Source organism: Carcharhinus amblyrhynchos, chromosome 9 (assembly GCF_965287045.1).
Source record: "Carcharhinus amblyrhynchos chromosome 9, sCarAmb.v2.hapA, whole genome shotgun sequence".
NCBI classification, from domain to species: domain Eukaryota; kingdom Metazoa; phylum Chordata; class Chondrichthyes; order Carcharhiniformes; family Carcharhinidae; genus Carcharhinus; species Carcharhinus amblyrhynchos.
In genome coordinates this window covers 97430061-97496550 of record NC_137332.1, presented here as the reverse complement: position 1 = coordinate 97496550, position 66490 = coordinate 97430061, and the positions used below count along the sequence as shown (strand labels likewise).

Sequence of the window (66490 nt, the reverse complement as noted above, 5' to 3'; positions counted from 1 at the left end):
TTTAGATAATATAGAACATGTTCAAAAGAGTTATTGCAGTGTAAACAACTGAAAGGAGTCTAGATTGCGACAGTCAAGATCTTGACGGCTACAGATAGATTAAATAGTGAGAATAGTGTTTTTTTTATTCGTACATCAAAAACTAGAGCGTACAAAAGTAGTAAAGGTGAGATCAGGATTTTGTTTTCAAACCCAGAAGGTGTTTGGGGTCTTGAACACAATTTCTGAGAGGGTAGTGGAGACAGGTTCCATCTAAGTTTTCAAAGGGGAATTGGCTTGCTATCTGAAAAAAAATGTATGCAGGGTTATAGGGATAAGAGAGCGGAGTGTGACTGGGGAAAATACACTTTGAGAGAGACAATACAAAGCTGATGGACCTGATGGCCTCCTTCCGCACTGTTAAGATTCTATGATTCTGTGGATTGTGTGTTTACAGGAGGTAGAACCAATAGTGGTATTGATCACAGCCAAATAGTGAATATGTGGAAAATTATATATAGAGAATATATTGTACACACTAGCTGAAAAATTGGACAATAATCTTAGCAATGAAAAACTGGGAATCGGAAAGGAGCAAACGAATTTGATTTTCCTGGAACAAGAGCGACCAACCCTCTGCACATCTCTATTTATATATTGTATATAGTCAAAATCTCAATTTCTATCCAATCGTTTCCGAGGCACCACGCATTCTTGCTCATTTTTGACTTGGATAACTCTGTCGAAATGGCAATTACAAGCAGTCCCCACGGCCTCTCTTACGAAGCAGCAATGCAGCATTGGAAACAGGAACTTAAGGCCCTCCATTCCAGACGAACCCACTTGTAATTATTGTATTTGCAACGTTTCCTTGTTTTAGCCATTTTCGTTTATGTTTGCTGTAAATCTGCAGAGCGCAGCCGGCGCTGCTGTTTTGAGTAACAGCGGTCCCTTCTGGAGAATTGCCGCCCTGAACGTTCTACGTCATTACGTCACAGATGATAACGGGCTGACGTTAGTGATGCGTCCGTGCGAGAGGTCGCGTATACGCCATTCAGTTATCGGCCGGGCCTGGATGAAGATAGTGTTATCAAGTCGGCGAACAGCTCTACTGGGCTTTAGAGGGCGCTGCTGGGGGAAGGAGGGGGTGGTACCAGCCTCGGAAGTGGACTGGCCACCCTGTTGTCCTGGAACCTGGCCCTGGAACGGGCTTTGTGAGATCACAATGGCTGAAGGCGTAGATGTGGATGGTCGCACGAAAAGCACAGGAACAGGAAGGAATCCCACATTCTGTCCCCAACCCTTTCCTCACAGCCCTGTAAATATTCTCCCTTTCCAATCCTTTATCTGAATTTCTTTATCAAGTTGCAGATGACTGTGCTTTCCCCATCCTTTCCAGCATCCCAGACATAAGAACTACTTCTAAAAAAAGAGCTACTTATGTAGAAAAAAATCAATTTCCGACCCTACTTCAGGTTATCTTATCCAGTCCTTTCTTGTTTTGCAGACCGACTTTGGGAGTTACAGAAGATGGTGATTGTCGATTAAGGCCAGGAGGAAGGCTGCCTGTGACACAGACTCTGTAGTAAGATCCATGATCCTGTCTCTTGTTCCAGCAGTTCATGTTTGTATCTGACCTCACAGACAGAGCCTGCAGACCTATTTGCTGCTGTGGCTTTGTTTGTCACTCCACAAGAATCAATGTTTTGTCTTCCTTCACGCAGCAATGGACAATAAGTTTTATGTATTTTTGTCAGAAGTAGCCTTACATTAACACAAAAAATGAAGTTACTGTAAAAGTCCCCTTGGTACCACACTCTGGTGCCTGTTTGGGTACATCCCAGCTTGCTGTGGAAAGAAAGGCAGAAAATAGCAGGGGCGTTGACGTAAAATTTAAATTCCTCTCCAGTCAGGGGTGCTGTGCATGAAGGAATGCCAGATGGCTCATGTGGCTCTACTTTTCAAGAAGTTTAGTTATTTGTATTATTTTCATAAGTAGGCTTACTTACACTGCAATGAAGTTACTGTTAAACTCCCATAATAGCCACACTGCTGTACCTTTTTGGGTACACTGAGGGAGAATTTAGCATGGATAATGCGCCGAATGAGCACGTATTTCGGACTGTGGGAGAAATCTGGTGTAGCCGGAGGAAACCTATGCAGATGCAGGGACGATGTGCACAGTCTGCATAGGTATTCACCAAAGCTGGGAATCAATCCCAGGTCCCTGGCACAGTGGTTAGCACAGTGCTAACCACTGTGCCACAGTGTCACCTTCAGTGTCTGAGAATGTGATACTGTATTAGCTTCCAACTCTGGAAAAGTCTTGATTTTAGCATTTGTGTTCTCATGTTTCAATCCCTCTAAGGTCACAATTTGTTATCTTCATTTCCTGGGGAATAATCTGGTGCATGGAACATGTGTCCTTTGGTAGATTCCACTGTTCCCCTCATGTTTATATCTTTGATAAAAAGTTCTGCCTCTTAAACATCTAACTTATATTGTCCAAGAACAGCAATGTGGTGCAGTGATGAGCACTGCTGCATCACAAGGCCAGGGACCCATGTTCAATGCTCAGGTCACTCACTATGTGTGGAGTTTGCATGTCCTCTCTTTGTCTGCGTAGCTTTCCTCTGGGTGCACTGGTTTCTTCCCACACTCAAAAAGTTATGTTGATTGGATGTGATAAATTGCCTCTTAGTGTCAGGTGGACTAGGAGGGTAAATATGTGGGGATATGGGGATAGGATCTGGTTGAGATTGGTGTTAGTGCAGGTTCGATGAGCCAAATAGCCGCCTCCTGCACTGTAGATTTATGATTCTATGTAGTTCTCATGGATTTTGCTCCAAATTTGGGATCCAGCAGAAAATATTTCTGTACAATTTCAATCTCAATTTACAAAGCTGCTTGTTATCAATCTGCCAGTTTACAGTGAGATTTGAAAGTCTCACCTGGTGACAAAATTACAGTGGAAGGTGGAGGATCCAGTGCTGTTTGACTTGGTAGGCACCAATAACATATGTGCAGTGAGAAAGGCAGTTCTGTGTAGGAAGTTTGAGGATCTAGGCTTTAAATTAAAGAATAGAACCTCCAAAATTACAATCTCTACATTATTATGTGAGCCACACATAAATTGGCAGTGAGTGTGTAAAATTAGAGAGATGAATGTGTGGCCCAAAGTGTGGTTTGTGGGACATTGGCATCAGTACTGGGGAAAGCGAGCGCTGTACTATTGGGATGGCCCACACCATAACCATGCTGGGCCCAGTGTTTTGGGACCGTATAATTAGTGATGTGGAGAGAACTTTAAACTGAAGACTGAGGGTGAGGTTTCAGCTGCTTGCATAATTGGGAAGTCGGAGTTAAAGAGAGACATGCAGCTGAGTGATCAATCTTAGTGTCAGCAGAAAACTACAGATACAGCCAGCTCATGTAAATGTTATATTACAGCAAGGGCTCATACAACAGCCCAAACTAGAGTGGAGTAGGGTTTCAAGAACAGAAAGTTAAAAAATTAGGCATATATGTGGGAGCAGTGGCATAGAATAGTGAGATGTGATGCCTGGGCAGGAAACAAATAAAATAAGAAAAACAGCAAATCCACGGTTGTAAACTATTGTAAAAAATCAAACCTAGATTTTTTTTTACATCTGAATACACAAAGCATTTGCAACAAGATAGACCAGTTGATAGTATGGAAGATATGAGTCTGTGTATTAGATATTACACAAGTGTGGTTGCAGGAGTTCTTGGACTGTGTACTCAACATTCCAAGGTATACAATGTTCCAGACAAACTGGTGGAAGTGGAAAGGAGGTGGGGTAGTTTTGTTAATCGAGGCAGGCTTCTGAGTAGTTCTGAGTCATGTAAAGGTAGTGGATAGTGATGTAGGATTGGTTTCAGTTGAAATCATGAATAGCAGCAGAAGACAAGAGTGGAAGTAGTCTGTAGACCATCAAAATTTGAAGTCAGAGCAAAAATGGGGAAATTGCAAGGGCATTTTTGAAGGGAACTGTAATTATGGGAGATTTTAACCTGCGTATTGATTGGCCAAACCAAATCAACAAAGGTAACATAGAAGCAGAATTTGAGGGGTTTATCAGTGATTGCTTTTTAAGCATAGTACATTGTGGCACCTGTCTGTGAATGGGCTATTCAGATTTGGTTTTGTGAAATGACAAAGGCACATAAGGAATCTTGTGTGTAAGAACAATATGATAGAATTCAAGATACAGTTTGCAAGTGAATACCTTAGGTCCATAGCAAGTGTCTTCAACTTAAATAAGGCCAATTCTAATGTTGAGTGAGGAGTTATCTTAAACTGAAGTAGGTAAATTAGCTAAGTTACAGGTCAGAAGATGAGCAGTGGCAAATATTCATACAGCTGGTCCAAAATGCTCAGCAGGAGTTTATTCTAATCAGGAAGAGTGTTTCCACAAGAAAGAGGCAAAAATCCATGGTTTACACAGGCTATAAAGGATAATGTTAAATTGGAAAGTAAGAAACACAAATGGTAAGGCTTAGTGGTAGACCAGAGAAGACTGGGAGGTTTTTAGGATCCAGCAGTAAAAGATTCATAGGAAGGAAGAAAATGAATTTTGAGTGGAAACTTGCATATAGCATTAAAACAAACAGTAAGAATTTCTATGGATATATAAATAATAAGCGGTTGGCTAAGTTACATCCACTGAATGATTGAATTAACAACATCAAACAAAGAATTGGCATGGTGGCTCAGTGGTTAGCACTTTTGCCTCAAAATGCTAGTGACCAGGTTTCAATTCTGGCCTTGGGTAACTGTGTAAAGTTGCATGTTCTCGCTGTGACTGTGTGAATTTTCTTTGGGTGACCAGTTTCCTCCCACAGCCCTAAGATGTGCAACTTTGGTTAATTGGCCATGCCAAATTATCCCTAAATGCTCCAAGATATATGGGTTGTGAGATTGGTGAGTTAAATGTGTGAGGCTATGGGGATAGGGGCTGGGTGGGATACTCTGAGTTGGTGCAGACCCACTGGGCCGATAATCTCCTCCTCCACTGTTGGGATTCCATGACATGCTAAATAACTTTTTTGTGTCATTTTTCACAGTGGAAGATATTGCAAATATCCCTAGTTATCAGATGGACTAATTTCAAATAACATGGTAAAACTTGCAATAATCCCAATCACAAGGAATGGAATGTTAGTAAAACTCAAAGGGCTAAAGGTAGACTAGTCAGCAGGACCCATTGACCTGTGTGCTCGGGTTTGAATTCAAGTGACTGCAAAGATAGTGGAACCATTGGTTGAAATCTTTCATAACTCACTAAATTTTGGGAGGGTTACAGCGATTGGGAAACAGCCAATGTGATGCCCTTTTTCCAAAAGGGAGAAAGGAAGAAGGCAGTAAACTGTAAGCCAGTTGGTTTAACATCTATTATTAGCAAGATAGAGTCATTATCGTAGATTCATAGCGGTTTACAGTATGGAAATAGGCCCTTAGCCCAATTTGTCCATGTGCCCTTTTTTTTAAACAAGGGCTAGTCCCAATTGACCCATTTGACCCATATCCCTCTGTACCCATCTTACCCATGTAACTGTCTAAATGTTTTTTAAAAGACAAAATTGGACCTGCCTCTATTACTACCTCTGGCAGCTTGTTCTAGATACTCACCACCCTCCGTGTAACACAAAAGAAAATGCCCCTCTGGGACATTTTATATCTCTCCCCTCTCACCTTAAACCTATGCCTTCTAGTTTTAGACTCCCCAATCTATGGGAAAAGATATTGACTACCTAACTATGCCCCTCATTATTTTCTAGACGACCACCCTTTAGCCTTCTACGCTTCAGAGGAAAACGTCCCAGAACAAATAGCCTCTCCTTATAACTCAAAGCATCAAGTCCAGGTAGCATCCTAGAAAATCTCTTCTGCACTCTTTCTAGTTTAATAATATCCTTTCTATAATAGGGTGACCAGAGCTGTACATAGTATTCCAAGTTTAGCCTTACCAATGTCTTATACAACTTCAACAAGATGTCCAAACTCCTGTATTCAGTGTTCTGACTAATGGAACCAAGCACACTGAATGCCTTCTTCACCACTCTGTCCACCTGTGACTCCACTTTCAAGGAGCTATGAACATGTACCCCTCAATCTCTTTGTTCTGTAACTCTCCCCAGCATCCTATCAAACTATTAAAATGCATCATCTCACATTTATCTAAGTTAAACTCCATTTGCCATTCATCAGCCCATTGGCTCAATTGATTGAGATCCCGTGCAATCCAAGATAACCTACTTCACTGTCCACTATGTCACCAATCTTGGTGTCGTCTGCAAACTTACTAACCATGCCTTCTATATTCTCATCCGAATCATTAATGTAAGTAACAAATTACAGTGGACCCAGCACTGATCCCTGAGGCACACTGCTGGTCACAGGCCTCCTGTTTGAAAAACAACCCTCTATAACCACCCTCTGGATTCTGTCATCAAGCCAGTTTTGTATCCATTTGGCTATGTTATTCTGGATCCCGTGAGATTTAACCTTATGCAACAACCTACCATGCAATACCTTGCTAAAGTCCTTGTGGACAACATCAACTGCACTGCCCTCATCTACCTTCTTGGCTACCTCTTCAAAAAACTCAATCAAATTTGTGAGACATGATTTTCCACTCAAAGAGCCATGCTGACTGTCCCTTATCAGTCCTTGTGTCTCTAAATGCCTGTAGATGCTGTCTTTCAAAATACCTTCCAATAATTTACCCACGACAGACGTGAGGCTCACTAGCCTGTAATTTCCAGGCTTTTGCCTGCAGCTCTTTTTAAACAAAGGCACAATATTTGCCACCCTCCAAACTTCAGGCATCTCACCTGTGACTATCGATGATTCAAATATCTCTGATAGGGGACCCACAATTTCCTCCCTAGCCTCTCACAACGTCCTGGGATACACGTCATCAGGTCCTGGGAATTTATCTACCTTGATGTGCTTAATTACATCCAGCACCTCTTTCTCTGTAATATGTACACTCCTCAAGACATCACTATTTATTTCCCCAAGTTCCCTAACATCCATGCTTTTCTGAATGGTAAATACTGATGAGAAGTGTTCATTTAGGATCTCATCCATCTCTTATGGATTCACACATACTTGACCTTGTTGATCCTCAAGAGGTGCTACTCTCTCCCCTGTTACTCTTTGCCTTTGATGTATTTGTAGAACATTTTTGGATTCTCTTTTGCCTTTCCTGTCAAACAATCTCATGTCCCCTTTTTACCCTCCTGATTTCTCTCTCAACTGTACTCCAACACCCTCTATACTGTGCAAGGGATTCACTTGATCCCGGCTGCCTATACATGTGATGTGCCTGCTTCTTCTTCTTGACCAGGACCTCAATATCCTGAGTCATCCAGGGTTCCCTACTTCTACCAGCCTGATGCTGGAGTGAATAATCAAAGAGGAAATAGCTAATTGTTTTGGAAAGCTGACTATAATCAAACCTAGTCAATATGGTTTCAGGATAAATAAATTATGTTTGACAAATTTGCACAAATTCTTTGAGGATGTAACAGAGAATAGATTGAGGAGAACCTGTAGATATAGGCATTTGACAAGTTGCCACATAATTGGAGATAGTGTGTCAGCATGGATCAAAAACTGGTTGTAAAGTAGAAAACAAGAGTTGAAATAAATGGGTCCTTTTCAGAGTAAAAAGGTATAACTAGTGGACTGCCACAGGGATCAATTCTTGGCCTGCCATTGTTCACTATTTGCACTAATAACCTGGAGAAAGGTACAGAATGTAAGCTTTCCAAATTTACTTCTGATACAAAGATAGGTAAAATGGCAGATAATTATGAGGACATTGTGGTTCTGCAGTGGGATTATATTTAGATTGGGTGATTGGATGAAAACTTGGTAAATGGAGTTTAATGTAGGGAGGGGTGAGATTCTGCACTTTGGGAGGAATCAAAAGGCAAATTATTATCTAAATGGAGAGAGAAGGTGAGTGAAGCATAAATCACAAAAAGCTAGCAAGCAGGTCCACCAAATAGTTACCAAAAATGCTGGAAAATCTCAGCAGGCCTGACAGCATCTGTGGGGAAAAAAGAAAGCCCACATTTCAAGTGTAGATGGACCCTCATCAGAGCTGAGAGCTAAGAGAATCAGCAGAGATTTATGTTATGAGGGTGGAGAGGCTGTTGAATGGGAGCTGAGCTCAATCAAGCTGAGCTCTGACAAAGGGTCGTCTAGATTTGAAACATTGATTCTATTCCCTCCCCACAGATGAGCATAGATCATGGAACCCTATAGTGCAGAAAGGGGCCCTTCGGCCCATCGAGTCTGCACCGAACACAATCCCACCCAGGCCCTACCCCCATATCCCTACATATTATACCCACTAATCCCTCTAACCTACGCATCCCTAGATACTAAGGGGCAATTTCTTAGTGTGGCCAATCAACCTAACCCGCACATCTTTGGACTGTGGGAGGAAACCAGAGGAATCCCACGCAGACATGAGGAGAATGTGCAAACTCCACACAGACAGTGACACGAGTCGGGAATCGAACCCAGGACCCTGGAGCTGTGAAGCAGCAGTGCTAACCACTACTACTGTGTCGCCCCAGATGCTGTCAGCCCTGCTGATATTTTCTAGCATTTTCTATGTTTGTTTCAGATTCTGCAATATTTTGCTTTTACCAACATGCAGTTAAGACAGCAAATGGCATTTTGACCTTTATTGCAAAATGATTGGAGTTTAACATTGGGACGCCTTGTTGCAATTGCGCATGATGCTGGTGAAGCCTCGCCTGGAATACTGTATAGTTTTGATCCCTTACCTTGAAACGATATAGTAGCATTGGGAGCAGTCCAAGGGTGATTTGCCAGGCTAATTCCTAGGAAAAGACTGTTATGATATCAGGAGAGACTATATAGTCTGGGTCTGTATTCCTTGTAGTTCAGGAGAGAGAGTGGTGACTTTATTCAAACATATAAGTTCCTGAGGGGGCTTGACATTGTGGATGTTGAGATATTTTCACTAGCGAGTCTTGAACAAGGACCATAGCTACAAGATAAAGGGCTAGTCATTTATAACTGGGATGAGTAGAAATTCCTTTTTGCAAGATGGTAGCGAATCTCTGGAATTCTCTGTCCGAACAGGTAGTGAAGGCAAAATCATCAGAAGTATTTAAAGTGCACGTGGATAAATATTTGACAGATCAAGGGGTAGAGAGCTATGGGGTAATGGCACAGAAAAGGAGCTGAGGCCAGCATAGAAGATCATATTGAATGAAGAGGCAGGCTTGACGGTCCTGGTGGCCTTCTCCTTCTATTTCTTGTTATCTTGTGAAGATACATTTGCCCATCTGTCTGTGCGTCACTTTTGTTCAGACTCTGTGAAGTAACAGATGTAATACCCCATTTGCATCTCACATATTTGGTGAATGGGAGAGATTGGAATTTGCAAAAATCTATTTATTCTGAGGCTGGGAGCTCTGAAGTGATTTGTGTGTTTTCACAGCACTGGATGGTAGTATTACCAATCATACGAACATAGAAATCAGAAACATAATTAAAAATATAAAGGCAAAATCATCCGGAGGGTGGCAGCTTGGGTGCTGGGAGGAAGGGGGCATGCACAGATTGATCAGGGAGCCACTTGGTCCCTTGAGCCTGTTCTGCCTTTCGATTTGATCATGACTGATCTGATTGAATATCAACTCCCCATTTTGCCATCCTCAGTAACTCCTTTGACCTCTTTGTAGTCAAAAATGTACTTACCAACCAAAGCAAACAAAAAGTATGTTGTAATTTAATTAACACAGATGAATGACAACGTTGGCATGCTGTCCCACAACTACTTCTAGCTTTATATATCCCCAGTATTCATTACATCCCCGATTACCCCGAGTGCACCTCCACCCCCCACCTCAACCCCCAGCACCAAATCCACCAACCTTCAGGTTGATGTCACCTTTAAGTTTTTAACTGTTATTTATGTGAATAACAACAGTGATCCCACCATGGATCCCTTTGGAACACCAATTCCAGTTTTCTGTTCATTCTGCTCCATGTTTCCTGATTCCATGGACTTGCATTTGAGTCTATTACGTGGTATCTTATCATACAAAGGTCTATTTAAAATCCATTTACATTTCATCTACTGCATTACCCTCACGTGCCTTTTCTGTTATTTCTTCAAAGAATTAAATAGTTTGGTCAAGTTGACCAAAACTAATGAGCCTAGCCCAAGGGATGTGACTGCCTCCTGAAACAAAGCATACAAGTAGCTTTCCCTGTCCCTAATAGATTGCAGTGTCTGTGAAGCTCAGATTCCAGCTGATCAGGTCTGATCTGAGACAAAGTTCTTGAAACTGCAGATACTTGTTGCAGATGTGGTTGCTGTGAGTCACAAATTATTTATATATAAAAAATTCCAGTAAATCATAGATAATCAGTTATGAGGATTCAGAATGTAGAATTTGAGGTATCTCAGCCTTTGCAATTGTCCAACAGATTTGAAGTTCTTGCCTCTTTTATGGACAAGAACGAATGATGCAGGAAGGATGACCAAACTGTCATGGCACCATCGGCACCGCCCCAATTAAGTGAAAGTAGTGTGAATGAGTATTCTAGTAGTACTGGACTGTATAGTTAAGGGGATAGATACTGTTCTTTGCAGTCAAGAGAGTGATTCCTAAACACTTGTGTTGCCTGCCTGGTACTTGTGTGAAAGACATCTCAGGATTGCAGAGGAACTTAGTGGGAGAGATGAGATCCAGTATTCAGAGAAACATAGAAAATAGGTGCAGGAGTAGGCTATTTGGCCCTTCAAGCCTGCACCCCAATTCAATATGATCATGGCTGATCATGCAGTTTGAGTATTCCACTCTTGCTTTCTCTCTATTCCCCTTGATCCCTTTAACTGTAAGGGCCTCATCTTCTTGAACATATCTAACAAACTGGCTCCAACACTTCCTTTGGTAGAGAATGTCATAGGTTCACAGCTCTGAGTGAAAAGGTTCTTCCTCATCTCAGAACTGAATACTGAATGGCTTACCCCTTATTTTTGGACTATGAACCCTCATTCTGGACATCCCCAACATCTGGAACATTCTAGCCTAACCAGTCCCATAAGGATTTTATATGTTTCTATGACATCCCCTCTTATTCTTATAAATTTCATGAATACAAGCACAGCTGATCCAGTCTCTCTTCATAGGTCAGTCCTGCCATTCTGAGAATCAGTCTGGTGAACCTGCTCTGGACTCCCTCAATAGCAAGGGTGTCCTCACTCGGACTGGGAGATCAAAACTGCACACAATATTCAAGATGCCATCAAGGGTCTATTACTGCAGCAAAACATTCCTAGTCCTGTATCAAATTCTCTTGCTATGAAGGCCAGCATGCCATTAGCTTTCCTCACCGCCTGTTGTACCTGCATGCCAAGCTTCAATGAGTGTTCCAACATTACATCCAGGTCATGTTGCACTTCCCCTTTTCCTAAACTGCCACCATTCAGTTAATTTCCTGTTTTTGCCATGAAAGTAGATAATTTCAAATTTATCCACATTATATTGTATTCGTCAGGTATTTGCCCACTCAGTCAGCTTTTCCAAATCACACTATCTCTTAGCACTCTTCTCACGACACACACTAACACACACTGCCACTCACCTTAGTGTTGTCTGCAAATTTGGAGATACCGCATTCAACTCTTTTTTGCACATCATTACTGCACATTGTGAACAGCTGGAGTTCCAAATCTGAATCCTGCATTACGCCACTAGTTATTGCCTGCCACTCTGAAAAAGACCTGTTTATTCCCACCCTCTGTTTCTATCTGTCACATGGGCACCAACAGTTGATGTTTTCTATATGGACTTTAGCAAAGCCTTTTGACAAGTTCCTACATAGGAGACTGATTGAGAACGTTGAGGCACATATAATTCCGGAAATTTGATAAAATGGATCTGAAAATGGGTTAGTAATAGGTTGATGGGAGAAGGCTGTTTTGATTAACAGGAAGCCGGTATCCTGTAGCGTACCACAAGGTTTAGTGCTGGGACCATTATCATTTATGCACATAGCAAATAATATAGAGGATTATGTGGGGGAATTAAAAGCAGGCTTGCAAAAGACGACAACATTGGTGCAGTGGTTAATAGAGAAGAAGAAAAAAGTCATAGATTACAGGAAGACAGAGTTGAGTTTATGAGATAGGCAGAATAGTGGCAAAATGACAAATAAACCCATTGATTCCTTGCCTCTGAGGTCAGTTTAGAAAGCTTTAAGGAAACGGTAGTGAGGAAAGAAGTTGGGGCTGTTGTTGTTTCAAGAATGATCTTGAAAAGTGAGCAGTTCTGTCAGAGGAGAGCAGGGGCAGGTAGTGCTTGATGTGTGGGGCATCTGCTAGGCCAATGAACGGCTGAACCAGTTGTGACAGATATATTCAAGTCTGAGTTCTTTGCACTTGAGGAGTTGTAAAGGAGGGAAGATGCAGTGTTTCACTGAGAAAGATATCAGAGGTTGAGGGGATGATTGAACAGATGGCTGGTCGAAGAAATGTTGTGACAAATGTGATACAGTTAGAAGTTTGAAAGGGAATTGTAACTTATTTGGGTAGGGACCTTTCCAGGTTGGACATTAAAGTAAGAGGAATGGGAGTGGTGGGAGATGTAAGGAAGCAACAAGGAGGTCCCATTGCCTATAATTAAGACACTGTTAAGGTTAAGGTTATACTTGGGAGTTTTCTGCAATTCACCAGTTTTCCTGTTGTGGGGATACATTTGAATCAGCCTCAAAGACAAATCCTAAAATTTAACATGAAAATTTTACAAACGGAACTTGCATTCATTTTCTTCTCTTCATACTTCTTCCTGATATTTGTTTCAGCGTGCTGAATATCAGTAGTGTAGAGTTTGGCCTCCCACGAAGACTAGTGGACAGTGACTGTAATTTAGCAGAAATAACTGGACACAGGTCAGCATGTCAGTTGCACAGAATGCGGTTTCTTTCAGTACAATATTGTTGCACTTGAATCTAGCAATAGTTAATCTGGACTTTTTGCCATCATATCCAGATATTAATTCTAACTTTTTCCATTCTTGCCAAAATGACTCACTGGATGTTAGAAATGCCCTGTTAATAGAAAAGAGGAAAATTCTGAAGGCATCTTGTCGAGGACTCTGATCTCTATTATTTATTTCTCGAAGAGCAGAACTGAATGGGGCACTTCCAGCTGTATGAAAAGTACCAATTAGACCTGTTTACACTCCAGCTTTAAAATTCCAAAGGGTTTGATGTGCAGTCACTTCATCCCTACTGGGGAGAGAGGACCCACCTGTTGATACACCAGTGAGTTGACATTTAAATTCAGGTGTGGATTCTGTTATTATTACTGATGTTAACTTTCCAGGACAGCACATGGAGGGCCCATGCTTTCTGTATGAAATAAATTATTCCTTTTATGGTTTGACCTGCTTATTCCAATCACAATTGAATCACTAAGCGTCAACTCAATTTTTCTGGTAACCATGCAGTATATTGGAAATTTGACATAAATTGGAAAATGTGTGTCAGGACTCTGTGGAAGTCCCGACATGCATGTACTGAAATTGTCCAAGAAGGTGAACCTTCCCATAGGCTGATTTGTGTGGCCTGGGGATCTTTTATGAATATCCAATTTGAGCTCACTGTCATTGTTTTGTGCCAAATTTTCTTTTATTTTTTTCATGAGGTGTAGGCGTTGCTTGGTGGCCAGCATTTATCCATGAGTGCATTTAAGAGTCAACCACATTGCTGTGGATCTGGAGTCACATGTTGGCCAGACCAGGTAAGAGTGCAGAATTCCTTCCCTAATGGACATTAGTGAACCAGATGGGTTTTTAACAATAATCAACAATGGTTTCATGGTCATCATTAAACCTTTAATTCCAGATTGTTTTCGAATTCAAATTTCACCATCTGCCATGGTGTATTTGAAACTTGATCCCCAGAGCATTATCCTGAGTCATTGGAATATTACTCCAGTGACAATGCCACTATGTTATTTTGGAACTGACCTGGATAATTACCCTTGAAATGTTACAGAATTTAATACCTAGACTAACTCACAGATTAGACAGCATGATTGACCTGAGCACTGCAGTTGCCCCAACTCAACAATCTGTCTGACCTGACTATCTCTCCCCCTCTTCCCCCTGCCCCAATCACTCATCTACTTGACTGACCTTGCAATTAAATCTCAATCTCCTGACTACCACTCAACCACATAACCTGACCACTGACTACCTGCAGCCAATATACAGTGACTAACACTCACCCATCCCCCCTCCTTCTGACTACACACACCCCCACCCAACAAGCTACTGACTATCTTGTCAGATGCTTAGTATATCTCCTGACTCAAGTACACCCAGAGTGCCTCCCCACTCTCCCCCCCCCCAACCACCTGTTGACTGAACTTGCCCTCTAGTATATCCCTTAGCCACCAGACTAAACGTTAAATTCATAGAATCCCTACAGTACAGAAAGAGGGGATTCAGACCATCGAGTCTGCGCTGAACACAATCCCACAAACGCCCGACCTCTATATCTTTATCCACTAATTCCTCTAACCTACACATCTCAGAACACTAAGGACAATTTTTAGCATGGCCAATCAACCTAACCTGCACATCTTTGGACTGTGGGAGGAAACCAGAGCAGCCAGAGGAAACCCACACAGACACAAGGAGAATGTGCAAACTCCACACAGATGGTGACCCAAGCCGGGAATCAAACCCAGGTGTCTGGAGCTGTGAAGCAGCAGTGCTAACCACTGTGACACCATGTCATGCCTTGACTAGCTGATGACCCAGCTAGACTGCCTGACAACTGGCTACACCACAGCTACCCCAATAATCGACTAGCCCTCACCCTGCTCACTCTCTGACCATCTGACACTCCCTGACTAACTGTCTACCTGCTCGACCACCTAACTGTGGGACTCTACCTGAGTACAACTTGAACGCCCCTTTCCCAGCCCCCAACTCCGTGTACCTTTGTCTTATGTAGCAACCTTTTGTAAGGCGCCTTATCGAATGCCTTCTGGAAATCTAAATACACCACATCCACTGGTTCTCCTCTGTCAACCACACTCGTTATATCTTCATTAAATTCCAGTAAATTCGTCAAACATGACTTTCCCTTTCAAGCTGAATCCATGCTGCATCTGCTTAATTGAACCATTCTTTTCCAGGTGTCCTGCTATTTCTTCATTAATGATAGATTTCAGCATTTTTCCAACTATGGATGTTAAGCTAACCAGCCTGTAGTTACCTGCCTTTTGTTTACCTCCTTTTTTAAACAGTGGCGTTACATTAGCTGTTTTCCAATCAGCTGGCACCTCCCCAGAGTCCAGTGAATTTTGATAAATTACAACTAATGCATTTGCTATTACTTCTGATGTTTCCTTTAGTACCCTGGGATGCATTCCACCTGGACCTTGTCTACCTTTAGTCCCATTAGCCTACCCAGCACTACCTCTTTAGTGATAGTAATCATTTTAAGATCCTCACCCCCTACAGTCCCGTGACAGCCAATGATTGGTATGCTATTTGTGTCTTCCACTGTGGACCAACACAACAAACTTGTTTAAGGTCTCGGCCATTTCCTTATTTCCCATTATTAAATCCCCTTTCTCATCTTCTAAGGGACCAACATTTATTTTAGCCACTCTTCCGTTTTATACTTGTAAAAACTTTTACTATCAGTTTTTATATTGCGTGCTGGTTTACGTTCATAATCTATCTTTCCTTTCTTTATTGCTTTCTTAGTAGCTCTTTGTTGTTTTTTAAAGCTTTCTCAATCTTCTAGTTCCCCATTAATTTTGGCCACTCTGTATGCATTAGTTTTTAATTTGATATTCCCCTTTATTTCCTTAGTTATCCATGGCTGGTTATCCCTTTTCTTACATTTCTTCTTTTTCACTGGAATATATTTTTGCTGAATACTGAGAAAAATCTCCTTTAAAAATCCTCCACTGTTCCTCAACTGTCCCACCAATTAGTCTGTGTTCCCAGTCTACATTAGCCAACTCTGCCCTCATCCTATTGTACTCCCCCTTGTTCAAGCAGAGGACACTGGTTTGGGACCCTACTTTCTCACTCTCCATCTGTATTAGAAATTCAACCATGTTGTGATTACTCATTCCAAGAGGATCCCTCACAAGGAGATCATTAATTTTACCTGTCTCATTACACAGGACCAGATCCAAGATAGCTAGCTCCCTCGACTGGAGCAAGCAGAGAGGAGCAATTTGTGGCGGGAGTGTGAAGGGTAAATGATTCACTTTTTTTCTTAGTTTTTCATGGGGTTTCTCTTTTTTTTCCCCAAGTATTTTAATGGTAAAGGGGAAGTAGGCTGAGGGGTGACCTGGGAAGGGTTTGTTAGCGTGCGAGATTTAAAAAGCAGGCCGCAAAATACGGGGGGCAGCATCATTAGCGGGCAGCCGAGTGTGCAGGTAGCAGAGTGAGAGCTGAAAGGCTTTGGCTCAATGGACTTAGGCGAAAACGGTAAGGCAGAATAGGTTTAGTTCTTGGTTTGTAAAAACTTAAGAACATAAGAACATAAGAAATAGGAGCAGGAGTAGGCCATCTGGCCCTTCGAGCCTGCCCCGCCATTCAATAAGATCATGGCTGATCTGTCGTGGCTCAGTTCCACTTTCCCGCCCTCTCCCCATAACCCTTAATCCCCTCTCTTATCAAAAACCCATCAACCCGCTTCTTAAAAATATTTAGCGAGGCAGCCTCCACCACTTCAACGGGCAGAGAATTCCAGAGATTCACCACCCTTTGAGTGAAGAAGTTCCTCCTCAACTCCGTTCTGAACCGCCCCCCCTTTATCTTGAGGCTGTGCCCCCTAGTCCTACTGTCTTTTTTGAGCGGGAAGAGTCTTTCCACCTCTATCCTATCCATCCCATTCATCATCTTATACGTCTCAATGAGATCTCCCCTCATTCTTCTAAACTCTAACGAGTACAAGCCTAGTTTATTCAGCCTCTCCTCATAGCTCAACCCCCTCAACTCCGGTATCAGCCTAGTAAACCTCCTCTGCACTCCCTCCAGGGCCAAAATATCCTTGCGCAGGTGCGGCGCCCAAAACTGCACACAGTACTCCAGCTGCGGCCTCACCAATGCCCTATACAGCTGCAGCAAGACCTCCCTACTTTTATATTCAATCCCCCTCGCTATGAAGGCCAGCATCCCATTCGCCTTCCTGACCACCTGCTGCACTTGCAGGCTGGGTTTTTGCGACTCATGCACAAGGACCCCGAGGTCCCTCTGCACCGTCGCCTGCTGCAGTTTTTCGCCACGTAAGTAATAGTCCTTCCTACCATTCTTCCTACCAAAGTGGACCACCTCACACTTGCCAACATTAAATTCCATTTGCCATTTCCTGGCCCATTCGCCCAGCCTATCTAGATCCTTCTGCAGACTCTCCACACCCTCCGCACAATTTGCCTTTCCCCCAATCTTGGTGTCATCAGCAAATTTCGACACCCTACACTCGGTTCCCTCCTCCAGATCATCTATATAAATGGTAAATAGCTGAGGCCCCAGCACCGACCCCTGGGGCACCCCACTAGTCACCAACCGCCAATCCGAATAGCACCCATTGACCCCCACTCTCTGCCTCCTATTTGACAACCAATCCTCTATCCACGCTAACACCCTACCCCCAACTCCATGTCCTAAGTTAAAAACTAAGTAAATAAAATAGGGACATGTGATGTGTTGTTCCTGCATGAAGTGGCAGCTGGTGGACCCCCAGTGTGATTCCCAGTGAGCATGTCTGCACTAAGTGTTGGTTGCTTGAGGATCTCCGGCTCAGGGTTGATGAGCTGGATTCTGAGCTTCGGACATTGCGACACATCAGGGAGGGGGAGAGTTACCTGGACGCTGTGTCTCAGTCACACCTCTTAGACTAGCTAACTTGAATTCAGCCAGTGGTCAGGGACAAGAGGGTGTGACTAGGAGTGAGGCAGGTAGACGGATCCACGAGGTAGAGTTCCAGGAGCCCCAGCCTCTGAACCTGTCCAACAGGTTTGAGATTCTTGCTCCCTGTGTGGACAGGAACGGGAACTGCAGGGAGGATGAGCAAACTGACCACAGCACTGTTCTACAGGAAGCTGTTCAAGTGGGAGGAGAAAAAAGAAATGTATTGTAATTGGGGATAGTATAGTTCGGGGCATTGACACTGTTCTCTGTGACCAGGATCAAGAATCCCGAAGGCTGTGTTACCTCTCTGGCACCCGGGTTCAGGATATCTCATCTGGGCTGCAGAGGAACTTGGAGTTCAATTGTTGTGGTCCATGTAGGTACCAATGACATAGATAGAACAGGAACAGAGGTTCTGCTGAGGGAATATGAAAAACTAGGAGCTAAATTAAAATGCAGAACTAAAAAGGTATTAATCTCTGGATTACTACCTGAGCCACGAGCAAATTGGCACAGGATCAGTAAGATTAAAGAGGTAAATGCATGGCTCAAAGATTGGTGTGGGAGGAATGGGTTTGAATTCATGGGACATTGGCACCAATATTGGGGAAGATGGGATCTGTTCCAATGGGATGGTCTTCGTCTGAATCGTGCTGGGACTAGAGTTCTGGTGAATCATATAACTAGGGCTTTAAACTAAATAGTGGTGGTGGGGGGGGCGGGGGGGTGGTGGGTTCAGTGATATGGGGAATTACAAAATCAAAGGTGAAGGAGAGGGTAGGAGTTCAGGTTAACAATGAGGACTTTCAACTAGATAAAGGAGTCGAGGGTTCAGGAGAGGTTAGTAAAGTTTCCAGACCACGTAATACAACAGAGAATATAGAAGGTGGCAGGAATCTAACCTCCAGACAGAGTAAAAAAGGTGACAAGCATGAGAAGGGAGGTGGTCACCGCAGTGCAGGGAGATGGTTTGGGGAAGAATAATAAGTCTGTGACAGGAAGGGACAGTGCATGCAAACAAAGGTCCACGTAAGAAAGACTAACATAAAGACACTTTACCTGAATGCACGTAGCATTCAAAACAAAGTGAATGAGTTGACGGCACAAATCAGTACAAATGGGTATGATCTAGTGGCCATTACAGAAACGTGGTTGCAGGGTGACCGGGCCTGGGAACTGAATATGCAGGGGTATCAGACAATTTGGAAGGATAGATAGGAAGGAAAAGGAGGTGGGGTAGCTCTGTTAATTAAGGGTAACATCAGGGCCATACTGAGAGATGATATAGGCTCTAAGGAACAAAATGTGAAATCAATGTTGTTGGAGATAAGGAATAGTAAAGGGAAAAAGTCACTGGTGGGTGTAATCTATAGGGTCCCAAATAATAAACTTTGAGGTGGGACGGGCTATAAACAAATAAATTACAGATGCATGTAAAAATGCAACAGCAATAATCATGGGGGATTTTAACCACCATATTGATTGGTCAACTCAAGTCGGACATGGTGGACTTGAGGAAGAGTTCTTAGAATGCTATTGAGATAGTTTCCTCGAACAGTATGTTAATGTTTTGAATCAGACTGCGTTTACTGCTGTTGTGCTCTGCCAATGATGCCTTTGATTTTCCAGACCCATGTGAAAAAATGCACATGTGCAGATAAATGTCGGTAGCCATCTTGTACATTTTGCATTGACAAGAAATACAATGTATTCATGAATTCTATAAGGGAAAAAGAAGAGATTTATTTATTCAGAGATTAGTGATAATTATGAGCTTGCTCACTCAGGAAGTGATTGTAGGAATTGATCTTTTTGACTGCATGCAATAAAGGGGAATAGAAGGATAGGCTGAATGTGGTGGGTGAAATGGGTGGAGTTCGGATGGATTACAGAAAACCAGTAGCTGCTTGCTGAATGCCCTTTTTGTATTATATGTTCTATGTAACTCAATGTAAAATCTTTTACAGGACATTAGAAGAGGATTTGTAGAATGAAAGGTGAAACCAAATATCACATCAAGAACATCAAAGTTACTCGATCCATAAGAAACTGAATATCAGCAGCTTTTGACTGTCGAACAAGAAATGTTGATCTATTCTGTCTAAGGGAAAAGACTCCAGAGGTCTATTTGACTGGAAAAGTACTAAGAGACAGCCATCTGAGTGAAAGTGTTCTAGTGGTTACACAGTGCAGAGAAAAATATACACACAATTTAGTTCTGGTCAAGGCTTCAACTGAACATCCAACCTGGAGAGACGCAAGGACACTCGCACCACGGGGAGACTGTGGAAGTGTGGAAATTGTGGGAAAGGATTCAATTACCCGTCTGAGCTGGAAACTCTCAGACACAGTCACACTGGGGAGAGGCCATTTATCTGTTCCATATGTGGGAAGGGATTCACTCAGCCATCCAGCCTCTATACGCACCAGCGGGTTCACACTGGGGAGAGACCATTCACCTGCCTTAGATGTGGGAAAGAATTGAATGTTTTATCCAACCTTCTAACGCACAAGTGAGTTCACACGGACAAGAGACCATTTAAATGTTCTGACTGTGAGAAGGGTTTCAAAAGTAAGCATGATCTGCTGACACATTTGCGCATGCACGCTGAAGAGAGACCATTCGCCTGCTCCATGTGCGGAAAGGGATTCAGTCGCTCATCCCACTTGCTGAGGCACCAGCGGGTTCACACAGGGGAGAGGCCTTTTATCTGCTTTGTGTGTGAAGAGAGATTCACTCAGTCATCCCACCTCACTGAGCACCACCTTGTGCACACTGATCAGAAACCGTTTCAATGTCCTGCCTGCGAGAAGTGCTTTAAAAGCAAAAAGGATTTGCTGAAACACCAGCAGGTTCATACCGGAGAGAAAACCTTTACCTGTTCCATGTGTGGGAAGGGATTTGCTCGTTCATCCCAGCTGCTGAGGCATGAACAACTACATATCTGACAGAGGACACTGGCACTGGATTCTGTCCTTACTGCTGGCACTGGATTTTGTCCTTACTGCTGTTGCTAATCAGCCAGCCTGAATTCTGCTCATTCTGACAGATTATTTTTGAACTGAGCTTGAGCCTAAATATGGGCAAATGTCGAATAAATTTTCCTTTAAGCAGATTGTTGCAGACTTTTGTCTTTCCCACCATAATGTTTAAAATCACTTGACTGGAGCTCAGGAATAACAGTCTGGGGGCAGGATTAAGTAGGAGTGACACAAGCTGAGCCTAGGCACCATCCTTCATGTTGAGTGGGACAAATAGCACATTGCTGTAAGCAAGATGAGAAACAGCAAAGAGGTTAATTGTGTCAGAAATGTGATATAGTCACTCTATCTTTATTCGTAGCCCCCAAGCAGACAATGGAAGGCCCCTTTCCGACTGTATTGCAAGTCAAGCAAATCATTGGTTAATATTGGAAACATACTGTCAAATCAGATTGATGTAAAACTGGTCTACTCCTAATAGCTCACTTGCACTAAAATTTGATAATCAGATGAGTTTCGTCCATGGATACTGAGACGAGTAGGCTTGGAATACATGGTCAGGAGTGGTGCACTCAGTCCATTGAGACTTTTCCACCATTCAATATGATTGTGGCTGATCATCTATTTCAATGTGTTTTGTCCACACTATCCCAATTTCCTTTTACATCATTAGTATTTAGAAATCTGTCAATCTCTAATTTAAACACATTCAATGACTAATCTTCCATAGCCCTTTGGGATACAGGATTCCAAATGTTCACAACCTTCTGAAAAAAAAACTCTTTGGAAAGCTGGGTGGGGGGAGATTTTCCAATCCTGCCTGTCATGGGAATCGTGGCAGTTGGGGGGGCGGTGGGGAACCATGCAAAGGTCTGTTGACCTCGGGTGGGATTTTCTGGTTTTGGAACGAGCATGACTAGAAAATCCTGCTCACCACCTTTGTCCAAAGTAGCTACCCTCTTATGTTTAACAATAGGAAACCTCATCTGTCCCAGACACGTAAAGGATTGACAGACTGGTAGGCCTTCCCCTATTCTGTGGGTGATGGTACATAGCCGTTCTCAGTTGGTGGAGGAGTTTGGTTAATTCCAATAACAAACGAGACTCCATACTAAATTGTTGTGTGACCCCAATGCAGCTCTGTTCTCTCTCCACAGATGCTGTCAGATATACTGAGATTCTCCAGCATTTTCTGATTTTGTTTGGACTACAGTAATTTGCTCCTCCCTTCTGAAATTATGTCAACTGATTCTAGACTTGCCAACCAGGGGAATTATTTTACCTGCATCTACACTGTTCTTGTAGGTTTCAATAGGATTGCATCTCATTCTTTGAAATTCTGTAGAATGTAGGTGCAATTTCCCCAACATCACTTCAATGCATAGTCCTGCCATCTCTGGAACAAGTTTGTTGTATCTTAGTTGCATTTCCTCTATGTCAGTAATTTTTTTTCAAAGTTAAGTGGACCAAGACACCAGGTGTGATCTAACCAAGATTCTGGGTTTTTCTACTGTTGTGCTCAAATCCTCTTGTGACAAAGGCTAACATACCACTACCCTTCCTCATTTTTGCTGTACCTGTATGTTAGCTTGGTGGGCAAACCCCTTTGCTTTCATCATCATTTTCAAATGCACCATAGATAAAGGAGTGATGCCATAGGATTAGAGATTTGCAGGAACATAGAACATAGAACACTACAGCCCAAACAGGCCCTTCGGCCCACTAGTTGCACCGATCACTTCTACACCTACTAAGCCATAGGCCTATCTATAACCCTCAATCCCATTAGATCCCATATACTCAACCAGAATTCTTTTAAAAGACCCCAGCGAGTTTGCCTCCACCATCACCGACGGCAGCCGATTCCATTCACTCACCACCCTCTGAGTGAAAAACTTACCCCTAACATCTCCTCTGTACTTGCTTCCCTGCACCTTAAATCTGTGTCCTCTAGTAGCGACCATTTCAGCCCTGGGAAATAGCCTCTGAGAATCTACCCTATCTATTTCTCTCAACATCTTGTAAACCTCTATCAGGTCGCCTCTTAACCTTCGTCTCTCCAGGGAGAAGAGTCCCAGCTCCCCCAACCTATCTTCGTAATGCATGCCTCCCAATCCAGGCAACATCCTTGTAAATCTCCTCTGCACCCTTTCAATAGCTTCTACGTCCTTCCCATAGTGAGGCGACCAGAACTGCGCACAGTACTCCAAGTGAGGTCTGACAAGGGTCTTATAAAGTTGTAGCATTACCTCCCGACTCCTAAACTCAATCCCTCGATTAATGAAGGCCAGTACACCATACGCCTTCTTGACCACATTCTCCAATTGCGAGGCCGATTTAAGAGTTCTATGGACCCGGACCCCAAGATCCCACTGCTCTTCAACACAGCTAAGACTCCTACCCTTGATATTGTATTCCTTCATCCCATTGGTCTGCCAAAATGGACCACTACACATTTATCTGCGTTGACATCCATCTGCCACTTCTCCGCCCAGTCTTGCATCCTACCTATGTCCCGCTGCAACTTCTGACATCCCTCCAGACCATCCACAACACCGCCAGCCTTCATGATTTGTTAAAAGAATCCTGTTAGGGTAAACCCAACAGCTAGAGGCTGGTTTGTTGAATCTTAGTATTTGGGCAGCTTGTAGAAACAATGTGCTTCTCTACAAATAGGCTGCACAATTAATCATATATCCTGCTCCTGAGGTCATGTCACATCACCCCAATAAAGCAGGGGAGTAGAATTTGAATTGTTTGAAGTTTATAGTATTGGCAACACTTTTTCCCCTGAGGAAATGTTGGAAGCTTGAAAGTTTAACCCAGTTTTCCTATCCAGACCTGTTGAATATTTCCAACATTTCTGTTCAGTCTTGATTTCATGCTCACAGTATATGGGATATTTAGCTTTTGCATGAAACCAGGCATTATTTAGCAATGTCTGCTGACAAGGTTCAACAATGGCTCAAAACACCTCTCTCAAAACAAAAATAGTACTCCTACCCAGATAAATTGCATCATAAAGACAAAACTTAAAAGAAAAAGGCATTTATTCTCTCCACCACCCAACCCCCCACCCCCTGCAAATCTGGACTTGATGGGTAGTCTATCAGAAAATTTGCTTTCAGTTCACAGGCACCAGCTTTGAAACTTACTTCAGCTATCTCCAGTAACCTAGCCTCATGGATACATGATGAAGAAGAGTCAAAAAGATTCAATGTTCATTTTGTTTCTTACTCCACAAATGCTGTCAGACCCATTTAATCTTCTCAATATTTATGTTTTGTTTTTATAAAGGGTGCAAAACGCTAGTTTAAACTTGTGGTGTGCATTGAACTTTATCCCCACTGTAATCTTTAAAGCTTTTATGTTTTGATAAAGGTAGGCAAAAAAGTGAGTTATGGTGAATCAAGGGAGTGGGCTTACTGTTGGAAGAAATAGAATGTGGGAAGGTGCAAGATATGAAGAACTGAACTGCAAAATGTTATTCAGGTGATTAGGTACAACAAACTGCAGTGTTGCACAGGGATTTGGGCGTCCTCGGGGGAACTGTGTCATAGAACATCAACTTGCATGTACAGCAAATAACAAGTTAAGAAAGCACTCCATAAAACTCATCCCTTTACTACATTGTACTAACTTATCATCATCACAATCAACATTATACAGTTTTGCCTTAAGACATTTACATGCCTGGTTGATGCTTTATAACTGTAATGATGAACAAAGTAAACGTTCTGTCTCACTAAGGAGGCTTCATAGAACCATAGAATTCCCTCAGTGAAGAACAGACCATTTGGCCCGTTGATTCTGCATCAACTCTCTGGCAGAGCATCTTACTAAGGCCTTCTCCCCAGCCCTAACCCCTAGTCACATTTCCCATTGTTAATCCACCTAATCTACACATTTTAAGGCAGTAAGGGACAGTTTAGCAGAGCTAATCCACCTAACCTGCACATGTTTGGACTGTTGGAGGAAACTGCACTGCCCAGAGGATTACCACACAGGCACAGGGAGAATATACAAACTTCACACAGACAATCACCCAAGGCCAAACTGAATCAGATTCCTGGAGCTGTGAGGCAACAGTGCTAGCCACAATGTCACCATGCCACTTAAAGCCAATCCACATCCAACAACGTGTTGTGAAAACACTGATCACATGACAGATGTGACAAATTCCAGCAGAGCAGCTGTGCAATTGACAACATTCAAAAACAAAAAAAAATCTAAATGGAACAACTCACAACATTGAAAAAAAAAGTCAATTCAAACTATCTTGGTTTTAACCGACCCTTAAAAAAACAAGATTCAGATTTGCATCTTTACCAAAAAAGACCTAATTCTTGGGCTTGGCTACCTGTGCACCAATTTCTGATACTGTTTAGAGATAAACCAACGATTAATCTGTATCCGTGCCCACTTTCATGGATGAGCGTAAGAAGGAGTTTTCAATTTGAAAAAGGCGATGAAGAGGAATTTGTTCTTTACCAGAGTTGCTAATCTTTGGATTACTCACCCCTCGAGAAAGTGGAGACGGCCTCACTGAACATATTCAAGGCTGAATGAGACAAACATTTCATCTGAAAGGGACTCGAGAGATGTGATCATGGTCAGATCAGCTATGATATAAATTGAATGGTGGAACAGGCTCAATGGGCCGAAAAGCCTACTTGGATATTGGTCCTGCCATGGAAAAAAAATGTTCCAGGCAGTGTGAGCGACTCGTTTGCTGCAGGCAAGAACTTGCATCAGAACCGAAGTGGGGGTGCCGCGATCATATAGTGATTAGTATTCTCCATTGTGGCCGAAGCAACCTCAGTTTGAATCCGATTCACAGCAAGCTTATTTTAACCATGTCAATCCCTGTAGTACCTCATGCAAGCAAACAACGGGAAATCAAAATTCTTGGCATGAAGACCATATATGTGACAAAATCCATTTATTGCTTTAATCTCTCCTTTAGTTAATTTTATTGTCACCCTGCCGCGGCGTTGCTGATTCTGACAATCATCTTCGAGACTTACATTGTTCCTCTACATTTACATCGATGTTCGCGTATATTCTTTGAAACCTTGGTCAAATCATTTCGATTTGTGTGACCTCAGGCAAAGGCGGGCCAAACTTCGGGAATAGCCGAGGGCGGGGTGGGAGGTGCGGGAACAGGAGACCGAATCGCTCACAGCAGTTTTCCAAGAATCTCCTGATAAGAGTGGAATGCACAAACTGAAGAATTGGGGTTCTTTTGTATCATAATTCGGAGCAAAAATACGGTGGATGCTGAATCTGAAATGAGAACTCGGCAGGTCTGACAGCTTCTGTGTAGAGGGAAACAGAGTTAACTTTGGTTCTTCTTCATAGATTTTTTCTTTCCAGAAGCAGTAGAGGTGCATGGGCGATTGGGCTGGCTGGCTGGCACTGTACGGTAAGATTGAAACGGCAGTATTTGTGGAAAAGCAATAGAGATGATGGTAGACCTGCAGAGATTTGCCAGCATTTTCTGTTTCAAACTTATCACACAGCCCCAGACAGTTAGCCCAATAGCTCATGCACTCCAACTGGAATCTGAAACAAAAGTAGAAAATGCTGCAAAATCTCAGCAAGTCTGACAGTATCTCTCTCTCTCTCTACAGATGCGGTAAGAGGTCTCACAAAACCAGGTTAAAGACCAATAGGTTTATTGAGGATCACGAGCTTTTGGAGCGCTCCTCCTGATGACTTTAATCTGGTGTTGTGAGACTTCCATTAGTGCCCAGCTGACTCCAACACCACTATCTCCACCTCATGGCTTCCACAGATATTGCAAACCTGCCGAAATGTGTTTCAGATTACAGCATCTGCAGTATTTTGCTTTTATATTATCATAAGATGAAAAGTGTTTAAAATCCATCGTATCTGCTGGAATGTGCAGTAGAAACGGGGGAGTGATAAAAGGCTACCGGTGGAGAAAAAAGATGATGAAAGAGGTTGGCGTTGAAAGAAATGTCTTTGGAATCTCAATGGTTTTGAATGCAGAAGTTGGAATGGGACACCTTAAACTTGTGTGTGTGCGTGTGGAAATTTAAACTGTGCTCAACCAGTCGCAGCATTTGTGAAGAGAAATGCTGAAATTACGTCTCAGCGCTTTTGTCGTTCCAATACTGTGCTGTCAAGGAACTTGGATGGCAATGTTTGGTGAAACCTGACCATTCCAAGATGAAAGTTACTAAAATATGTTAAAAAGGTAAAAGGAAGCTATTTTAAATGTTACACACAGCAAACTCCAGCAGCCGTCTCCTTTTGTGCCCTTTAATTTGCACTGGCAGTTATCAGCCAGCAACAGATTAAAAGCCATGAACCTCGATAAATGATAAGAGAAGATTTAAATCATCAGCAGTTACCTCAAAACAGTGTAGTTATACTGTCAAAATAAAAGATACTTGCAAATCTTGAAAGAAGAGTTCTTTTGTTAGAAATGAGTGTTTTCATCAGCTCAGAGTATAGAGTAAACGTTTGGCCGAAATGCTCATTTGGAAACAAGGTGATTTATAATGAATTGAGACTGGTTTCAGTCAGCAGAAGTCTCAGCTCAAGTAGAGTGAGTTGAGAATGACTGCCCTTAACACCATGGCAGAATTTAACCGTGTTTGGCATCAAGGGAATCCAGCAAAACTGGAGTAATTGGGGATGGGGAAGGGGTGGGCGGAAGTCTCCACTGGTTGGAGTCACAGCTGGCACAAAGAAAGATCGTTACGTTTGTTGCAGGTCAATCATCTCAACTCAAAGGTATCACTGCAAGAATTGCTCTGGTAGTGTCTTAGGCTCAAGCAACCTTTATCTGCCTCACCAATGACCTTCCTTCCATTGTAAGTTCTTCAGAAATAGGAATGTTTGTTGATGGTTGTGCAGTATTCAGCACTACTCACAAATGAAGCAGTCCTTGTCAAAGTACAGCAAGACATGGACAAAATACAGGCTTGGGCTGACAAGTGGCAAAATTTATATGCATAGGTGCTAGACCATCACCAAGAGAATCTAGCCATCCCTTCTTGACATTCAATGGCATTATCATTAATCATGCTTTCCCACTATCAACATCCTGGGGGTTGACACTGACCAGAAAATGAATTGGATTAGCCAAATTAATACAGTGGCTACAAGAGCAGATCAGAGGCTAGGAATCCCTTGCTGAGTAACTTATCTACTCACTTCACCAAACCTGTCTTCTACAAGACACAAATCAGGAATGAGACTGAATACTCTCCAATTGTCTGACTGCGCACAACTTCAACAATACTCAAGGAAATTGACACTCAAAGACAAAGCAGTCTGTTTAAAACCCCATTCACATTCATTCCTTCTAACGCTGATGCATAGTAGCACATGTATACCATCTAAAGATGCAGTGCAGGAAGTCACCAGGGCTCCTGAAACAGCACCTTCTGCCCATTTGACCACTACCATCTAGATGGACAAGGGCAGTAAACAAATGGGAACATTACGATCAGAAAGTTTCCCTCCAAACAACTTTTACCATCTTGGCTTCGAAATATGCCACTTCACTGTTGCTGGGTCAAAATCATGGAACTCCCTCCGTAACAGCACTATGGGTGTACCTACACTACATGGACTGCAATGGTTCAAGAAAACAACTCTACCACCTTTTGAAGGCCAATTAATGATGAATAATACATGCTGATCTAGCCAACAACACATATCCCATGAAATATAAAATAAAAACAAATATGACGAAAAATCCAGCTAATTTAGTTAAAGGTGATCAAATTAATTTAGTCTATATTTATATAAATATATGTATTGCAATGTTGAAGATTGGATGTGTCCATGTTCTCTCTATAGTTCAACCATTCCACAGGTCACAACATATATTCAAATTATATCTTCAGCTGGTACATGACCAAATATGTGCTTTACCTATGAATCTGAGAATGATTGCTCAATGTCCAGGTTTCTTCAATAAACAACAAAATCATTTGTTTATTATACAACCAACATTCAATTTGAAGGCAAAACATATTAATTTACAGCAAAACTATGAAAGTATAATAGTTACTCTAAATATTCTAACTCACACTTAAACATACCAGGAAAGAGAGGAATTCTCCCAAAAGATTAAAAGTCCACAGTTGAAGGGATAAGGATAAATAATGGGGTCCTTGAAATAGACTTCAGGTTATAAGGTCGGTCTCTCAGCACTGGTCTATAAAACAATTGATGACTTAGGCACCACTTTTCAGGTGGACTTGATGAAAATTTGTAGTCAGTCGATCTCAGAATATAGAGCAACTTCCATTCATTCTGCTTTAGGATTGGGTCTGTGGCTTTGGGAGCTGATGTGTTCTTTATCAAAGCAGCTGATCATTCTATTGTTCCCAAAGTAAAGCCTAAATGAGCTTTTGAACAAAATATACCAAAAATGTTTTTTTTTCAGAACCATAAACGACCATGTGACCCATTTGTAAACACTCCACCAGGGTCAAGAAATTTCCAGCTTCTTTAAAACATCTTTTTTTCTTCTTTTCTGGTGACAGGGACCACAGCAAACAAGGTTTTTGCCTTTTAAGATAGTGTCTTAAAAAAAACAAATTCTTCCAGTGTCTTGAAGACAAACTGAGCCATTTTTTCTGGGATTGACGCACTTATGACAATATTTCTGTGCATACATTTACTGAGAAGCTTAAGATGACTTCAGAATAATTGGTGCAGGTGGAGAAATAGTTTGATTCCTTTGATAAATGAAAGAACATTTGGACTGCCAAGTTCTAGCTCGGGAGTAAAACGTTCATGATCTGACCAAGATGAGTGAATAAGGAATATTTGTCTTCCATGGATTGCCCCAGTGAAACAAAACATTATCTTTAATTATATTTAATTATATATAATTAAAAGCTGATCAAATTACCCTCACAATAGCCAGAACCAATCACTTGGTTAACGTTACATAGCCTGACATCATATCCACTAAAGAGAATAAAAGCAGACCTCAGAGCCCCACTTTGAACAAATCATATTTGAATGATAAGGAGATAGCAAGAAGGATCAATGATCATGGCTTTGTCATCCATTGAAAGTCATGAAATCTATTGGACTTGGTAAATATGTTTCCATATTTTGAACTTTTTTGTAACAACATAGTACAGAAAAAGATAGTGAATGGTTTTAATTAAGGCACATGTTCTGTGCCGTGAGACTGAGGGGGCTTATTTGTGTGAATACATGACCCTCATACATTTTGCTGTTAAGTAATTATATATTAAATCCCTGAATTGATTCATTTTGTTTTTAATTAATAAGTCTGAATTTACTGTTGGGAGTGTCTTACCCTATCATGTGGTCTCATTCAAATGGGAAAGAGTTAAAATGAATCACCAAGCAAATTGGGTTCATTGAGCTCTATATTTTAATGCACTCTCCAAATTGATATCTTGAATTGCAATGACATCTTTGTGTTGCACTTTGTGGGAGCTCCATCCCTGAAGATCTTTAGTTGAACAATATTTCCAAGGTTTTGTAATTACTTTTTGTGTGTTTGTTATGTGTCATAAGGAGTTACACTGCAATAAATCTCAGAGGATTTTGAATAAAACATCAAAAGATACTGGCTGTACTCTGCAGCTGCAGAAACCTTTATGGGAGTTGAGGAAAGCATAGTATTATCATTTCAAATCATTGTGCTGTCCTCCAAACTAGGATTATGCAAAATTCCTTCAAAATATTTAATATCATTTCAAAAAAAACTTATTTGTATGTAAACATGAAAGTTTACATTCTTGTATTATTAGCATCTGACACTAGTTAGTGTCTCATACAACTTGCAGTGAGCTTTTGGCTTGTACTGTAGACATTCTTCATTCCACCTCAAGCTACCATGAGAACTTCCTGCATTTGCTTCTCTACAGTTCACACTGTTAATCTTACCCTCACTCCTGAGGTTGTTTCTCATCATTTTTTTGAAGCTGGGGGTAGGCTAGAGAGTTGCAGATGTGTGTGGATGTGTATGTTTGTGGGAGTGGGTCAGGGAAATGTAAATGAAATTCTGAAAATAGCCAACAAGAATGTCAGCTTTGATGAAATTTCACAATCTCAGATGTTAAATCTGTTTCCCATTCAGCAGATGCTGTGAGAGCTACTAAATATTTACAGAAATTCACATTTTTAATTCAGATTTCTGGCACCTGCATTTTTTTCCCTAGGTGAAACTGTGCTATCTTTGGTAATATTTGATGTGGAAGATTTATGATGAGTTGCCCAGGGGTCGGTGTGAGGACAGTTGCTGATCTTGGCATGTATCACTGACCCAGGCTGATGTATTTTGGGCATAATTTCAAAATTTGCGCTGACATGAAATTTGTAAGTATGATGAGTTGTGAGGAGGATGGTATTAAACTTGGAAAAGCAGGCTTTTGGGCAAGTTGCTGATGACATTAAATGCAGAGAAGCATGAAATGATTAGTTTTTGTGGGGAAAAAAAAGGCGAGAAGCAAAGAAACTTTATCACATTGATTCCTGTGAAAAGAAATGACTAATTGCTTGTCAGAAAAACATCCTTTTGCTGCTATTTTATGTCTTCTGTGACCAAGCCAGTTCTGTATCTGTCTTACCAGTTCACTACTGATCCCGTGTGACTTCACCTTCTGAATCAGTCTGCCATGACGAGCCTTGTTAAAGGCATGGTTAAAATCCATGTAAACGACATCCACCATGCTGCTGTCATCATCATCTTTGTCACTTACTCAAAAAACTCAGTTTGTGAGACAAGACCTCCCTCTTCTATTTCACTATCACTTTTCTGCAGTTTGCTGAAGATAACATTCACTTTCAATTCATACATCCAAAGTATTTATGCTACGATTTGTGTTTTTAAGGCCACATGATCCATTCATACCAAAGACCATCTGGACCTTGCAAACAATCAATGTATCATGTGTGTGACCGACAAATGGATATCCATGGCCAAAGAAAGGATGGCCTTAGGAAGAGAAGCAATTTGATTGCTTGTGATGTCTATTTGGGCATTTAGTTATGCAGTTAACACTGGCTGAAAAAATGGGTTTTGCTTGAATAGCTGATAGTGGTTGTCCCTAAGCTGTGTAAGTTCATGATCTGGCAAGCCGGGGTGGCTCAGCAAGATTGAAAATGGTTCCAAAGTCATGTAATCTGTTGCAAAGTGTAATCAAATTGAAAGGAGGATAAAGGAAAAATCTGCTATCCTTCCAAATTACCGTCACATCTTCAACCTCTCATTCCTCTCCAAAAGTCATTACATGTGTTGATAAAATCCAAATCTATGTCCAGCTCTCTGCGACATGTATGAACATTTCCACATAGTGCTATCTTTGCCACAAAAATGAATGGTTTAAATCTATGTCACAAAGGACATCCTCTCTGCTTGTGGGCCACTTTCCCACCTTGCACGTCTTGACCTCCCGATTGACCATAGCATCCTCCAATGCCTCTTCTCCACTGTCAATCTAAGTAGGACTGACCTCAATTTGCTCCACTTAGCGGTCTATCCAATAACCTTGAGCAATGGCTCAATCCATTACTTTTGAAGTCCCACAAGGGCCTATTGGTGGATCCTTTCTGTTCTTCAGCTATCTGTTACACCTTGGTGCCACCATGCAAGACATGACATCAGATTACACATGGATGCTGATGACAGCCATCACTGTATCCCATAACTGCTCCTGACCCCTGCATGTAGAGTAGGTTGAATTGAACAAAGCTCCTTGGGTGACAACACATGCCATTAATGAGCAGAGCAAAAAGCTAGCTCATAAAACTAGCAAGAGAATGTTCAGCTGTACAGGTCACTCCTTCATAAATGGGCAATGGTGGAGTAGCAGGCAAGCAAATAAAGGTGCAAGGCAGCTTCACCAGTCTGCATTGATTTGGCCGTTAAAAGCATGGTGCCATTGTTTGCCTGTGGGATTGAAGTCAATATTTATAGGGACTTTATGTGAGAAGATCAATCAATAAAACAGGACTACAGTTGAAGCATGCTGATTGAAGTATTCAAATTGCTCCATACCTGTAAATGAAGTGTCTGCTGTATATTTATACCAGCAGTTAACAGGGTTTGTAAACTCTTACATCTGTTATTTTAATTCAAAAGTTAACCAATTATATTCAACAGAAGGTACGCAGAGAACTTCCACAAAAGCACATTACATATCTGTGGGAATATTAACAATCATTGTTAAGTTGGAAATTCAAACCTGCCATTTCACTTTCAGTCAACACAATTTTTCACACTCTGGTCCAACAGCATATTTCCAGCATTCCTTGTTCTTCCTGACTCTAAACACAATTACAAAGTATCCTTTTGTTTTGTGGTTAAAAGCAGTGAGCTAGGGCAGCACATTTTGCATATGTCTCAGGATTAACCTGCACAGGGATTTTGCTGTTAAGGAAGCGAGACAAGAAAAATCAAAGTGCAATCTGTCACTTTCTGTGTGGCCCTATGTGCTGTGTCTCGGCTCATGTTCTGGTCCTCTTCTAAAATCCTTCCCACAGATTTTCTTTTCTGAGCTCCAGCCAGGCAATACTGAAACTGTGAAACAGCTGAAATCTAGAGCAATGTGTTCAAAACAACATTGACTTATTTCACACTGATCCAGAATCTTAAACTCCAATCTCAAACTGGAATTACTAACATTGGAAAAAGTGTAACCCAATTGTAAAAATGGAGCTAGTTCAATTATGGATGTGATTAACAGCAGCCAATCTGGCAGAATACAGAGTTTGCAATCACTTGTGAACTCTTTGGTGTTTCAACAGGTTGGATGATACAGTGAATCCTTTTCCACATGTGGAACAGGTGAATGGCCTCTCACCAGTGTGAACTCGTTGATGTTTCAAAAGGTTAGATGAACAAGTGAATCTCTTCCCACACACTGAGCAGGTGAAAGGCTTCTCCCCACTGTGAACCCGTTGGTGTTTCAGCAAGTAGGATGAACAAGCAAATCCTTTTCCACATTCAGAGCAAGTGAATGGTCTCTCCCCATTGTGAACCAGTCGGTGTTTCAGCAGGTAGGATGAACGGCCAAAGCCTTTCCCACACACAGAGCAGGTGAATGGTCTCTCTCCAGTGTGAACTCGCTGGTGTGTCACCAGATGTTTTTTGCTTTTAAAGCTCTTTTCACAGTCAGAACACTTAAAAGGTCTCTTATCAGTGTGAACCAGCTGATGTGTACTCAGCTGGGATGACTGTGTGAATCCCTTCCCACACATGGGGCAGATGAATGGCTTCTCCCCTGTGTGACTACGTTGGTGCACAGTGAGGTCAGATGATCGCCTAAATCCAGTCCCACAGTGAGAGCACCTGAATGGTCTTTCGTCAGTGTGCACACGTTGATGGCATGTGAGTTCCCACGAACTTTTATAGCTCTTTCCACAATCTGAACACTTAAAAGGTCTCTTGTCAGTGTGAACTCGCCAGTGCTTTCGGAGGGCAGAGAAATGAGTGCATCCCTTACCACACATGGAACACGTGAATAATCTCTCGCCGGTGTGCATGCGCTGATGAATTTCCAGCTCAAATGGGTAACTGAACCCTTTCCCGCAGTCTCCACACTTACATGGCTTTTCACTGGTGTGACTGTGCTTGTGTCTTGATAGGCCAGATGATCGGCAGAAGCATCGACCACAGATAGTACATGTGTATGGTTTCTCTCCACTGTGAATGGTGCTTTTTGTTTCCATGTTCAAAGGCTGAAGATATTCAGTCAGATTGTGATGTTCTTCTCTGAAATTCCTCCTCTTCCAACACTCTATAAAATCAATTTAAATGAAGAAGGGGTCAAGAGAGAGATCCAACAAAAATGCCAAATGCAGGCTGTCAAAAGGCAGCTTATCTTATACCTGGTAATTTGTGGGGCCTGGATCAAAAAACAAAAAGGTTACAATGAAAGGTGAAGGATTGTTATAAAAACCGGTGGTGATTAGCAAGAGGCAAAGAAATGGGTTGGGAATTGGGGAAAAGTGAAGGAATTTGTGCAGCTGCAGCTTGAGCAGGACTTTGCAAAACCTTTCAACAGCTAGGAGAACAAGGATAACAGGTGAATGGGAAAGCCAACACACCCAAATTCCTCTCAATGTCAAACATTATCTTGACTTGAACATTGAATGCCATTTCTATACTGTCACTCAATTAAAATCTTTTGACTTTGATTGTACTGGATCAAGAAGAAAGTCTTGCATTAAATAAAATTACTAATTTACAATATGTTATTGGTCTTGCTAGTGATACCCACACTAATGTACTAAATAATAAGTAAATGCATGGGTTAAAATGGATTAAAATCTTCTATACGAATAGCTAGTCCTAACAAAAAAAGCTAGAGCTTTAAATTTTTCTGCATTGCTGTTTTGCAGCCAAAACTCCCATACAGATTTCCTCTTTTAGCTATTTAAAATCAGACATTGTTGTGCTTTACTATGCTAAAGGTACTCAGGAGTTAAACTGTGCATTTTTTCCTCCTTGCCCTTGCCAGTTGAAACATGCAAACAGATTCTGTAGGCCAGGGTTCGTCTTCCATAACTAACTGCAGCCTAATGAAAAGAGACTTTTAACTGGCCTGTGTGTGTCTGGGCACGAATCTGTGGGCAATGCCTGAAATCAAGTAACTGCAAAACACAGTAGATTTTGGAAATCTGAAGTGCAAGACATAATAGGAAACTTGGCCAACAGATCAATGTACGATCCGCAGTGAGAAATAAACTCATGATTTCAGGCCAGAAATCTTCCATCAGCCTGAATTAAAATATTTACTTACAGTTGGTAATGGCGGTGGCAGTTCCCACAAATCTCCGCGCTCGAGTGATCGCTGTATCCAATGAGCTCATTTCCCTAGGGCCTTAGTGCGCATGCTCCTGAGAGCCAGACGCGATGCATTCTGGATCACCCCTTTGTTCCGAGGCGGACTCGGTGGAAACCGGAGGAGAAACCGGGCAGTGACGGGTAGGATGGAGAAGGCGCTGTAACATCGGGTTAATAATGCTCCTACGCACCTCAAGCCTCTAATTATACGCCCGCTGAGCCCGGCGGCTCTGATTTAGGCCCTGAAAGTCGCGCTCCTTATTGCTCGGGCTGCACTCACACCCGCTCAGCTCACTGGCGCCACACCGCGCATGCTCTACGTGGACATTGCTTCTTCAGGGGCGGTGCTTTCCTACGCCTGCGCGTTGCCGACCTTCTCACAGAGATGGGTCCTGGTCATCGTTGCAGCGGATTCTGGGTAGTTTTACAAGCCATTGATTGAGAATTGTGTGTATTCTGATGGAAAATTTGAATGGCATGAAACATGAATATTATTCATTCCTACTGCACACATACAATGTTAGAGTCCCTACAGCGCTGAAGAAGGCCATTCGGCCCATCGAGCCGGCGGCAGCAACATTTGCATCCAGGCCCCATGCCCAGGACCTTACGTCCTTACCCTGGTCCTTTCCCTGACAGTAAGGGCACTTTAGCATGGCTCCCAACCTAATCCACAGAACTTGGTATGTGTGAGGAAACCCACACAGGCACAGGGAGAATGTGCAAACTCTACACAGACATGAGCCGAGGCCCGAGTTGAAACCTTGCCCCTGCTTGTGTGAGGCAGCAGTGTTAACCACTGTGCTGCCCATCCTTCATTGTGGACAACTGCAACATATTAATAATTAATAGACTATCAGCACACTAAGAGGCTCTGTGCCTCATTGTGTCCATGCTGGCCATATAGCATTTATCTATTCCAATCCCATTTTCCAACATTGATCCATAGCCTGGTGTGCTACGACAATAACATGCTTATTGTGACATTCAATTGATTTGATTTTAAATCGCTGAGAATATAAATAGAATCATGTTTCTCCAGTTTTATTTCACAACTCAGATTAGTAGTCTCATTTTATCTTATTCTAAACCTCATCTGCGAGTGTGGTGTTGAGGAATGGTAATTGATTGCCTGTGAAAAATCAGGAAGACACCCAGAAGTTGAAGGGCCAAGGGAATACTGTGTACTTCTGGAGTGGAGCCTGAGTTTAAACCTCTGCCAAATCATCTGTCCTTTTAAAACTAATTAAGGTTTGTATTCTCAAAAAGAAAGTTTAATTTGTTAGTCATCTGTTTTTGTGCTTTTCTTGTTATGAGTTTGTCTTATTGCACACATCAGCTAAGAGCAGTGGAATAATGTCTTGATACTCACTTTCAGTATTGACATCATAGATAATCAGAGTTTTGCTCATAGGAAAGAATGTGGTCAGTAAAGAATGGTTCCTAGCCTGAATTGGCACTTTCAGGAGAGGGAGAACATTCAATTGAATTGAAAAAAATGGGGGAGATAATACAGTGGTTTTGAGTTTCAGCACAGCAAGGAGGAAGAATGTCTGGAATTAGGTTTTAGTCTTTGGGGAAACATGTTTCTTAGAAACTTGAATTGCCCTTTCTGAATGTGTACTTACAAGCTTTTCTTAATTACTTTACAGGCTTTAGAATGTTGAGATTTGCTGACAGGAAACTCAAATAAAACTTCACAACAGGACCCGGCAGCACCAGTTCATTCATCAGGCCTGAAAACATTAGACATTTATTGTCAAAGGAGACATATTTGCCTGTTTTATTTGTGGAAAATGATTTCAAACATCAGTGTGACCAAAAAGCACAGAGCCATAATCAGCACAGTTGAACTGGTCAAGTGCACTGAGTGTGGAAAGACCTTTATTAGTTACAGAGCGTGAAAAAAAATTGCAAAATTCATAGTGGAAAGGACTTGTATGCGTGCTTTGTGCGTGGACAAGACTTCAGTTGATTGCTGAACCTGGAGAGACACAAGGGCACATGCACCACGGAAAAACCGTGGAAATGTATGGACTGCGGAAAGGGATTCAATTATCCCTCCAAACTGGAAACTCATCGACGCAGCCACACTGGGGAGAGGCCGTTTACCTGCTCTCTTTGTGGGAAGGGATTCACAGAGTTATCCAAGCTCCATGTGCATGTGCGAGTTCACACTGGAGAGAGGCCCTTCACCTGCTCCATGTGTCAGAAGGCATTCACTCAGTTATCCACCCTTCTAGCACACCAGCGTGTTCACACTGATCAACGGCCATTTAAGTGTTGTGAATGTGAGAAGAGCTTTAAAAGCACAAGTGAAGTGCTGACACACCAACGCACTCACTCTGGGGAGAGACCATTCATGTGCTCAGTGTGTGGGAAGGGCTTCACTCAATCATGCTCCCTAATGAGACACCAGCGTGTTCACACTGGGGAGAGACCGTTCACCTGTTCTGTATGTGGGAAGGGCTTCAGTCATTCATCCACTCTGCTGAAACACCAGCTTGTTCACACTGGAGAAAGGCCATTCACCTGCTCTCTGTGTGGGAAGACATTCACTCGTTCATCCAACCTACTGATACATCAGCGAGTACACACTGGGGAGAAGCCATTCACGTGTTCCATGTGTGGAAAAGGATTTGCTCAATCACAACATCTACTGAGACACCAGCGAATTCACACGTGATGCAGCCTTCAAATTGTACTCTTAGTCACATTACTTGTTTGCTTCTGCTGCTGGTAACAGCACTATAACTGTGCTGGGATTTAATCTTCTTCTTATCTGTCAAATAAATCAATTTTGCTGGAAATACAGTGTATTGTGTTATTTATTTCTCCCAACATAAGGGGATACAAAATAAGAATTAAAACTGAAAATGCAGGAAATATCCAGCAGGTAACACCACATCTTTGGAGATAGAGTCATGATTTCAGATTTTTGAACTACTTGGAAAAGGTGGAAGTTTTTTAGTTTTGAGCAAGTGGAAGGGTTGGTCGGCTGGGAAGAAATCTTTGAAGGGTGAAAGATAGGAGGGATTTGAAGAGAGAACATACCTGCTTATTGTGAAGTGTCACACTGGCCTTGTAAATAACAAACTCTTGCTTTATTAAATCAGTCTAGACTGGACTTGGCTAAATGCTGTCCTTGTTTGAAGGAGATAACATTCACTTTATGGGCAAAGTAACATCCCAAGATATATATGAGAACGGTTGCTATCTCACACTGGAGCAATGGTGGACGTGCAGTTTCAATGGCAACCGGGAGTGGGGGGTGGTTTTGACATTTTTACTCACATACTGTATTTGTACTTACTTTCGCTGTTTCTAAGCACGTGATCTGTGTGAAGTTATACTGCGTGTATGTGACAAATTGTTGTAAAAAGAGTAAAAAGGGGGAGAATTCCCCCGGTTCAAAAGAGAATTGTTTGGCTAAGCTCAGGACATTGTGCTGACTTAGTAAAACAATCCTCAGAGTGCTTGTACTTGCTTGAGAATAAAGGACTGGGTTTTCTTATACAGATCAGTGTCTTGTTCTTGAATCAAGTACATAAGGGTCTCTGAAAAACAAATCTGACAATTTGGTGCCGAAACCTGGGATCCAAAATATACTGCTGTCCTCTGAGGCGGACTGAATAAGTGATCGCCTGACTGTTGGTAACATGAGATGAACGGGCCCACAAAATAAGATTATACCTTGATGTCTCTCACTGAACCTATTACTCAGTTGACCCTTTATCCACTGAGGCTCTGTGTTGATGGAAACCTGAGACGACTTGCGTCCTTGAACACTGACTTGTCCTACACCGAATGGTTAGAGTCCCCCGAGTGTGCCTGGTAGTTATCGTCCCCAGGTTTATTCAGTAAGAAAGTGGAGGGTTAGAGTCCCCCACATGTGCCTGACAGAGTCCCCAGCTTTACTTAGTAGAAAGTGGGTGGTTCGACTCCCCCACATGTACCTGGCGGTTAGAGTCCCCAGGTTTATTTAGTAAGAAAGTGGATGGTTCAAGTCCCCCACATGTACCTGGAGGTTAGAGTCCCCAGGGTTTTGGAAAATTAAATCCGGGAGGTTTGAGTCCCACGGTGGCTGAGGTTCGAGTCCCTAGGTGGGTAGGATTTGAGGTTCAAGGCTTCTGAGATGTAGTAATGAGTGGGAAATAGTAGGGAAATATTATGAAGTAATTGGCAAGATGGAAAATTGATTAGATACAATCTAAATTGATTAGCGAAAATTTTAAAACCTAAAAAAAGAGTTGTTTTTATGTTCCAGTGTGTTTGTGTGGTCTGGTTACTTGTCGAATGTAGGTGGTTGCTGTTACATTAGACTGACAGCAGGAGTTGTTAATGCCTGTTTGTCCTTGTGGAGTGTTTATTGTGGGCAGTAAATACAATGTTTTACACTTTGGTTTAACTTCAAAGGTGCTGAGGAAGTGTTAAAACTGTTAAAAATTTAAGTATAAGATTTCTTGTATTTACTTTTGTTTTTGAGTTTAGTTACAGTTTGAAAGAAAGAAGAATGAAGGCAACTGTCTTAACCGATTTTCTGTATTTTTTAATTTTTTTTTATCCCAGTTTAAAATGTTAAGTTTGAATGAAAGAGGAAATGCTATGCAATGAAGGAAGCTTCCATGAGTGTCTGTGTGTGTTTAATAAAGAGGTTGATTTAAACTAATTGGGGGGTGGGGGGGGTTGGTGGGGGGAGGGTGCGGGGGTGGGTGGGTGGGGGGGGGGGTTGGTGGGGGGAGGGTGCAGGGGTGGGAGAAATTACAAACTGTAAAGTAAAGGAGAGGGTACGGGTGCGGGAAAATTTTGAGGATGTCCCGATAATAAAAGGAGTTGGAGGCATGAGAGAGGTTAGTAGCGTTTCTACAAATAAGGTCCAGATAAAGGCTGGTATGAAGATACTTTACCTGAATGCACGAAGCATTCAGAACAAAGTGAATGAGCTGATGGCACAGATCAGCACAAATGGATATGATCTAGTGGCCATTACGGAAACGTGGTTGCAAGGTGACAGGGACCGGGAGCTGAATGTCCAGGGGTATCAAGTGTTTAGGAAGGATAGATGGGAGGAAAAATTGGGTGGGGTAGCTCTGTTAATTAAGGATAATATCAGGGTGGTAGTAAGGGAAGGTATAGGCTCCAAAGAGCAAAATGTGGAATCGTTGTGGTGGAGATAAGGAATAGTAAGGGGAAGAAGACACTGGTGGGTGTGGTGTATAGGCCCCCAAATAATAACTTTGAGGTGGGGCAGGCTATAAACAAGCAAATAATTGATGCGTGCAGAAATGGAACGGCGATAATTATGGGGGATTTTAATCTGCATATTGATTGGATGACCCAAGACAGTAGCGGTGGGCTTGAGGAAGAGTTCTTGGAATGCTGTCGGGGTAGTTTCCTTGAATAGTATGTGACAGACCCTACGAGAGAGCGAGCTATCTTAGATCTGGTGTTGTGTAACGAGGCAGATAGAATTAGGGATCTTCTTGTGAGGGATCCTCTTGGGACGAGTGATCATAGTACGGTTGAATTTTTGATGCAGATGGAGGATGAGAAAGTAGGGTCCTGAACCTGTGTCCTCTGTTTGAACAGAGGGGAGTATGATAGGATGAGAGTGGAATTGGCAAATGTAGCTTGGGGGCGTAGATAGGTTGGTAGGACGGCTGAGGAACAGTGGAGGATTTTTAAGAAGATCTTTTTCGGTACTCAGCAGAAATATATTCTGATGGTAAAAAAGGACTGTAGGAGAAGGGATAACCAGCCGTGGTTATCAAAGGAAATAAAGGAGAGTATTAAATTAAAAGCTGATGTGTTCAGAGTGGCTAAAAATAGTGGGCGATTAGAAGATTGGGAAAGATTTAAAAATCAACAAAGAATGACTAAGAAGGTGATAAAGGAAAGATAGACTATGAAGCTAAACTAGCACTAAGTATAAAAAAATGACAGTAAACATTTTTACAAATATATAACGAAGAGGAGGCTGGCTAGAGTGAATGTTGGACCCTTGGAGGATGAGAGGGGGGATTTAGCGGTGGGCGATGAGGAAATGGCTGAGGCTTTAAACAAGTTTTTTGCCTCAGTCTTCACGGAGGAGGACACAAATAGTTTGCCGGATATTAAAGATAGAAGGATGGTAGGAGATGAGGGCCTAAATGCGATAACTGTCACTAGAGAGGTAGTGCTTGATAGACTAATGGGACTGAAGGTGGACAAGTCCCCAGGACTGGATGGAATGCATCCCATGGTTCTGAAGGATATGGCAGAGGTGATAGTGGATGCCTTAGTAATTATTTATCAAAATTCACTGGACTCCAGGGAAGTGCCGGATTGGAAAATGGCTAATGTTATGCAGCTGTTTAGAAAAGGTAGCAGACAAAAGGCAGGGAATTATAGGCCGGTTAGCTTAACATGTGTAGTTGGAAAGATGCTAGAATCCATCATGAAAGAAGAGATAGCGAGGCTCCTAGAAAAGAATGGTTTGATCGAGCAGATGCAGCACGAATTCATTCAGGGGAATTCGTGTTTGATGAATTTATTGGATTTCTATGAGGATGGGACTAGTGTGGTAGACAGAAGGGAATCGGTGGATGTGGTGTTGTTAGATTTCCAAAAGGCGTTTGATAAGGTGCCTCATAAAAGGTTGCTACGGAAGGGTAGGGTTCATGGGGTTGGGGGTTGGGGGTAAGGTGTTAGCGTGGATAGAAGATTGGCTGTCTAATAGGAAGCAGAGAGTGGGTATCAATGGGTGCTATTCTGGTTGGCAGTTGGTGACTAGTGGAGTGCCGCAGGGATCGGTGCTGGGGCCCCAACTATTTACCATTTATATAGATGATCTGGAGGAGGGGGCTGAGTGTAGGGTGACAAAGTTTGCTGATGGCACGAAGATGAGTGGAAAAGCAAATTGCATGGAGGGTGTGGAAAGTCTGCAGAGAGATCTGGATAGGCTGAGCAAGTGGGCGAGGACCTGGCAGATGGAGTATAACGTTAGCGAGTGTGAGGTTATCCACTTTGGCAGAAATAATAGCAGGAGGGATTATTATTTAAAAGGTGAAAAGCTGCAGCATGCTACGGTGCAAAGGGACCTGGGGTTCCTTGTGCACAAGTCGCAAAAACCCAGTCCGCAAGTGTAGCAGGTGATCAAGAAGGCGAATGGAATGTTGGCCTTTATAGCGAGGGGGATAGAATATAAAAGTAGGGAGGTCTTGCTGCAACTGTACAGGGTACTGGTGAGGCTGCAGCTGGAGTACTGTGTCCAGTTTTGGTCGCCGCACTTGCGGAAGGATATATTGGCCTTGGAGGGCGTGCAGAGGAGGTTCAGTAGGCTGATACCGGATATGAGGGGGTTGGAATATGAAGAGAGACTAAATAGACTGGGTCTGTACTCGTTGGTGTTTAGAAGGATGAGGGGGCATCTTATAGAGACGTATAAGATAATGGAGGGGATGTTTACGGTAGAGGTAGAGAGAGTCATCCTGCTTAGAAAGGACAGCAGTACTAGAGGGCACAGCCTCAAGATAAGGTGGGAGGGGCAGTTTAGATCAGAGTTGAGGAGGAACTTCTTCACTCAAAGGGTGGTGAATCTCTGGAATTGTCTGCCCGTTGAAGTAGTGAGGCTACCTTGCTAAATATATTTAAGTCACGGGTAGATAGGTTTTTGGTAGGCAAGGGAATTACGGGTTATGGGGAGAAAGCGGGAAAGTGGAAATGAGCCACTTCAGATCAGCCATGATCTTACTGAATGGCGGGGCAGGCTCGAAGGGCTGGATGGCCTATTCCTGCTCCTATTTCTTATGTTCTTATGCATGTATGTTTTTGTTGTTTCTTTTAATGTTCTTCCCCTAATTGTGATTTTACAACAGTGGGTTTGATAGAGTTTAAATAAAAATTGGGAATTGGATTGGATCAAATTGAAATTTGAAATAACCAATTTGAATTTTGAATAATCCTGGATTCAAATTTTGTTAAGAAAGGATTTAAACCTTGGAGGGAACCATATGCCTTTGTCTTGAATAAATCTTATTATCACATTGGAATGTGTTTTATTGCTTGTGTTTTTTTAAAGAAGCAAAGATTTCACCATTTTCGATTCCTAATTTGGCAATATATATAGATACATTGGAGGTTGTAAATTGTATTTTTGTTTTTAATCTGACAGATTTTGAGACCAAATAATTGATTTGGCTCCAAGCCAAATGCATTTTTTTTTGTGTTCTGTTTTAAATAGACTGAAAATTTTAATGTCATCTTGGAAAAAAAACGAGCTGAGGCATTAAATGAGAAGTTAAAGTTGGCCAGTTGGGCGGACAACATACATAGAAGAGGGATTAGCGCCTGTGATAATGAGGGGAACCCAAAAATTGGAAGGTTTTGAAGTTGCCGTGTGAGGATCATGAAATGAATGAAAGGGAAAGGGTTAAACACGAAAGGTAGGAAAGGGAAAGATGAAACAGAGAACAGGGATTAAAACGGCACGCCAAATAGATGAAAGAGAAAAAAATCGGAGGTACCTCCTGACATATCTGGTCTGCCGATGATGTTCCAAAATAATGATATGGATGAACAGGAGGGGGATTGGCAGAATCGACCCAGTGCCCTACTAGAACCAGCACTGCAATCGTTGTATCCATTTCTGCCAAAACTAACTCAACCCCCATCCCTACATAAACTTCAACTCCAGCCTCAACTCCCACCCCAAGATATTAAGACTCAACAGCCAGATTTGCCCCTACTTCCACCACTCTGTGCCCCTCAGACCACTGCCCCTGCTCAGACGCAGACCACTAACGTGCCAACTCCGACCCCAGTCTTCCTCCAATTAAATCATGATGGTCTGAGTCGTGTGTACCAGGCAATACTAAAGATAGGGCTGGTACCTTTTAACAATTTGAGCTTAAACTGGAGAGATTGTAAGAAAGGGCAAAAGACTTAACTTAGTAGGGATATTTAAAAGTGATAAAAATAAATCTTATTTTGGATTATCTGGATCAGGCTTTTTTTTAAATTTGAAAATGTATTCTTGATAGAACTGACAATGAAAAGATAAATGGAAAGAATTATTCCAGGGTGTTCAAAGTGATGATGTCAATCTGAGTGAACTTATCCCCCACCCCTCTGCTGAAACAAGCAGAGAATTAACCCATTCTGTCCCAGATAGGATGGATCTTTGTGTTATAAGACTTGTAGTAGTTTTAAGGCATAAAGTCTTTTCACCAGAAAAAAAGGTGTAAAACAAGTATTGAAGACTCTTTAGCTATTGTAGGAAGTTTTTGGAAGATGATGCCCAAGTGGTAACGCTGTTATAGGATTTGGTAAAGGGAGGAAGGGCTAATCAGGAGAAGATAGAGGGGGGAGATGCAAAAGAATAGGCTTTTCAGATTTGAAGTAGGCTTTGTTGCAGCCCCGGCTTTTGGAAGCCTATGACAGGCCTTTCCAGCTATAGTTAACGTTTTGGATGAATGTGCTACTGGAGTCCCGACACAGACTCATGGTGATTGCAAACAACTTGTTGCCTACTATTCGACCTGCCTGAACCCTGCAGCTCTGGGACTACCCCCTTGTTCTCAGATTCTCCCTGCAATTTACTCTTTAGTCATTGCCTTCTCCAACGTTACTCTCCATTAAGTCCTTACTGTCTATACCTCACATGCCTCATGTAGCCCTCCTCACCTCCCACCAGACTCAAAATCTTACCCAGGCACGTTTATTCTTTGAGGAGGTAACTAAGTGTGTAGACAAAGGTAGAGTAGTTGATGTCATATACATGGATTTTAGTACAACTATATCAGCCGTTGGTGAGACCACATTTGGAATATTGTATGCAGTTCTGGTCACCTCATTATAGGAAGGATGTGGAAGCATTGGAGAGTGTGCAGAGAGATTTACCAGGATGCTGCCTGGTTTGGAGGGTAGGCCTTATGAGAAATTGTTGAGGGACCCGGGGCTTTTCTCTTCAGAGCAGAGGACGATGAGAGGCAATTTAATAAAAGTTTATAAGATGATGAGGGAGATAGATAGAGTGGACGTGCAGAGACTATTTCCTCGGGTGAATGTAGCTGTTACTAGGTGGCATAGCTATAAGGCTCATGGTGGGAGATATAGGAGGGATGTCTGAGGTAGATTCTTCACTCAGAGAGTGATTGAGGTGTGGAATGGACTGCCTGCTGTGATCGTGGAGTCGGACACTTTAGGAACGTTCAAGCGGTTATTGATAGGCACATGGAGCACATCAGAATGATAGGGAGTGGGATAGCTTGGTCTTGGGTTTGGACATAGCCCGGTACAACATTGAGGGCCAAAGCGCCTGTAATGTGCTGTAATGTTCTATGTTCTTACATAATTTGCCAACATTTATACTCAATGTCTAGAGTGCCGACGAAGGCAAGCATGCCACATGCTTTCTTCACCACCTTTTCCACCTGCACTTACACTTTTAAGAATCTGTGGACCTGTACTCCAAGATTTGTTTCTGGGATCTTTAGAGAGAGGTTGATTTTTCTTTATCTCTTGTGTTTTCTGATGTGGACAAACTAGGTGTTCCAGGTGCTTCCTCACCGCACTGCAAGCCTACGGATAACCTCACAATGCTCAACTTCTCCAGCTCCCACCCTAAACATGTTAAAGAAGCCATTTCCTACGGACAAGACTTCCATATGCACAAGATCTGCTCAGATGAGGAGGATCGCAACAGACACCTCCAGACACTGAAAGATGCCCTCATAAGAACAGGACATGGTGCTTGACTCATCGATTGACAGTTCCGACGCGCCACAGCCAAAAACTGCACCAACTTCCTCAGAAGACAAACACGGGACATGGTGGACAGAGTACTCTTCATCGTCCAGTGCTTCCCTGGAGCAGAGAAGTTACGACATCTTCTCCGGAGTCTTCAACATCTCATTGATGAAGATGAACATCTTGCCAAGGCCATCCCCATACCACCCACTTCTTGCCTTCAAACAAACACACAACCTCAAACAGACCATTGTTCGCAGCAAACTACCCAGCCTTCAGGAGAACAATGACCACAACACCACACAGCCCTGCCACAGCAACCTCTGTAAGATGTGCTGGATCATCGATACGGATGCCATCATCTCACGTGAGAACACCATCTACCAGGTACACGGTACATACACTTGCAACTCGGCCAATGTTGTCTACCTGATACGCTGCAGGAAAGGATGTCCTGAAGTCTGGTACATTGGGGAAGCCATGCAGACGTTATGACAACAATCACCACTCGACAATCACCAGGCAAGACTGTTCTCTTCCTGTTAGGAAACACTTCAGGGGTCATGGGCATTCGGCCTCTGATCTGCAGGTAAGTGTTCTCCAAGGTGCCCTTCATGACACACGACAGCGCAGAGTCACTGAGCAGAAACTGATAGCCAAGTTCTCCACACGTGAGAACAGCCTCAACTGGGATCTTGGGTTCATGTCACACTATCTGTAACCCCCACAACTTGCCTGGACTTGCAAAATCTGACTAACTTTCCTGTCTGGAAACATTACTAACCTATGCTTAAAGCTCTCTCCACTCACATTGTCTGTACCTTTAAGAATTGATTAGCTTTAAAGACTCACATTCCAATCATTATGCATGTAAATTGAGTTTGTGTCTTTGTGTCCTTTTTATGAGCAGAACTCCCAGCCACCTGATGAAGGGACAGGCTGTCCTGAAGGGTTGCAGCTTTTGGTGCAAATAAACCTGTTTGGACTTTAAGCTGGTGTTGCGGGATTTCTTTCTAATGAAACATATTTATTTTCATATATCTGGAGCAATGAAGCAAATCCGTGGCCAGAAGATGAACTTCCATGAGCTGGCAGTTTGATATGTATTGTTCTCTTCTTGCAATGAACATGCTGACGATGTCTGATATTTCCTTCAATGATGTGTCCAAAAAAAGAGATGAAGGAGCAGACGTAGGCCAGTTGGCCCAAAGAAATCTGCTTAACCACTCAGTGAGATCATGGCTGACCACAAGTGATAATCCACAACTCCACTCCCCTACCCCTCACCCCCCTCCCCCACCAATCCCCATAACCCGAGATCCGTTTACTGATTAAAAGTCTGTCTATCTCGCCCTCGAACATTCTTAGTGATCTAACCACTACAAACCTCTGTGGTCAGAAATTCCACAGGTCCACTACTCTGCAAGAATAAATTCCACCTCATGTTGCCTTAAATAGGCAAGTCGTTAAGTTGAGATTATTTCCTCTGGTATTAGACTCTCCAGTAGGGGAAACGACTTCTCAGCATTCACTCTGTCAAGTCGCTTGGGGACATTATATGTTTCAATAAGGTCGCCACTCATCCTCTTCAATGTGCACTTGTCCAAAGTACTCAATGTCTTCTCATAAGAAAATCCTTCCATGCCCTTGATCAACATGCGGCATGGTAGCACAGTGGTTAGCACTGCTGCTTCACAGCTCCAGGGTCCTGGGTTTAATTCTCGGCTTGGGTCACTGTCTGTGTGGAGTTTGCACGTTCTCCTCGTGTCTGTGTGGGTTTCCTCCGGGTACTCCGGTTTCCTCCGGGTACTCCCACAGTCCAAAGATGTGTGGGTTAGGTTGATTGGCCATGCTAAGGAATTGCCCCTTAGTGTCCAGGATAGCTGAGGTTAGAGGGATTAGTGAGTATAGTATATGGGCGTAAGGCCTGGGTGGGATTGTGTTTGGTGCACACTCGATGGGCTGAAGGGCCTCTTCCTGCACTGTAGGGTTCTATGACCTAACAGACCGACACTTTTCTGGACTACCTCCAATGCCAGAATACTTTGCCTCAGATAATAGGGCAAAACTAATTGCAATTTCTAGATATAGTCTAATTAGTGCATTAGGAACATGTGAATATAAAACAGAGGAAAGGGGTAGACCATTCAGGCCTTCAAGCCTTCTCCACCGTTCAGTACAAATATGGCTGATCAGACATTTCCACTTCTTTATATCCACTATTCCCATAGTACTTTATATTAATGTTAATCCGGAATCCGTCAATCCTTGTTTAAACATAGTCAATGACTGAGCTTCCACAGCCCTCGGGAAAAAAGAATTCGAAACATTAACAATTCGTGTCAAAATAATTCTCCTAATCTCTCTTCTAAGTGGCATCCCCATTAATTTGAAATTATGCCCCCTGTTTCTAAAGTGCCCACTCAATGGAAGCATCCTAAATATACCTTCTCTTTCTATCCCTTTAACCATTTTGTAGGTTTCAATGAGACCACCTCTCATTCTTCAAAACTTTGCAGAATAGTAGCCTATTCTGCCCAATTTCTCTTCAGAAGACAGTCCCGCCATCACTGAAACAAATCTCGTGAACCCTCTTTGCACTCGCTCTATGGCAATCACGTCATTTCTGAGTTAAGGTAACCAAACGTACATATAATACTCCAGGTATCATTTTATAAAACTTATATGCCATTGAAGCAAAAATTCATTAATCATGTATGCAACGTCTTTTGCGATAGAAGCTAGTATTCCAACTGCCTTCTCAATAGTTCCACCTCGTGTTAGCTTTCAGTGAATTATGGACACGGGCAGCCAGGTTACTTTGTACATTTATACTTCGAACTTTTTTCCATTTAGGAAATACTCTGCACATCTGTTACTTTTGCCAAAACAAATCCACGTTATATTTAATCTGCCACGCCCTTGCCCACTGTTGACGGGTGTTTTCTCTTGAGGCTGTGTATTGCTAAACTTAAGATAAATACAGAAATTCATGAAACTCTGTGTATTGATTTTAAGATGTGTTTTTATTAAGCAAATCATCAAATGGGAGAATGATATAAAGAAGCCAAGCACTCGAGGCAGAGCATGCGGGCAGCCCAATATCTTATTCAAATACAATACCCCTGAGAGGGCATATATATATGTATATATATATATAAAATCATATTGCCCCAATGAGGGGAATAAATCAACTAGGTAGTCAATAACTTTTCCCAACGGGAGTCTAAAACGAGAGGGCATATGTTAAGGTGAGAGGAGAGACACGAAAGGTTCAAAGAGGCATTTTTTTCACACAGAGGGTGGTGAATGTCTGGAATAAGTTGCCAGATGTAGGAATAGAAGCGGGTACAATTTTGTCTTTTAAAAAACGTTTGGACAGTTACATGGGTAAGATAAGTATAGTGGGATATGAGCCAAACACGGGCAATTGGGACAAGCTTTAGGGGTTGAAAAAAGGCGGCATGGGCAAGTTGGGCTGAAGGGCCTGTTTCCATGCTGTAATGCTTTATGACTCTATGACCCATCTTTCTGTTGGGCATAATCCAGGAAAAAAACATAAATCAGTCAATCGCCATCACTGTCATTAACTCCAACAAACAATTATACAAACACTGACCTCATGGGATCGCATTTCTAATTAATTACCAACGTTCCCTCCGTCTTGTTGCCCAGAAATACAGGACTCTGGATAGTGAGCCAGGAGAATGACTCTCAACGATTCGAACCAACGTGACATTCGTCCGACCCCGACAAATCCCTTATGTCTGCTTTGCACCTGTGTTATCAGCTTGGATCTGTATAGTTCGATTAATCAAACTGGTATTGGTAGCCATCTTGTTGCCAACAACTGCTGATAAGTTAGGTGAATTCAGTGGAATTATTGTCCTCTGGAATGCATGCACTGTCTACTACCTCATCCCATCAAGTCCTGCTGTATCTTGCCATTGAGTGAAGGTTCACAAAAGGTATCCTAAAAGCAAACTGCATCCATTTTATAAATGCAAACTGCATGTTCTAAATGAGAAATGCTTGTCGTTCATATTGAACTGTCATCTATAGCAACAACCTTTGTCAGCTCGCTGCATAGTCTAAGCTATTCACTCTTAACCCAGTATTGAGTAAGTGTCCTTAAACTCATGATTATGCATTTTGTTCGCCTATTCGAGAACATGGCAGTGGCTAGTGGGGTACTTCAAGAATAAGTATTTGATCCCCATCGGTCCATCTCTTCACGTTTATCGATTTGTTAATAGAATATTCAACCAACTCTAACAAGTACATCAAACTTTAACTTCCACTTCGAAAATCATGCTAATTATACCCAATCAGATCATGAATTGTCAAAGCGTCTAATTATCATGTCGTTTTTGATGGTTTTCAGCATTTTTTCCTGTCATGGTGCAAGGTGAAGAGGTCTGTAGTTCCGTTTTCTCATTTCCTCCCTTCTTAAATAATGGAATGAATTTTACTACCTTCCGATGTTCAAGATTCATTCCAAAAGCAATAGAATTTTGGAAAACGCGTCTACTATTTCCAGCAACTACATTCAACATCCTCAGTTACATACAATATCAGTGCTTGGGAAATTATCAACGTTCAGTCGAAATAATTTCTTCAGTGCAACCTTCTTATGTATATTAACTTCCTTCAACCCCTTTTCTCCATATCTCACTGGATCTCTACACCCGGGAGATTCCCTGTATCTTAATCAGCAAAAACCGATGCAAAGTCATCATTTAGCTCCCCAAGAGTTCTCTATCCCACGTTGTGAATAATGTTGACTCTTTGTCTATATGAGGAAGGACCCTCTTTTATATTCCTTCCCATGTGAAATGAAGACCGACACTACATTTGTTTTCCCTATTAACTGCTGAATATGCCTGATAACTTCTTGTGAATTATGTACGAGGGCTCACAGATCCATATATGCTGCAGGGCTACGCAGTCTTTCTCCATTTTAATAACATTCAACTCATTTATTCTTCCTTCCAGCGTGCATAACTTCACATTTTGCTATATCATATTCGGTCCACACTTATCACTTACCACAGAGTGTGTATCCACTTGGTGTCATCCACCATCTTGCCAAAAGTACATTAACTTCCCTCTTCCAAGTTATTACTATATATTGTAAATAACAGTGGTCCCAGCACTGATCCCTGCGAGAACCCACTACTTCCAGGCTCCCATTCTGAAAATACCTCTTATACTCTAAATTCCTATACTTTATCAGTTGGGCAATGCTCTAATATATGACCCCAAATACCAAGTTTTTTTTTCAAAAGACTTAGCAATCTGTTTTTGGGAAAACCAGTTGGGATGCCATTTATGGATCGATGAAGGCAGGACAGGAACTCAAGTGGTATATGATTCGAATCATGAGTTTTGCACAATTATTTTCCTTGTTTAACCAATTTGCATGTGTTTGTCAGTGCACTTTATAACCATTCCTTCAACTTCTCTCAGATGTTTTCTGAGTTTTAACAACAATGCAGACGTTTGCGGAGTAGTTCAAGACAAGAGGCAAATAATTAGTTTGCTCTGCGATCGACCATCTGAAACATTTTTTTAATCATTTGTGATTCTGGTTAATGACGCAACAAAAATCACACACATCATCTATCATAGCGCTTTGAAGTTTGCAGATGCAATGAAGACTATGCAGGACTGTAGGTTTGCTTCTCTTGTTCGTGTCTAAGTCATTTTCTTTTTCCTCATTCTTGCTTCCAGAGAATCGCGAAGACTCTACTTGCTTCCAAATTGTACCTTATATTCAGAATATTGAATGACATTTCCAAAACTATGTGGAGAAATGGCGTGAAATAGCACGCATGTAGGGGAATATTGTCCATGCTGCCACTGCATAATAATGTATTATTTTGTTAATGATCTAGAATACTTTGTTTCATGGGCGTGTTTGGGGTGCCAGGGAGGGGTTGTACCTTTGGTCGGGGAACATATTGCGTCCTTTCAGGGCGGTTTGTCCATCCTTTTTCCCCACCTGACACTCAGCTCTCACCCGTGGCTCACCATAGCTGTTTGCATGAGACAGTGGCCACACCCCGGGCAACAGCCTCGACAGCTAAACCAGATGAGACAGGGAGATGTCTATCCCAGTATTTGAAGACAGAGTCCAGCGGATTGAGCGGACAAGACCAATGGAAGTTCCAACGGTCAAGGAGGCGGTCTCTTCAAGTGTCGTGGAATGCGAAGAGCAGGAAAGACACAGAAGACGTCCTGGTCATCCTGGTCACCTAGTCCCACCTCCAGCCATCTTGACTCCTGTCTTGCCACGGGTTCTAAATGGAAACTGGGAAGAGAGAGTGAGGCTGACGCTGTGCAACTCTCCCTCACTTTAATCCAAATCAAGCGCTAGTTTTGACACTATCATCATCATCCTGTTCAACCACTGAAGTCCTGTGGCGATGGGCAAAGCAGCAGCTGTGGATACACTGGGAGCTGTAGTCACGTACCTGTATGCAGGCGGCTCAGATCTAATGGTTGTTTTCTCCTGCTGACCGAAGCAGCATTGGAATTCGGCGTCTACCTGGGTGACTGAGCAGTCCTCTTCAGGAACACAATGGTCACCTCCGTAGAATGAGGAAGGGGCTAGAAAAAGTGCCCTAAACATTGCCTACATCACTACACTCTGGCCAGTTTACTGCAGCTGGCGGGGATCTCATCTTGCAGACAAACAAAATAAAACACAAGGTGACACCGCTCACTATTGGCACTTGGAGCGTGCTCACACTTTTGGACAACACTACAGCAGACAGACCAGAGATAAGAACAGCCTTAGTTGCCAGAGAGCTTGCAAGATACAACATTGACATTGCAGCTCTGAGCGAAACTCGGCTTGCAAACGTAGTTCAGTTGACTGAAACTGGAGGTGGATACACTTTTTTTTTCTGGAATGGTCCTGGCAGTGATGAGCATCGTGATGCTGGAGTTGGATTCACCATCAGGAGTTACCTTGTTCGGAAACTTGATAGTCTAGCCAAGGGCGTGAACGACCAGCTTATGACATTACAGCTTCCGCTACAAAACAGAAGTCAAGCCACCCTGATCAACGCCTATGCCCCCACAATGAACAACGAGTTCTGAGAAGAACTAGACACCATACTATCAGCAGTGAGCAGTACCAGCAAGCTGATCTTGCTTGGTGATTTCAATGCAAGAGTAGGGTGTGACTCTGCAATCTGGCAGGGAGTCATTGCGAGGCATGGAGTGGGCAAGTGTAACAGCAATGGCCTACTCATAATGAAGACTTGTGCAGCACATAACCTCCTCTTCACTGACACAACCTTCCGTCTGCCTACTCAAAACAAGACCTCCTGGATGCACCACCGCTCTAAGCATTGGCATCTTATCGGCTATGTCATTGTCAGGAGAAAAGAAAGGCAGGATGTCAGAGTAACCAAGGCCATGTGTGGAGCTGACTGCTGGACAGATCACAGGTCATTGTCTCCAAAATGACAGTCTGCATCAGACCCAAGAGGAGGCCACAAGGAAGCAAGGATATGAAAAGAATCAATGTGACTAAGCTAAAGAACCCCAAAATACTTCAGCACTGGCTGAGGACTTAGAAATCAAGCTTGCTGGCCTACACCTCGCAGGCAGCGCTGAGGGTGACTGCAAACTCTTCAGAGATGCCATCTGTACATCTGCACTGAAGACACTCGGGCCCTCCACCCGCAAGCAGCATGATTGGTTTGATGAAAATGATGAGGAGATACAGGCTCTACTTGTTGAAAAGCACCGTCTTCATCGGACCTGTCAGAATGACCCATCTTCAGCTGCCAAGAAAAATGCTTCCACCAGTGCTCACAGGACAGTCCAAAATAAACTGCGTAAAATGCAGGATGCCTGGCTGAGCACTAAGGCAGATTAAATGCAGGGATACGCTGACAGAAACGTCTTGAAACTGTTCTACAAAGCCCTCAACACTCTCTAGGGACATAAGTCTCTCGGGAGTTCCCCCCTCCTGAGTACAGATGGTACAACTCTCATTACAGAGAAGGCTCAGATCCTGCAGAGATGGGCTGAACACTTTGAAGCTGTTGTCAACTGACCGTCATCTATTAACGATGAGGCAATGGACAGGATTCCCCAGGTTGATATCAACAGCGCCATGGATGAGCCACTGACAGTAGCCGAAGTCACGAAAGCTGTCAGCCAACTATCCAGTGACTTGAGGCTGCTTCCAGCAACAATGCCCTGTAAGGCATCATTCAGCATGGCAGTAAACATTATGCTGAACAGTGTGAGTACAGCACAAAGATCTTTAAAGCTGCTGGTCCTGCACTTATCGAGAAGCTCACCGAGTTGTTCCAGTCCTTTTGGAAGCAAGGATCCATTCCTCAGGAACTTAAGGATGCTTCCATCATGCAACTCTACAAGAGGAAGGGCAATCAGCAAGTATGTGACAACTATTGAGGAATCTCTCTTCTTTCCATCACAGGAAAAACCCTTGCCAGAGTCGTGCTAAATTGTCTGGTCACTCATCTGGAGCTGTGCCTGCTTCCAGAGTCACAGTGTGGCTTCTGTAAAGGTCGTAGCACTACTGACATGATTTTTGCTGCACACCAACTTCAGGAGAAGTGTCAGGAGCAGAATTACGAGCTCTACACAACCTTTGTTGACCTCACAAAAGCCTTCAACACGGTAAGCCGACAAGGCCTGTGGAGGATCATGTCAAAGTTTGGCTGCCCCCCAAATTCATTCAGATGGTACGCCAGTTCCATGATGGAATGATTGCTAGAGTTCTGGATGGCGGAGAATCCTCTGAGGCATTCCCAGTCACCAATGGCATCAAACAGGACTGTGTGCTCGCACCCACACTGTTCAGCATGATTTTACTGCTATGCTGAGTATGCCTTCCAGGACAGTGTTGCTGGAATCAGCCTCAAGTACAGAGTGGATGGGAATCTCTTCAACCTGAGGAAACTTCAAACTATTACCAAAGTAAAAGAGACTGTTCTGAGAGATTTCTTCTTTGCTGATGACTGCGCCCTGTATGCTGGCTCAGAGCCAGAGATGCAAGCCAGTATGGACACATTTTCCATGGCTTGTGACAACTTTGGACTCACCATCAACATTAAAAAGACCAAAGTCATGCACCAGCCTGTTCCTCATGCACCGTACACAATGCCCATAATCACAATCAAAGGGCAGAAACTACAGGCAGTGGACCAGTCCACTTATCTTGGCAGCACCCTCTCCCAAACTGTGACTATTGATACAGAAGTTAACTGCAGAATAGCAAAGGCAAGTCCTGCTTTCGGTAGACTGTGCTCCACTGTATGGGAACATTGAGGAATCAGCCCAGCAACAAAACTGAAGGTCTACAGCACCGTGGTGCTCGCTACCATCCTGAATGCCTGTGAAATGTGGACTATGTATGGAAGGCATGCAAAACAGCTCAGCCATTTCCACATGACTTGTCTTTGCAGAATATCACACATCCGTTGGCAAGAAAAATTCAAGACACTGAAGTTCTCTCTGGAGCAAGTCTGCCATCAGCCCACACACTGCTGATGAGTGTGCAGACCTGGTGGGTAGGTCATATCATCGTATGTCAGACGAGCGCGTACCCAAGCAGCTCCTTTTTGGGGAACTCTTCTGGAAGACGCTCGCACGGAGGGCAGAATAAACGATCCAAAGACACACTCGAGGCCTCGCTGAAGTCGCTTGACATTGACACAACCACCTGGGAAATGCTGGCACAAAACAGCCTTACCTGGCATTGCCTTTTCCACAAACGCTGTCAAGATCACGAAGCAAGGTGTATTGCTGAAGCACAACTTAAGCGCGAGCTGCGCAAGTCCAGAACCACCAGCGCAACAACTACAGTGTCTACATAAGTCTGTCCAATATGTGCCAGGACATTCCATGCCTGAATTGGCGTGATCAGTCATCTTCGGACACACAGCACCCAGCCTCAAAATGATGATGGCGTCGAGGTCCTCATCGATGGCGATGGACGAACAACAAGAATACTTCGTTAATTGCAACGTAGACCTCCGCTGCAAAACAGAAAGCAGAGCAGCCGGCACAAATATTACAGATCACACTTTGGCCATACAATATCCAGTCCTTAGTTACTGTCTATACATAGCCAGGGAAGGATAAAAACGACAATCATCAATCTGGCATAATGCTATGTCAGCAATGATCAGTCGCTGCTCTGACTATCAGATTGCGAATGATCTACCTGGAAAGATGGCACTTTAGGAAGGGCAGATACGCAATTTTCAACACTTCGCGATAAAAGGGAGGGAAATGGAAACCGAAAACCGTCCCCTAACCTCGGACAAACAATGCCAGCAAACGATTCAGCAGCTCACAGGAAACCACGTGTTTATATATTCTCTACAGACGAATTGATACTTTTATCGCGAGATTCTAGATCTGAAAATTTTTCTGTTTTGCAATTGTACCATTATTTCGCACTGGTAAGTGTATAAGAATGGATTAAATATTAATAATCGGCAACAAGTAATTGGAAGATACCGTAAGGAATGTACGCACCGACATCCACACCCGCCAGCCCTGATTCGAAGACTGAAAACATCTCTGAGAACTTTTTGTCTGCCAAAGCGGGAGGCTTCGATGTCGTCATGCATAACGATAAAAAAAGTCACAGGCAGGAAGAAGATGGGATAGGAGCCACGGAAGGTGGTAAGAATGCGAGTTTGAAAGACAACAATATCCGGATTACTCTTAGTGCTCCTTTGTGGGAATAGAAATAAAATCGTATTGTCGTAAAATGCTCGGCAAAAGAAACCACATAAAGAGGGAAGACTTCAGGCTCCTTGGATTTTTTGACCTGTCCTGTGGCAGAAAGGAGATGTTCAAAGTAGACGAATTATACATAAATAGAGTAGGGACTAATGTGGCTGCAGGTGTCTATCACGTGTGGATTCAGAATAACGCAGCTGTTAACCTGGACAGTGGAATCTAGCATACCAGAGACAGAGTTAGAAATCATGAACACTCTAAAGTACAGAGGGAGACTATTAAGTCCATCAAATCCGTAATGATTCCCTTACATGGTGGCTTACGCAAACCCTGTTTCTCGCTGTATCCCTGTAACCCGCATGTTCACCAGGGATAATCCATCCCACCTATCCACCTTGGGACACGAAGGGGCAGTTTATCATGGACAATCCACAAAATGGTGCAGAAGTGGGTAGGATAATTGGAAAGCCAAAGAAAATGAAGCTAGGTTTAAATTCGTGTGATCACTTTAACCCACACGGCTTCTATGTGCTAACCATGACCGGGAGAGTCAGTGCAATAATTTAAATATCTCAGTTTATGGAGCCTAACATTAGTAGAATTGTGATTAAAGGGGTCCATCATTCAAGATTAATAATGACATCACTTCACAGTTCAGAAGGGGATTTGACATGAAAATTGGACCCTGGCACAGTGAGACAGTACTGCTAACCATTGTGCCATCTATTGCAGGGATAAAAAAAATTCTGAGAACTTTATCCCCGGATCCACCCTCCTCTCTCTCTCTGTCTGCCTGTCCTCTTTAGCATGGATCTGGAGTGCCTCTTTCTCATCAGTCTGAAAGAGGCGGCCATGATTAGGGGAATCAATCATTTATCTGTCTCTAAACCTGTTTTGGTTGATGTAAAGCTGGCGACATCACTGCTTTCATTTTGAGAAACAATGCGTCAATCTTCTACACATGTCACACTGAACATACTATTAGCAGAATAATCATCCTGACGCAATAATGAGAAAGGGGAGAGTTTGGGCTCGAGCAAGAGTTTATAGTGCAGAGAAAAGGACCGACTGCTTCGTTCGATTAAATTGCAGCTCTGATGTAGTCCAATAGAAACGGGGCAATGGATGGTCCAGAAAGATTGTGAACATTTGGAGATGGCAGCATTCACTAAGTGAGAACAGCAATGCGCTGCCGACGGATACAGGAGAGGGAGGAGCAAAACATGAAATGCACTGAGTCCCGAACAATGATCCTGATGTGGAAGATTGTTCCGTATTCCTTAATTGTAATTGGGTGGCTAAAAATGGAACATGGCGAGTTTTATCACGCCAGGCCGGTATTATATGTAGGGGTGATTTTCTGTTGATTTGGAGGAGACAATTCAGGTAGGGAGGCCTGAGCCAGTGATAATGTATGAAGGCAAGGATAAGAACTCTAAATTTAAACCATGGTGCGTTTACAGCTATCGTAAATCGATCAGTGGGAGTGGGATTTACTGTGATCTGAAAACTGATGGCTGAACATTAAAGCAGTTGACATTGACGAAAAATTGAGGTTGGGTGGATGTCTGCATTTATTGGCTGCCGCCAGCTCCAAATTCCCACCATCAATCTGGAATATCTATTTTTCTGATGCTATCGGACGGCATATGAGATGCAGTTTCCTCCAATTAAGAAGTCTCTCCATTTTTTCTCGCGTTCATCCAGGAAGGAAGTGGACTATTGACGTCAGGAGATGACAAAGTTCAAAGGTTAATGAGGTCAATAACGAACTTAGAATAGGCGGGTCAACATGAGCATTGATGTAGCGAAGGGGAAAATGTCAATTTGGGACGTTCATTGTCGGTGCCATGCCATCACTCATAAATCTATTAGGTGTCATGCCGTCTTAATGGTCTCCATGTTGAGACACATGCTTAATTTTAAATGGGAGGCGGCAAAACCGAAATCATACAGGTCTAAATTTCTCTTGAATTCGGTTAACAATGGAGATGAATGTGTGATTTAATTAGCAGAACTGAGGGTGTTATACATTTCAACAATTCGCCAAACAATGTGAATAATGCGGTTCAATCTTGTGGGATCTGTTCTGCTGAATGCAACTCTCAGTTGGACTCCCAAGGGGCACCTAACGATTTTGAAATATCCCAGTATTTTTCCACCCATTACTTATATCTAAGTCAAAGCTGCTGACGTAATGTGTTTACTTATGTGACTGTACATAATAGAACGACTAAGTGTATAACGGTATCAGTAGAGACAATCGCATTTATGTATCGGGACGAAATAGATCGCATCACTTCAGATTTCCTGCCAGAGCTCTAGTCAAAGTCAAATAAAAGTCACAGCTTCTCACAAAAAATGGGATATCCAGTAATATATCTGATAGAAGATATTTACTCTATTTTTCTAGCAGCCGTTGGAATTTCTGGTAAGTCACTAAGTTTTATGTTAACTATTCCCTTGTAATTAGTGCTATGTCCCTCTGCATGTTTTATCCTTCATCTCTATCCACTGGGTTATTGAATTTACTTATTACGTCGCCATTTGCTATTGTAGACGATATATTATTTCCGAATTGGATATTGTTGATCCATTCCTAGTGTTGTTACTCCATTATGCTACGTTCTGTGTGTTCTGTACTTAAGTAGTTGGGCTATGGGCAAACATAACATCATCAGGAGAGACTACGAGGTCCGTATTACGCTGGACTATTACTTTTGAGTGTTTTTAAAAAAATAATAATGAGATTGCTCACGCCATCAGTCTTGGACAGAGGCCGTGCAGTGACCTTTCTCATTAGCCTTACTTCAGTTAGGTTCGGAAGTCACTGTATAACAAAAATAAATCTCACAACACCAGGTTAAAGTCCAAACAGTTTTATTTGTAGCAAAAGCCGCAAGCTTTCGGGACAGCCTGTCCATTCGTCAGGTGGCTGGGAGTTCTGATCATAAAAAGGACACAAAGATACAAACTCAATTTACATGCATAATGATTGGAATGTGATCTTTACGGCTAATTAATTCTTAAAGGTACAGACAATGTGAGTGGAGAGAGCTTTAAGCACAGGTTAAAGAGATGTGTATTGTTTCCAGACAGGAAAGTTAGTGAGATTTTGCAAGTCCAGACAATTTGCGGGGGTTACTGATAGTATGACACGAACACATGAACAGCAATGGGGACCAAATTCGTACCTCAATATGCCAACATCTTCATGCACAGGTTTGAACAAGACTGCTTCACCACACAGGACGTTCAACGGATGCTATACACTAGCTACATCGACGGCATTTCTTTTTTTTGGATCATGGCAAACAGTCACTGAAACAACTATATGAGGACATCAAGTTACATCCCACCATCAGAATCACCATGGACTCTACGTAATTAGTTACATTCTTGGACACACGCACCTCCATTAAGAAAGGTCACCTCAGCACCTCACTGTACCGCAAGCCCATAGATAACCTCACAATGCTCCACTTCTCCAGCTCCCACCCCAAACACCTTAAACAAGCCGCGCCCTACGGACAATCCCTCCGTAAACACAGGATCTGCTCAGATGAGGAGGATCGCAACTGACACCTCCAAACGCTGAAAGATGCCCCCATAAGAACAGGATATGGTGCTCGACGCGTCGATCGACAGTTCCGACACGCCACAGCCAAAAACTGCACCGACCTCTTCAGAAGACAAACACGGGACACGATGGACAGAGGACCCTTCAACGTCCAGTACTTCCCCGGAGCGGAGAGGCTAAGACATCTTCTCCGGAGTCTTCAACATTTCATTGATGAAGGCGAATATCTTGCCAAGGCCATCCTCACACCCCCACATCTTGCCTTCAAACAACCGGACGACATCAAACAGATCATTGTTCGCAGCAAACTACCCAGCCTTCAGGAGAACAGTGACCATGACATTACACAACCCTGCCACAACAACATCTGTAAGACGTGCCGGATCATTGACGCGGATGCCATCATCTCAGGTGAGAACACCATCCAACCAGATACACGTTACATACTCTTGCAACTCGGCCAACATTGTCTACCTGATAGGCTGCAGGAAAGGATGTCCCGATGCATCGTACATTGGGAGACCATGCAGACGTTACGACAACTGATTAATGAACGACGCTCGACAATCACCAGGCAAGATTGTTCTCTTCCTGTTGGTGAACACTTTAGCGGTCATGGGCATTCGGCCTCTGATCTTTGGGTAAGCATTCTCCAAGGTGGCCTTCACGACACATGACAGCACAGAGTCGCTGAGCAGAAACAGATAGCCAACTTCTGCACACATGAGGACGGCCTCAACCAGGATCTTGGGTTCACGTCACACTATCTGTAACTCCGACAACATGCCTGGACTTGCAAAATCTCACTAACTTTCCTGTCTGGAAACAATACACATTTCTTTAGCCTGTGCTTAAAGCTCTCTCCAGTCACATTGTCTGTACCTTTAAGAATTGATTAGCTGTAAAGCCTCACATTCCAATCATTATGCATGTAAATTGAGTTTGTGTCTTTGTGTATTCTTTATGATCAGAACTCCCAGCCACCTGACGAAGGGACAGGCTGTCCAGAAAGCTTGCATCTTTTGCTACAAATAAACCTGTTTGGACTTTAAACTGGTGTTGTGGGATTTCTTTCTGTTTTATCCCAGTCCAACGCCGGCATCTTCACATCAAGGATTGGTTATCACTGTTAGGAAAAAAAAAATCCTTGTCTGTGTTTCCGAAGCCACTTCAGCTGCTTGACTACCAAATTGAATTTGTTGCTGACTCCACATTCCCTTCTCTATCTCACTGCATATAATTTTAAAAAAACTAATTTATGGAGTCTGAGAGGCCCATCCGCCCATTCTGTCGTTGGAAAACTGGTGGAAGTGGTTATGAACAGCACTATCTATGTCGCACAGTCAAATTAAACTGTGCAGTGATGCTCAGTTTGGGTTCTGCCAGGATCACTTAGCCTGGTCCAACCAATTTGCTGGCTTGGCTTTGACCTGCCAATTTATAACCCAAAATCTGCACGTTGTTCATCTCTTGATGCGTTTGAACGTGGACTTCTTGTGTATCAGAGGACCTCTGAATTGTTATAAACATGCTGCAAACATCAGCGAATATCCTCTTAAGGTGGAAGGAAAGTCAATGATGAAACAATTGAAGATAGCTAGGCTCAGAGCACTTCCCTCAGGGATTTCTGCTGTGACACCCTGGAGCTGAGGGCAACAACTACCGCAACAATATTCCTTTATGCCAGGTACGATTCAATTAGTGAAGGATTTTCTCCTTGATTCTTATTGCCTACATTTTTTTGCAGGCCTCATTGATGCTGCAAGGGTTCAATTGCATTCTTGCTGTCAAGGACATTAATTCTCTCTTCACCTTTGGAGTTCGAAAGAATAAGGGGGAATCTCATAGAAACATTAAAATTCTAACAGAATCAAACATAGTCGGTGCAGGAAGTATGTTCCTGATGCGGGTGTGTCCAGAATCTGGGGACTGAGCCTCAGGATATGGGGTAATCTTTTCAGGACAGAGGTGAGGAGAATTTGTTTTTCACCTAGGAAGCAATCAGCTATAGAAGTCATTGCAACAGAAATTATTTGAGGCCAGAGCATTTTATGTTTTCAAGAAGGAGTTAGATATAGGTCGGGGGCTGATGGGATAAAAGAATATCAATCCGGAATTTTACTCCAGCGTCAGACAATTCGTGGCCTACAAACGGCAAGCTGATCCTCCTCGACACTACAAGGCGAGACTTAAATGGATATTAATCTGTGGGAAATGCAATAGGCAGAGAAGGACTAGGGGAATCCAACACCAACATGAGTTTGCTCCTGAGAAAATGCTCAGAACAGAGCTTTGCCATAATCAATATCGTGTCCTGTCAGAGGACAATCCGAAGCATCATGATAAAATCTCCGCTCCAAGCAACGACAATCGTTTGGTTACGTCATTATTCGAGCGAGGGATCACAGGAAGTTAGGTGTTATCCGCACCATAACAAGAGAAAACGAGTGCTGGACAAAGCATTGTCTAATTTGCTCCGTGTCCAACATAAATGTAGCCGCAAAACGGAGGCAGTAACAGGAGCAAAACCGCAGGGATTCAATGCTGAAGCACTCAAAAAACCCTGAAACGATACTGCATTCAGCCATAGTGTCGCTGCCAATCTGACAGCTCCAGTGGACACAGAGACACAGTATTTGAAGCTCCTGGTCTGCCCTTGAGGCTTCCAAAATCAGCACCTGAGAAGAGACCCTTGGTTACTGGACCTGGATATACCAAACGATAAACAGAAAATTCTGGAAAATCTCAGCAGGTCTGACAGAGAAAGAGTGCAGTCAGCGTTTCGATTCCGGATTTCCTTCCGTCGAGTTGGAGAACAGTCGTCCTGACACAAAACATTGGCTAAAGTCTCGCTTGCACATGCTGTCAGGCCTGCTGCGATTTTCCAGCATTATCAGTTTTTCTTTCATATTGCAGCGTCAGTAGTATTTTGCTTTTATCACGATACAACAAGGAAGGATCGCTGACTATGAGTGTGAGATCAACTAGATGCAAGTATAAGGTCCTTCTGAACCTGGAAAAGCATCGATATTTGAAGTTAAGAAATCAGCTCTACAAATGGCTGAAAGGCTGAAGTCCAGCAAAAAAAAAGTGTAAAGAATAGGCATCCAACACATAGCTAACAACTAGGGTTATTTAGCGACGTCAAGTCCACTTATGGCCGAAGCACCTGAGGACTCACAGAAAGATACCTGTCAAGAACAAAGCACAAGTCAGCGCCGGGTGGAGGCAACACATGGACAACGTCCTGAATAATAACTCTGTCTTCAATGTGAGTGCACTCGATTCGAATCCACAGCATACTATTCGCCATCATTCCAGCACAACCCAACCTCACCCGAGGTGGAAAAAAGCATCCAAGAACTTTAAAACAACAAGAGGTCTTGTTGGAACCCTCAACGAACAACAGAAACATGGCGACGAACACTACTGACACGAATACATGCCCTCATTTCACTTGGCTGGAAGGAAGATAACATGCTACAAGACGTGATGGATGCCTTAATATTGCGCATCTCCGATAAAAGGTCCGACTGCAGTAGCTACAGTCGATTTGTCTGCTGAAGGGACGACCATGGCAGGAATGATCCTTAATTATTGACTTCAGGTGACTAAAGGTCTCCTCACAGATCACAATGCGGATTCCAGCCAGTAATGGATAGGGTGCAGCATCTATGAGGGAAATGCAGTGAAGAGACTTTGGGACATGGTCTTCTTTGATCTCACTGTCAAAAGCACTGTCAATTATGAAAGATTATGAAGCACCCGCTCTGTTTTGGGTGCTTCCAAAGTATTGTTCACAACCTCCACCTGTTCCAAGATGACGTGAAAATCCACGATCCCGATCAACGGATCCAACATAGAACCACTTTTATTCGTTGGACATGGCGTTGCTGGTTGGCCAACATCGATTGCCCACCCATCGTTGTGTTTGAAAATGTGTGGAGCTGCCTTCTTGCAGCGTTGATGCACGTGCTGTGGGTTAACCCACAATGTTTTTAGAGAGGGAATACCAGAAATTTGACCCAGCCACTGTGGAAGAATGCTATCATGTTTCTGATCAGGATGGTGAATGACTTGGAGGAAAAGTTCTAGTTTTTTTTGTCCCATGCATCTGCTGCCCTTGTCCTTCTAGATGGAAAGAGTGCGTCTTTTAGATGGTAAACGCTGCTGCAACGGAGCAGCGATGCTGCAAGGAATGGGTATTTGTAGATGTTGTGGAAATCAAGTGGACTGCTTTGGCCTGGATTGTGTCAAGAGTTTTGTTGGAGCTGCACCCATCCTGGCAATTTGACAAGGGGGTATTCCATCACACACCTGACACGTGCCTTTTAGATTGTGGATAGCCTTTGGCATATAAGGAGGTGAGATACTCATCTCAGTATTCTTAGCCTCTGGCCTTCTTTTCTAGCCACTATGTTTATGTGACGAGTCCAGTAGTTCTTTTCTTGAATGTAAACCCCAAGGATGATGACAGTGGGGGTTCACTGACTGTAGCTCCACTGAATGTCAAGAGGCGGTGTTTAGATTGCCTCTTATCGGCCCTAGCCTGATTATTTTCCAAATCTTATTTCATTTGAACATTGATTGCTTCAGTACCTGAGGAATCACGACTAGTGCCATCATCAATGAACATCTCAACTTCTAACCTTATGATGATGAAAATTTGATTGATAAATTAGCTGAAGATGGTTAGGCTTTGGAGACTACACCTGAGGGGATCCTGCAAAGATGTCCTGGAGTTTTGATGACTGCTGTCCCCACAACCACAATCTTCTTTTTTTAATGCCAGATATGAATCCAACTAAAGATGTTTTAACCCATTGATTCCAGCTTTTTCCGGCTCCTTGATATCACAGAAGGTCGAATGCAGTCTTGGTATCAAGGGTCGTGACTCTTACAACACCTCTGCAACTCAACTCTATGTTGGAACCACAAATGTAATAAAGTCGGGAGCTGTGTGAACTTGGTAAAACACAAACTGGGGATCATTGACCGTGTTAATGCTGAACAGGTGCTGCCTGGTAACACTGTTGATGATGACTGCTTCCATAACTTTACTGATGATCGAGAGCAGACTGATGGGGTGGTAATTCGCTGGGCTGCATTAGTTCTGATTTTATAATGTATAGGGCATACCTGCACACATTTTCGTATAATCAGCTAGATGCCAGTGCTGTTAGTGTGCTCGAGGAGCTTGACTAGGGCAGCAGGCAGTTCTGTAACATGTCCTCCGCACTATTTTTGGCATGCATCAGGACCCGTTGAGTTTACAGTATCTCGTGCCCCCAACTTTTTCTTGGTATCACGTGGAGTGAATCAAATTGTCTGGAGACTAGCAATTGTGTTTCTGGGTATCAGTGAGCGAGGCTGAGATTGGTGATCCCCTTCTGGGTGCGAATACAGTGAATGTGTCAGCCGTATTTTGTACTGATGCGTTCTTCACCGAAGATAGGGATGTTTGTGGCCCTCCCTCCTCCAGTGAACTGTTTAATTCTGCATCATCACTAATGGCTGGTTGTGGCAGGACTGCAGACCTTGGCTCTGGTCCAGTGGTAGTGATATCACTTCGGTCTGAGTGCCTCTTTATCTTTAAGCTGTTGGGATGCCAGCAGTGCTGTTTTAAAGCTTTAATAGATTAATATCTTTTTTTTTAAACATGCGTGGTGCTACACCTGGCA

At 42.8% G+C, this 66490-nt stretch overlaps 3 protein-coding genes across 3 annotated transcripts in view; 2 read left to right on the top strand and 1 right to left on the bottom strand.

Annotated features, from left to right (window-relative positions):
- Nucleotides 1-20196: 20196 nt before the first annotated feature.
- Nucleotides 20197-38541, top strand: LOC145348128 (uncharacterized; the record flags this gene model as incomplete). Its single annotated transcript, XM_080196278.1, is given in 2 exon segments — nt 20197-20898; nt 37851-38541. Coding segments are annotated over 2 exon segments (1296 nt in total), but the record flags the coding sequence as incomplete, so codon positions are not given.
- Nucleotides 28945-37007, bottom strand: LOC145348124 (uncharacterized). Its single transcript, XM_080196271.1, has 2 exons — nt 35715-37007; nt 28945-34709 (listed from the first exon to the last, which is right to left on the bottom strand). The coding sequence occupies exon 2, from the start codon at nt 34639-34641 to the stop codon at nt 33688-33690; it is 954 nt and encodes a 317-aa protein (XP_080052397.1). The 5' UTR covers nt 34642-34709; nt 35715-37007; the 3' UTR covers nt 28945-33687.
- A 21049-nt stretch (nt 38542-59590) lies between the features above and the next one.
- The window catches only part of LOC145348639 (putative G-protein coupled receptor 139), a 10632-nt gene continuing 3732 nt past the window's right edge, over nt 59591-66490 (top strand). Inside the window, exon 1 of the mRNA XM_080196804.1 lies at nt 59591-59660. Within this exon, the coding sequence (XP_080052930.1) occupies nt 59591-59660 (70 nt within the window). The remainder of the gene's footprint in view (nt 59661-66490) is intronic.

Coding starts and splice junctions, on each gene's coding strand:
- LOC145348124 (XM_080196271.1), bottom strand. CDS start 34,641: ATGGAAACAAAAAGCACCATTCACAGTGGAGAGAAACCATACACATGT.